The sequence below is a fragment of the Tenrec ecaudatus genome, chromosome 1 (assembly GCF_050624435.1).
Source record: "Tenrec ecaudatus isolate mTenEca1 chromosome 1, mTenEca1.hap1, whole genome shotgun sequence".
Lineage (NCBI taxonomy): Eukaryota > Metazoa > Chordata > Mammalia > Afrosoricida > Tenrecidae > Tenrec > Tenrec ecaudatus.
The window spans coordinates 175,049,835-175,121,923 of NC_134530.1; the positions used below are offsets into that span (position 1 = coordinate 175,049,835).

At 40.1% G+C, this 72,089-nt stretch overlaps 1 long non-coding RNA gene and 1 other non-coding gene across 2 annotated transcripts; both read right to left on the reverse strand.

The window, feature by feature from the left end:
* Positions 1-7,869: 7,869 nt before the first annotated feature.
* On the reverse strand, positions 7,870-43,598 carry LOC142437181 (uncharacterized). The gene is made up of 5 exons (XR_012782185.1): positions 43,431-43,598; positions 40,498-40,664; positions 38,923-39,110; positions 9,912-10,013; positions 7,870-8,748 (listed from the first exon to the last, which is right to left on the reverse strand). It is a non-coding gene; the product is annotated as an uncharacterized LOC142437181 (long non-coding RNA).
* LOC142438058 (U2 spliceosomal RNA) lies at positions 10,561-10,751 on the reverse strand. Its single transcript, XR_012782524.1, has one exon. It is a non-coding gene; the product is annotated as a U2 spliceosomal RNA (small nuclear RNA).
* Positions 43,599-72,089: the final 28,491 nt, after the last annotated feature.

Sequence of the window (72,089 nt, forward strand, 5' to 3'; positions counted from 1 at the left end):
TTTTGATAATGTGTCAATATTTTCATCATAATTATATTCTGCTCTGGTTGCATTAAGCTTTTCTGGCCCTCCTTAACTTCTAATCTTTATTTGGGGGTAAATGTTTATATTTTGGTCTTGTATAGTTGACCATTTGAGGGAATACAGTATTAAGGCTTAATATTTTAATTTTGTAATCCAACCTATTATTTTGATGAAAGGTGATCAACAGATGTGAATTTATTTTCAAAGAGTAACTTTGTGTGATAGTTTTTGGGGTTTTTTAGTTTTTATTTAGTCTAATAATAATAATAATATTTATAAATGCCTTTTTAGAAATATTTTTCTCCCTTTTATTCCTGACTTTATTTTTAAACATTTTATGTTTACTTTTTATTTTATAATAGTTTTATTGATAGAGATCTATTTAATGTAATATAATAAAATTTTATGTATATTAAAGAGAGTTATGCATTCATCATCCCAATCAATTTAACATTTTCTTCATTTTTTGAATCCATTATTATTAGCTCCTAGTTTCCCCAACCTCCTATGTCAGAAATTATTAATCTACTTGCTGTTTATGTAGATTTACCTATATTGAGTTTCATATAAAGAGAACCATTTAAGTAACCATAAGAGTAATTTTAATACTGAAGAGCTTCTGTTCAACATATAGTAGAATTTAATAAAAATTAGAACATGTTGTAAATGAGTTAAATGGAAAAACAAATGGTAAGGCTTGAAATTTAACTGTAACTGTAGTTTCAAAAGTCCACATGGTCTGGGGGTTAGACTATCCATATCCCTGTTAAATTGATCTAAGGAATTCAATGGAAATTGAGTCCATATGAAAGTTCTCTAAATGGGTTTTGTCTTTTCACTGTCATCTGCAGGCATTTGCAAACCAATTTCTCAGAATTTAATCTCTGCTACTCTTTGCCCTTTGATCTTGGACTTCATTGCCAATACTTCTTTGATCATGCTGGTTAGTGTGCTTCTTCCCTGTATACTTAGCTGACATCACACTGAAATGGCTGTTTGTTGCCAAAACAAATCTTCAAGGACCCAGAAACTATTCTTTTTGATAGCTGGGTACCATCTGATTTCTTCACCATATTTTCCTAAAGCACCCTTATCTTCAGTGATCTCTTCATGATAGCCAATATTGCATAGGGCCCCATCATAAGAATGAATTGTTCTTGGATTAGGGGCTATGATTAAGTGTGACCTCCAAATCCATTAGTATATCTATTGTTCATATATGTCCCAGGCCAGGACCTTCTTTTGCGTCCTTGGTACCAGATACCAAATCTACTAGCTGCAAGCCACATAGGGCCATGCTTCTTGTGGGCCTTTACTCTTGTGCATTAGCTTCTTTGAATATTTGGCTTATTTTGTTCTCTTTTGTCTCAAATTAGTATAAACTAATAGTAGGATTGTAGATGTTATTCTTAAGGCCTTAAGATGCTAGATGCTACTTACTGAACTAAAATTTAGAACACTGTATTTATGTCCTATATTGTACTAATTGACAGAGTTATCTCTTGAGAGGATGGTCTCAAGTCTTCACAACAGTAAATCCATCCTGTGAGGTGCTTGCTTTTGCCTAGGTAGGATTCATACCAGTGTGTTATATCCGACATATGAATACACATGAGGTACATGTTGTTTGGGGGCGTCAGCCAGCTTGTTCCCACTCAGAGTAATTCCATGCTCAATAGAGTGAAACAGCAGTTATATATCCTCAACACATCATTTGATTTTGACCATGGCTTACATTGGCCTTGATTGTTAAGCCAAGTACAATGAAATCCTTTGCCATCCTCACACTTCTTCCTATGTTTTAGCTCATTGTTGCAGCCACTGTGTCAATCCATTCTATTGAGGTTCTAACTCTTTTCTATTGACCCTCTACCAAACACGATGTCCTTCTCCAGGGACTGCTCATTCCCGATAACATATCCAAAGTGCATAAGATGAAGTTTCATCATCCTGACTTCTAAGGGCAGTTCAGACTGTACCTCTTCCAAGATAAATTTGTTCATTCTTCTGCCAATCTATGGTATGCTTCATAGTCTTTGTCAACACCATAATTCAAATGCATCCGTCTTCCTCGGTCTTCTGTATTTGCTCGTTGTCCAGTTTTCACATGCACATGAGGTGCTAGCAATTACCATGAGTTTTATCAGGGTGACATCTTTGCTTTTCAACACCTGAAAGAAAATTTTTACATTTGTTTTGCATGATGCATCATTTGATTTCTGACAACTGCCTATATGGATCATGATTGTAGATCCAAATAAAATCAAACCCTGTTTATCTTCTGTATATTCTCTGTCTATCATGAGACAGCTTACTGGTCCAGTTGGAGGGGTTTTCTTTGTTTTGCATTTAGCTATAATCAATGCTAAAGAGTATAATATTTGGTCTTCAAGACGTCTTTTCAGTTGAGCAACTTATCCTAGGAGAGACCGGTCCCTAGAAATGAACATCATTATTAGTTCTAGTGTTCCACCTGGCCCCCTTTCCACCCTCACTGTTCACTCCAGAAATCCCCCTTCCTTTCCCACCTCCCACCCCTATCCTTGAATTCTCTACAGCACTTTGTATCAATTATTATCTTCATCCATCCATTCTCCCAGTGCTTCATGCAACAGAAACCAGTGCATGACAAATCACAATAAGGTGATAAGGATAAGACCATATTAGCATAAAGGCAAATATACAAATGATGTGTGAGGAGAAGGCCCCAATCAATATTTTAAAAGTCAGGGAAGAAATTTCTGTCTTGGGACATCTAAGATATTATTGCACTCAGTACTAATTGAGGTCATATCTATAGGGAGGACAACTGGCCTGGTATTGAGTGCCGCATAATCAGAATGCTAATGGTCTCTGCCTGATAGTAAGGCTGTTCCGAACTCTGTCCTTTAGCTCGAGTGGATCTGCTGGCAGCTCATTCTCACAGATGGGTTTGGGCTCCCACTATTCTCCATAGCCATCTCCAAATTGGCCATTCGAAATTTTAGTTCTGGTACTTTTCTTTTCACTATATTAGAATTTTGTAATTGTCCTCTTTGGATCACACAAGCTGGCATGCTTCTTCTGTGTGGAGTTCGTTGGCTCCTTGCTTAGATGGCTATCTGTTTGAATACAAACCTTTAAAACCCTAGATACTCTTTCTATTGATAGCCAGGCACCATCTACTTTCCTCACCACACTTAGCTGTAGCACCCTTAGCTTCAGTGATCAATTCATGAAGGTGAGTATTGAGCAGGGTGATGATGTAAGAACTAAATGTTCTTAAGTTGGAGCTAGGATTTAGATTCAGAATTCATTCTTGGATGTATGCTTTTTTCTTTTCTTTTTTAAAATGTTCTGTAACTTGTAAATTAATATATATGTCATATCATTCCATAATTCAAGCATGAAAAACACAATTGTACAATTTCTTCTGTAATTATTCTCCGAACATACTTTTTCCTTCCTGGACTTCTTGACATCATTTCTTCCCCACCCCTCCATCTGGCCTCTTCCTCCAAACTTTTGTTATGTTGTCTTTTCTTTTACGCTCAATGCCCCTGGGGGTTTCATTAACTGAAAAACAGAGAAACAAGTAACACAGCTTCAAGAGGGTGAGCCCCTGATGGCAGTTCACCTCTGATATACACTCTATTATGCAAACAGCATAAGCAAAATATAATAGAATGGGCATCACAATATTGCCGGAATAGTACATATCTTAATACGGCATACAAGGTGTTGATGTAGCAAAATCTTGTTTGTCCATCAACCAGCAGTCCACCACTCTTGATGCAACATGTCTCTGCTTCCTCAGACACCGCGTGCTTTCCAGCTGAAGTCCTCAGTTTACAAGTGTGTCTGAGAGGGAGTCCAGTCACCCAGTGGGGTTCCCGTGTAAGGTCTCACCAAATACTCTAAAGTATATATCCCCAAATATATCGGGCCTACTAGTTTTTCAGAAAAAATTTACTCAGCACCCTGCAGCCCTGGTGATTACAATCGTTTGTACAATAGCTATAATCCAGGATGAAATGTAGGTATCTGCTTTTACAGATTTCCTGAGTGTTTCCAGTACCCCTCCTGCAGGGAGAGTACACCCCCCTTATGGAAACCCCACCGGAGAATATGCCTTAGAGTTGAACAGAAAACTCAAAGTGACAGTTCAAGAATACAAAGTAGTGTATTATAAAGAAATAAGAAAATACTTGGAGTCAGAACATAAACAAAAAGAGCATACTCCATATCTATCAAGCTGAAAGAACTGAAGAAAAATTTCAAGTGTCTAGTTGTAATATTGAAAGGCACTATGTCAATACTCTGAACAATGCATGAAGCACCCAAAGAAGATGAAAAGAAGGCACATAGCCTCTGCATCCCAGAGAACCTGTTGACATTCAGTCATGTCTAGAGGCAGCATGTAATCAAGAACCAATGGTCCTGAGGAAGAAATCCAAGCTGCACTGAAGACTTTAGCTTCGAAGAAGGTTGGATGAACTGATGGGATACCAATTGACATGTTCCCACAAGCTGATGAAGCACTCAGTTGTCTGAACCAAGATAGTTGAATGACAGCCACTGGTCACCCAATTGGCAGAAGTCTGAATTTGTATTCATTCTAAAAAAATGGTTCAACACAATGTAGATTACTGGATAATATAATTAACAACACATGCAAGTACATTCTTGCTAAAGATCTTTCAATAATAATTGCATGATCAAAGAGCTTCCAGAAAGTCAAGCCAGTTGCAGATGAGGATGAGGCCTAAGGGAAAACATTTATTGATATTAGATGGGTGCTGACCGAAAGAAGAAAATTCAAGATATCCATTTGTGTTTTATTGACTATGCCAAGGCCCTTGACTGTGTGGACCCTAACTACCTATGGTTATCATAGAGAAGAATGGGAATTCCAGAATACTTTGTTGTGCTATGTTGAACCTGTTCATGGATCAATAAGCAGTTGTAAGAACAGAACAAAGGAACACTGCATGTTTAAAATCAGGAAAGGAGGGTGTCAAGGTTGCATCCTTTCACCATACCTATTCAATCTAGATGCTAAGTAGCCACCATTTGTCTCTGTTTGTCGTTACTGTGGTGGCTTGTGTGTTGCTGTGATGTTGGAGGCTATGCCATTGATATTTCAGTTTCCAGCAGGGTCACCCAAAGAGGAAAGGTTTCACTGGGGTTTCAAGACAGAATAGACAATGAAGAAAGATTTGCCTCCCCATTTCAGAAAAAGGAGACACTGAAAACCTTGAAGTATAGCTTTGGAACATTGCCAGATACTGAAGTCCTACCTAATGAATTGAAGCAGAAAACTTGTCTGAGATAGTGCTGCATAATGGGTCTCTTAAGCCCTTGGGCATGCAAGGTGTGACTAAGGAGGAGCTGACTTCTCAGAGTGGGGTAGACCATGGTGAAGATAGTCCAGTAAAGCCTGTGGGAGTGGAACCTTCTGGATCTTCAATTGCTGATGGGGTACAACCAAAAGTAAAAATAAACAGCTACAAGATGTGCAAATGATCAGAATTTAGAATATGTCAAGTATGAACCTCGAAAAATTGAAATATGAATATAGGAAAATTGGAAGCGGTCAAAAATGAAATGGAATTAATAATGGTTTCTATTCTAGGCTTTTGTGAGCTGAAATGGACTGATATTGACCATTTTGAATCAGAAACTCCTATGATTTACTATGCTAGGAATAACACAATCAAGAGGAATGTCATAGCATTCATTGAAATCATTCATGAGGTGCAGTTATGTCAGTGATCGGATTATATCTCTCCACCTTCAAGGAAACCCAATCAGTATAACTATTATTCAAATTTATACACCAATCACAGATGCTAGTCGTGAAAAAAATTGAAGATTTCTACTAAGGACTTCAGTCAGAAATTGATCAAGTATGTAATCAAGGTGCAGTTATACTGGTGATTGGAATACAGAAGTTGGAAACAAACAGTAGTTGGAAAATATGGACTTGGTGAAAGCTAGAGATCACTTGATAGAATTTTGCAAAACCAATGACTTGTTCATGGACTTTTTTCAACAATTCAAAGACAACTATATGTGTGGACTCCTCTAAGTGGAATGAATACACAGAAATTGAAAGTTGACTGTATTTGAGGGAGGAGATGCTGGAGAAACTCAACATCAGCAGCTGCAACCAGTTCAAGGGCTGACTGTGGGACAGACCACCAATTGCTCATATGCAAGTTCAGGATAAAATTGAAGAAAATGAAACCAAAATATGACCTTGAGTCTATCCCACCTGATTTTGAAGAACATCAACAACAGATCTGATGCACTGAATACTAAGGACAGAAGATCTGATGAGCGTGTGTGGACATCAAGAACATAATTCGCAAAGAAAGTAAAATGTCATTAAAAAGACAAGAAATAAAAGAACAAATTGGATGCCAGAATGGACTTTGAGACTTGTTCCTAATCATACAGTAGATAAAGCAAGTGGAAGAAAGTATGAAGCCAAAGAGCTAAAGAGAACATTTCAAAGAGCAGTTCAAGATAACAGCTAAATATTATGATGAAATATTCAAAGACCTGGAATTGGAAAACCAAAAGGGAATAACATACTTAGCATTTGTTAAGCTCAGAGAACTCAAGAAAAATTCAAGCCATGTGTTATAGTCCATTTCAGGGGTAGCATATGAGCAGGAACTAACGGTGCTGAAGGAATAGGTTCAAGCTGCACCGAGAGCATTAGCTAAAAGCAAGGCTCCAAGAATTGATGGATACTGAGTGAAATATTTCAATAAACTTATAAAGCACTGGAAGCCCCCATTCATGTAAGCCAGGAAATTTGGAAGACAGCTACATGGACAACTGATTGGAAAAGATCCATATTTGAGCCTATTCCAAAGAAAGGTTCCCCAACAGAATGCTCCAAACTTCAAACCATATCATTGATATCACATGAAATGCAGCAGTACATTGACAGGAAGCTGCCAGAGGTTCCGTCCCAAGTCTCTCCTGAAACTCCTAATTTACTTAAAAATGTTATTCACTTCACAACTAGAGCCTTGAATAGACATTTACTCCTCACTTACTATCTCATCTAAAACTTCACATTACCGCTAAAATCTCTATTATTCCACCATCATGCGCATTAACAGCGTGTGCATGCCAATGAATGCCAATGTGCATGGCAAGAGTAATGCTGTTTCTGGTGTACAAGGTTATGTGCCACCTGGGATGGCTATGATTCTCAGTGATTGGACACTATGTAATGGTGTGACTTTGCATTTGCATAATGATGTCATCACCCTGCATTTTGTGACCTGATGGTGTCACCCTCTATTTTTCAATAATGCCAGTGCTCGCATATGACCTGGTCTTTGGGTCCTACTCATGAAAATAAGTGAGGAGTGAGTGCTTTAATCGTGGTTATTTTTACTAACCAATCTCATATTTCCATCATCTCATTCATATCTGCATATTTTCTGACTGCATGTTTCTTAACAATGAATTTTGTTATTGCTTACCCTGCTTATTTTCCTTGTTCATAATTTTTTATTGAAATCTGAATGCATTCTGTAGGTCAATACCAGTGGGGATAAATAGTGTTTACTCCTGGAAATTGGCACATATTTTCTGTATGTATTTAATCTGAAAGATGCATCATTTAGTAAAGAGTTGATATGGAATGGGTTTTACTGCTGATAGGCTCACCTTGAGTGTACCCCCAGTTTTGCTCTCTCCAGCTTAGCTGGTACGCAGTCTAAAGAAGGACTTTATTACTGAAGTGTATTATTGTTTCTATTTTTTAATCATTTTATTGGGACCGCTTACAGATATTGTAACAATTCACAATTCCATTAGATGAAGCATAATTGTACAATTCTTACCGCTATCGATTTCAAAACATTTTCTTACGCTTGAACTTGATATCCGCTCCCCGTTATCGCTCCCATAGCACTCAGTTTAAGCTTTCCGTCAAAGCCTATACTTACAGATGTTCTCTCTCTCTCTATGTCTCTGTCTCTGTCTCTCTCTCTCTCTGGTTTTGCTTCTTTCCTTGGTAGATTGTTGCTATATCTTTGAGAGGTTTGGACAATTTTCTTTTATGCTGATTCAGTCTCTGCCACTATCGGAGTCCAGGATGCTTTCTCGTCTTCAAACAGAATTAGGACAAGGTTTCTTGCCCCTCTCACAGAAGTTTCAGTATTTTATTTCATAGGCTTCTCAGAGGAGAAAAATCGATGTGGGAATACTCTCTTATAGCAGCTGCTGCGCTTCACCCAGCCCAGATCTGCACCACGAGGGAGGTTTCCTCGGGAGGCACACTTCACCCTGGTCCAGATCTGCACCACGAGGGAGGTTTCCTCGGGAGGCACACTTCACCCCAATCTTTCTTCTGAGCACCCACTGAGATTATCCTGTGAGTGGGATAACCTCCCCTTCTACTCTTGGAAGGTAAGTGTTTCACACTTGACCTTTAACTACTTGTTCAAAAATAATCTGAGTTCTTCCTATTACTTGTATGGTACCTAAGACCTCTCTCGTTCCCGAACTCTGCCACAGATAAGCTAGTGCTTGTGTGCTCCTTGATTGTTCTGTGACCTTGGATCTTTGATGAGTTCAAGTAAAGTTACTATTTTGTAGAATAAATGTTTATTTTCCCGTTCTATTATTGATGCTGTTAGGATGAGAGCAACACTTTCTATTCTTCTGCACTCCACCTGGGATCTTGACGTTTCTCAAGTGGTTCTTATTTCAAGGCTGGAACAAATAACGAAGACCCTAGTTTGTCAGGAGCAGGAGAAGGGCATCATGCTCGGTGAAATGGGGTGGGGTGGGGAAGTGGATTGACACAGTGGCTACAACATCCAGGAAGTGGATCGACACAGTGGCTACAATGATGGGCTCAAATTTAACAACTGTGAAGATATAACATTGCCAAACAAGCACTGTTTTGTTTTGTTGTGCATAGATTTACTATGCATCGGGTCATATTTGATGGCACCTAATAACAATAGTGCATCTTAACCCAGCTTGGTAAATAAGAAAATCACTAGGTTTCAGGAAGTTTTGAAGCAAACTTAAATGGAGGGATTGGATGCTCATGAATTAAGAAGAATTGAAACATTTCTGGATATAATTTCTCATCTATATAATTTTCCAAGTGACAATAATAAAACATTTAGACATTTATGATGTTCTCTGATTCTTAATTGTAATAACAATCAAGTGAAAGAAAAACTGTGTGCTCAATTTCCAGAAGAAAAGATGCACATTGTCTCCAGATAACACTTCTAGGATCAATTATAAGATAAATAATGGGACTAGATTGGTGTCTGAAGAATAATAATGCAAACAAACTAAGGAACTCAATGCTATTGTGTTAATTCTAATTCATAGAACCTTTAGAGGGCAGAGTTGAGTTGCCCCTGTGGGTTCTGAGACTGTAACTCTTCAAGGGAGTAGAAAGCCTCATCGTAGTTTCACATAGTAGCTAGTGGTTTTGAACTGCTGACATTGCAGTTATTAGCCCAACAAGGAACACACTGCCCTACCACGGGCTTTTTTTTAATAATAGGCTTTAAAAGAATAATGGCAGGGGTTGAATGAGAACTTGCTTCTTTCATATCAACTCTTAAAGAATATTTTTCCCTAAAGTTTAGTACATATAGGATATTTGTAATAGAAAGTGAATACTATATAATTGGATAGATGCTGTGAAATATCTTTTTAATTTCTGAATAAAATATTATAGTTGATGGTCTAAAATGTAAAATAATTCACAATTAAAAACCTCCCCCACCTAACTCACACTTATAAAATAATGCTAATTATAGTAATATATAACATAAATATATATCTACAGACACATACGTGTGCTTGTATATATATAAATATATATACACATATGAAGCATTACTCACCCCAAAATGAATGGAAAAAAGATCCTCTGATGTGAAGGGAGAGTGCATTTAGAGTTCATTCCACCAGGTCAGACTGTTAATCAAGCTTTCTATTTAGAGGTTCTGAAAAGATTGAGTAATAGCATGTGAACAAAAGGCTTGATTTGTGGATGATGGGGGACTGGTTTTGCCACCACCACATGCACCTGTTCATGCAGCCATCTCAGTGCACCAGTTTTTGGCAAAAACAAACAAACAAAAAACAAACACATAAAAAACCCAGCATTTCTATCTTAACAAACTAACAAATTCAATGCTGTTGAGTTCATTCCAATTCATAGAGCCTCTAGAAGACAGAGTTGAGCTGCTTAGTAAGTCCCACACAGCTTACTCACTTAACTTCACTCCCGTGACTACTTTTTGTTTCTGTGAATGAAGAGGGACATGAAAAGACACCGACTTAATGACATAGAAGAGATGAAAAAAATGAGGGAGGTGCTGCCAGCCATCCAAACAGATAAGTTTGAAAAATGTTTCCAAGAATGAAATTGCAGAGTTGACAAATGTATTAAGTGTAATGGAGATTACTTTGAAGGTGATAAATTTGTTTTGTAAAAAAAATTAAATGCATAGCTATGAAAAAATTCATTTTTTTTTTGTAGATCCCCCGAGGGGGTGCACCGTTCCTGGAAGTACTGCAATACCAGGTCGATGCACGGAGTGCACGGAGCAAGCTCCTATTCCAACTCCCTGCTCCAAAAATCCATTTAATATATTGTCCTCGGATAGAGGACGTATCAGATAATAAACTGGTAAGAACAGATACCACACTTGATCTTAGCCAAAAGGCCGAGAAGCGATGAAAAAATCCATTTTGTACATATACATTTACACTGTTTTTCAATAAAATGCTCCTTTGTTTATATTTTTATTGGACTTTAATTTGTCACATTTTTCAGTGAAACTCTGTCACTGGTCTGATTAAATTATCATGGACAATCTATTCATATGTCCGTCTCACTAAACTATATGTTATCCAAGAAGCCATTCCTAATTTATCTTTGTAGAAGCAGGCTTTAGAATCTGTTTCACACAAAATAGATGCTCAATAAATATAGTTGAAATATGCTCGAATTCCTATCTACTAAGTACATCATAAAGATGATAATTAAAACCATTTCCCTGATTGTCAGGATCTAATGACCTGGTCAGAGGAGTCTTCCCTTCTAGACTTCACTGGGAAGAGCTCACCGATTGCAGCTTCGAGCAGGGGCTAATCACCAGTTGGCCAGAAGTGTCACCAAGGAGGGAGACTCTGTGAGGGTGTTGGCCCTCCATAATCTTCCTCCGCTACATTTCCGTTTTTAAGATATGGAACAGTGATGTTTTTTTCTGGCTTATATGACATGATATGCACATGTTGTTTTATACTTCCAAACAATGTAGTAAAGCCAGTGTGTACTGGAACACCTGACACACTTTTGCAGTGCATACATTTCTCTAATGCTTAGTAGATTATTGGGAAAAGCTGACAGTGACGGCATATCTCGCACATTGTTCCTTGTTTGTTTGGTCGCAGTATGTGTCATTAATGGGGGGTATGGGGTGGGGAGGTGCTTTCCCATTTCAAGGTTTTCATTCCTTCTGTAACATCTGGCACAGAACTTGACCGTTTCCTGTTTAGATAATAACGGAAACAGGCATTGTCTTTGTCTTCACATTTTTATCAGGGTCCTAGATCGTGCTTGTGTTTCCATCTCTTTGTGATTTAGGCATTTCAGTTTGTGAACAATTGGCCTGGAACTTTCCCTTTTGGGATTTGAATTCAACGCTGACGTTTCCCCAACAACCTGTGTTTTCAGTTGGCAGGTAAGGGGGAACCAGATTACTGGAGCAATTGATTAAACCCAATCCCAGCCACATCGCTTACAAAATGCAGCATGCAGATTGTCACCAAGTGTTGTGACATTGTTTGGAGACATTCACTGAGACACGAGTTAATGGATTGAACAATCGCAAAGACTAGACATGCGTCTTTGAGGGACCCGTACATCTCCAGATAAAAGAATACTTTTCACACAAAAGTTCTTTTATTGTGAAACGTCTCCTTTGTGCATCTACATATCAGTGGTTCTAATGAATTATTATGAAATGATAACACCTGAGTATCCACAGATAGTATTTTACTTCTAATGGATATCCGAGGCTTCTCTATTGAATTCATTTTAATTAAAACTAAAATTCTTCCCTTGACTTCTGATTCATCTTCTGGCACGTAGAAATTATCCTTGGGGCAACTTAATCATCACCACAGCCTTTGAATCTAGCTTGTCCCAATCTAGGCTAACAAATAAGGGTATGCGACCAAGCTTAATAAATAAACACAAATACTGAACCCCTTGAGGAAAGAAAGGTCTCAGAAATTCCACCTAAGAAAAGACTACAAAGGAGGAGAGGGTATGATTTGACTGGAGTCAGCAAACCAATGTAGAGAAACAGCTGAAAGAATGGGACAATCCAAATTGTGAGTTCACATAGGACTGTAACTCTCTGGACAGAAGAGAAGGAAAAAGCAAGAAGAACAGAGTAAAGGGATATCAAAGGCATAGCCCTGACAAAGAGAAGCACTCACGGGTACTTATCTCTCTAATAATCGTTCATTGAGTTCGGTGCAAGGTACGTTGTTCAGTGCTGGGTAGATTCCCCCAAACAAATTTAACTAAACTAAAATAGGACCCTAGCTTTGATACAGTTGCGTATAGACCTCCATAGTACCCTGACAGAAAGTTTTTTGTGGGTTTTTTTGTCTTCTATTCTTTGTAATAGATAAAGGTATAATTCTCACTAATATTTATGGAGGGCGTGTCATGTGGAATGGACACTTAACATTCACTTAATCCAACCCACAACCTAATGATATAAGTATTGTTATTTTATTCATGTGATGCACACATGAACACACATATAAAAGGTTTCATTGCTGAGTCTTTGAGACGTTAAGGTCTTTACTGGGGCTCCGCATGTCCTTTGAGGAGGAACTTCTGGGGCAGAGAGTCGCTGAAATCCAAAAGCACACAGGCATAACTGAAATAGTTACAAGTCTAAACTTCTGATAAAAGACTCTTTAAATTGTCCTTAACCTGGTTCTTAGAGTAATTTTGAAGGGTAGAGTTGCAAAGTGAGATTTTCCTGGTAGGAAAACCAAAAGTCAAGCTGTTGGTCCAAATCAATAGCATCTCTCTGCATCCCTACCCAGTGGACATTGCATTGCATCACACTGCCCATCATTAGCCTCAGACAAATGTGGGGCGTGTAATACTCACAATGTGGTTTCTGAATTACCTTGCATTTTATTCTCTTATTTTCATTTGATCTTGCAATATTTTTCTCATTCTGCCGTTCTTTCTCCATTCTTTCTCTCTGATCTGGGCTTGCAGTGGTTTTTATTGCTTATGCTTTAGAAAATGAGATGGAGAACTGTGGAGAGGGACAGTGCTCTGAGCATATTTCCATATGTAGATTTTTATCTTAAGGTTCAAAGATAATCGGACTACTTAATGATGTGTTCTTTAAGGTCTCTTAGTGCAGTAGTCTGGCAAAGCTGGGTTTCATAAATTTTTGTGGAATTGAATTAAACTAAGCAAAGGTCAAATTTGACACTTGAGTAGGAATATTCTGAGTTAGACATGCCAGGAAACCTGATCATTGTAGCAGAGACAAGCTGGCCCCAGAATTTGCCAGTTTGAAGAGTTTTTTTAATCTAGTCTTTCATATATTTTTCAAAAGTCAGAAAATTTGCCAAAATTCTGTTGGCCTTGATCTGACCCAATTCACTCAGGCCCGTCTATATATCCCTTCAACATTTCTTTTTGTTCTGATCAATCTCCTACCCAAATGAACTAGTCTTTTCCTTCAGGATAAACCAGGACAATACGTCTCATACCGAATCCTGTAAAACTCAACACAAGTAAGAGGGGTTGGAGAGTTCAGGATACTTAGATTAGTGCAGGTCTATTGGCTCTAATGGAAGCAAACTAAGTTGCCTGCCTAATGTGTGCACATATCATGAGAGACTGAGAGCAGAGGAAGTGACGGAGGGTAATGAAAGAGCCATCAAAAGACATTAGAAAGCATGAAGTAGTCTCCTCGTATCGAATTCAGTTACCCCTATAAATATAAATTCTGTATTAAGAATTGTTTCAGACACTTGAAAGTAGTTTTATAAATTAAATTGTTTTCTTAATTTTCATTGTGTCTTGTTCCCTATTTCATGTGTGAACCACCTTACCAGGTCTCTTATTTGTTTGTTGGGTTTGCCTCTATTAAGCTAAGTTATTTAGTTGAACTAAGCCTAGATGAGTAGTGTGATAGGTAGGTTTACTGTGCCAACCTGGCCAATAGGACCATGTGGGATTAATGAGGTCACAGTTTGATTGGAGGGCAAAGAGATAAATGACTCAGCAAGGCCCATCCTTCTCTCTCTCCCTTGCTATCTTGTGATCAGACCAGTGCACGGCTGTCTTAGCAAGTTCTCTGCCTCAACTTGTGAGCTACACTACTCATGGGACACCCAACCTGTGGATTGTATTGCTAGACCATGAGGTTCCTTTGAGACCTGCTTCACCACACTGTCGGTGTTTATATAGATCGAGCTTGTGACTGTTGGATTCTGTCATCTGGCTGACTGTTGGTGACCTGCCCTGCTGTTTCCTGTCTCTAGATGGGTTGACTGCAATGCCGTATGGTGGACTCATCTGTCTGCTTCCTTGACCTTGGACCCAGCAACCCTCATTGCATGTGTTCTGTGTGTCTGAAGAGGAATTTATAGACTGGTATTTGACATATGACTAATATCGGACTTATGAACTTGATCTGGACTGGGCTGGGATGTTTTCTTAATATACAATTACTCTTTATATAAAGCTCTCTCTTATACATATATGAGTATCTATAGATTTGTTTCTCTCGGTGCCCCCCATCCCTGGCTAACACAGTGCTTTCTACTCCCTTAAAAATTCAGTCTCAGAAACCCACAGGGGCAGCTCTATCCTGTCCTTAGAGAGTTGATGGGAGTCAAAATCAATTCGGTGGCACTGAGTTTTCATTTCTATTAGATTTTACTTCATGTATTTTTTGAAGTTGTATTACTTGGTTCACACACATTAGAATTGCTATGTGTTCCCATTATATGTGGAAATATATAATATAATATGTTATATTAATTAATATGAATTATTTTTTTATCCTTCGCTGTATCTCTTCTTCTGAAGCCTACTCACTCACTGTCACTGAGTCAATTGTGACTCATAGTGACCCTGTAAGACAGGGATAAACTGTGCCTGTGGTCTGCCAAGACTGTAAATCTGTATGGGAGTAAAAAGCCCTATCATTCTCCCCAGGCACTACTGGTTTCAAACTGTTGACCTTGGGATTAGCAGCCCAACACTTCAGCACTATGGCTCCTGAAGCCTACTAGAATGGGTAAAGATAAAGCCATCCCAGCATTTTAATGCTTGTTGTTTGCATATGTTATCCTGTTTTCATTCTTTAATTTTAAAGGTGCATGTTATTATACAACATTTTTGTATACTATGTTGTATATTGTACAAAAACAATTATACAAAAATCTTTTGATGTTTGAAAGAAAATGTAATCATTTGTATCTTTTACCCGGCAGATTTAGAACATGTCCATTTCATGGACTTGCTGATACGGTTAGGTTTTAATCCACAGGGTTCCTCATTCTGTTTTCTTTTTCTTGCCTTCTTGAGGGGCGCCGGTGGTGTGACAGGAACATGTAGGGCTACTAACTGAAAGGCCAGCCGTTTGAAATCACCAGCTGCTCCAGGTCTAAAGGGTCTGGGAAACTCACAGGACAGTTCTACCCTGGCAACAGGGTCACTATGCATCAGCGCCAACTCCACGGCCGTGAGTGTGCTCTGGTTTGATTGGATTAAGAGAGTTTTTAAATACATAGTTCTACTCCATCTCCACTATTGGTTATACCACCCTTTTAGGTTTTAGTTGTTTTTGTAAAGTTTGAGGTAAATATGCAAGATAAAAACCCCAAACCAAACCAACGGCCAGAGAGTAGATCTAACCCATTGTTACGCGGTGCAGTCGCTTGGATCTGATGCATAGCACCGTGTGCACTGCGGCCTGACACATGCCCGCACCATCCTCAACGTTGTTCTTATGTTTGAACCCGCTGTTGCAGCCACAGTGCCTGCCGAGGGCCTTCCTTGGCATCCGTCTGCTCTACTTTATCAATCACGATGTCTTTCTCCAGGGACGGCTCTCTCCGGACAACATGTACTGGGACTCAGAGACGTCCTCGTTACGGGAACAGGTAGCCTTGTCTTCCACAGCTGGGTTTGAATTGGAAACCTTGCGGGCCTTCCAGTTAGTCGTCCAATGTTTGTGCAGCAGTGCCATCAGGGCGTCCTTAACTACATTTGAACAATGCGGGTAATATCTGCAGATGACCTTGAACTTCAGGAGCACTTGGTTTTATACACTTTTTAAAAGGAGGAATATTTTGCCATTTTTCTTCATCCTTGGATGACTCTCTTAGTCCTGGACCATCATTTTTACCTATGTGTCCCCAGAATTCATTAAAAGCCAAGGTGTTGCCCCTCTTACTGTAAAGGACTACAAGTCCAGACGGGATTTCCTGTGGAGATGAGTGGCTGACTGCTTGCCTCAGCATTCGGTCACTTCTGGTTGTCGCTTTGCCTATAACTCACCCGTGCATGCAGCCAAGGGTATCCAAGGAGCTAAGGGAAATCTCTAGACTTATTTTCCGGTACCTTCCTTACTGGCTCTTTCCTTTCCAGTATACAGCATACCACATGTCATCCCACTTCATCCTTGACTCCTTAGGCTTAAGAATGTCCCTTTTGGTTGTGGCCACCTTGTGCTTTGAGGCTTGGGAATACCCTGAGGAGAAACCCCAATGTCCTTTTCTCTTCTCAGGGTCAAACCGCTTTCAGTTTCTGTGACTTCTTTTTTCATTCTCCAGGTCATTCGACTTGTCTTCCTGTTTTCTATTTGGGCCAGAGCCGAGCATCAATCCAGTACGCAGTTATTACACCACAGCTAGAACTGAGGCTACCATCCAGAGTTGGCTTGTGTGTTTGTGTTTTGCAACAAGAAGTCGAGTCCAACTGAGACATCTCTTTTATTCTTCACATTAATTTCTAAATCATTGTAGATAGCAAGGCTTGGTGTCACCAAAAGCCATATGCCTCTTCAAGTGATGGGGTAATCGTGTTGTAGGAAACATGGGCCAAATATCTTTGGCATTCTCATGAAATCTATGAACCTTCTCTTCAGCAATTCGTTGACATTTTGAATGCAAATTTGGAGCCCATGAGGGTTCCCTGAAGCCTATCTATGGACTTCATTCAGCAAGGCTTCTACAAATTCAGTGTGTCTTTAAAATACATGGGAGTGTTTGTTAAAACTCAGAACCACAGCGATTTCTCCCAGAAATTAGAGCCTACTGGATCTAGAATGAGTATCTACACCTAAACATTTCAGAAATCGTTATTAATTCTGGTACAATTACATTATGCACCGCACGTGGAGGGAAAATATTCTCACAGTTTGTGGGCTCCAAACAAAGAAACCATTGTCAAAATAGTGAAGTGTCTTGGGAAATTTTTATAAGCCCCATTTTATACTATTCTCATGTCAAGTACCACCTTCCCTTTGCTGCATCTATCCAAGGCATAACCACAGACGACTGTTAGATTCCAAATGAGCCAAATTTAATTAGAGCCCATGAAGCTTAATAGGGAGACCAGGTTTACGGACACTGGGAGTTACTTTAGCCAGGACGTCCAAGCAAGACACCCCATTTCCCCATCAGATGTATGTGAACAGAAATCAAAGACTGAAGCTCTCTCCCTGGCAGCAGAATTCCTCTTGGTGTCCTTACATGTGATCCTAGAAAGAAACCCTTTCTTTCTGTCCTCATTTACCTTGAGCTTAGTCGCTGGCAGCAGTTCACCAGTTTTCTGCAAAGAATTCCACTCTATTGAGAGTCCAGCTGCACGGACTTTGTTGTCCTATAATCACATCTTCATAGGCAGCCACGCCACCAATTGTGTGGCACAGCCCCTGAACCATGATTACACTGCAGCGATTATTTGTGGTTTTGTCAGTCATCTCCTAAAACTGGATCTTCCTGGCATCTCCCCACCCCAAGTTGTTCGGTGTGAGCTGCAGCTGCAAAGCTGAGCTTACATCTGTCGCCAAAGCATACTCATTGTGTTTATATTAGGGACAATCCTGTGATTTTCTTTATTTATTCAGTGGACAATTACAATAATAGAACATAATAGAATGTAATGTGAGAGAGGTGAAATGCCTAAGGGAAACCTTTAAAAATAAATAGGAACTCTAATAAATATATCACTTGATGGCAATGTGTAAGCCTTGCTTTTGCTTGCTGCTATTTTTAAAAGCTGTCCACAGAGGAGTGAGAGTGAAGTGTGAGACGATTTAGTATGGCTGATCAGGAGAGTCCAGAACCAGAAAGCTGGCTCTGCAAGATGCCTCTGACAATGAACTTCTATTTGTCAAGTTTTTAAAAAGTGGAGACCGAACAGGGTTGAAAGACTCAAGATGAAAAAAGACTCAAGCTGAGAACATGGGATTCAGGACCAGAGGAAGTCTTGGGAAAGTTGGATAGGCAGGAAAAAAAAAGGTGACTAATAAGTGGAGGCCTTCAGCAAGGTGATAGAGTGGCTGTAACAATGGGCGCGGCACAGGAACAGTTGTGAGGATGCGAGGAGCTGGGAGGTGTATCATTCTGCTGTGTGTGGTCACTGCCATCCAACCACAACCGTGCGTGCTCGGAAAGAGCATTCCAGGACATCAGAGGTGTGCACGGACCACTCCAACAATAGGAGACCTTAGAGTTGAATTCCAGGCCCAAGAGGATGGTGACTGTCCTTCAGGCATGTCTTTGACAAATATTTATTGTGCATTCACTATTTGCTTGCAGGTGCCGTAGAATGGATTTCAACTCAGAATCGCCCTTTGTCACAGAGTAGAACTGGGTAGCAGAGGGTTTTCCTCGATGGCATCTTTATGGAAGCAGATGCGTAGAGCTTTTGCTTGTTTTTTTTTTCTTTCCACAGAGCCACCAGGCATATTGAAAGCTTGTGGTTAGCAGCAGAATGCCCACAGTGTGTGCTGCAGAGTCCGTCACCGTTTGCTCATATGTGTGTACACTTAACAATACGACAGGCACACTGCCTGCTGTCACTGACTGCAGAGTCAAGCACAGAAAAGAGAGAGGCTGGAAAGGAAACTATCAACAGTGGGAGGATGGAGAACATCAGCAACTCATTCATGTGTTCAATGAATATCAAGCACGCAGCCAAGAGACCTAATTGTATTTAAGGTATTAGGAGGGTGGACTCAAAAAGTTAATTTCAATAATCAGAAGAATAAATATAGATTTCTGAATTTGGGGAAAGGAGTGGTAGGGAGACCTGGCAGGATTGGTGAATCCAGAGAAGAGATGGAAATAGCAAATGGCAGGAGTGGGCGCCTTTTGAAAAGTAAAATGTTTGTGCTTGAGACAAAGATTATATTAGAGAGTTGGACAGAATGCAATTGGAGAAGTCAAGATGTAAATCATGGGTTTTCTTGTAACCTATTCAATGAATCATTTTTTATTCAGCAAGTGCCTTGTGTCAAAAAGGGGGTAATGGAAGGTTTAACTGTAAAGCCTAGGGTGATGTTTTATTTACATATGAATTTTACTATCAACTATTCCATTTGAACTCATCCTAAGTCTATAACTAGAGAAGGCAGATATTATCATGCTCCTTGGTATCCCTAATAAATTTTAAATTGGGTTTTAAATACTATCATTTTTATACTGTAGTACATAGATTTCTCTTACCTGGTCTTTCTGGTTCTGTGTTTGTTATTCTCTAAAACTGATTGGTTGAGCCATAGTCTTACAAGGGATTGATTAGATTATTTTCTGCACCAGAAGTTTAAAAGGCTTGGTCAGTTTATGACCTGCCCTGTAGTAGAGTGGGTCAACTCGGATTGACTAAGAAACCCGCTCAATAGTTGACTTTTACCTGGATTGATAGAATGCTTACCTTGTCATTGTCAAGGAGCACACATGGGCAGGCCTATAAAAGACCTGGAACCTGAGGGCAGAGCTGTTTCTGAGAGAGTAGAACAGCCTGAGTCTTCCTAAGGAAGATTTGCTCCAGAATAGATCTTGTTTAAAGCTATTCTGGTGGCCAGTAGGAGAAATCCACTCTTTACTTCAAAAACCTTCCTGTTTATTTTTCCCCTTAGTTGTACCCCAAGTTTATTGACATTTACCCTTATTGGAATCCTGGATTGTATCATCTTATTTCTACATTGTTACCTCAATAAACCACATAACTTTAAGTATCGTCTGTAAATTATTGTGACTCACAGACTTTGCAAATAGAATAGAAAGTTATATATCTTTAAAAAATACATTTTGTTCAAAGTTTTTCTTATTCAATCAATCTATTCATCCATTAAGTGAAGCACATTTATACATATGTTGCCATCATCATTTTCAAAGCATTTTCTTTCTACTTGAGCCCTTGATATCAGCTCCTCATTTCCCCACTTCCCTATCCTCCATCCCTCATGAACCCTTGATAATTTATAAATTTATAATGCCCCCCACCCATGTCTTACACTGACTGCTATCTCCCTTCACCCACTTTTCTGTTGTCTATCCCTCTAGGAAGGGGTTATAGTAGATCATTGTGATCAATCCCCCCTCGCCCCCACCTTCCCCTTCCCCTCCAGGTTATCTCTATTCTTGTTATTAGTCCTGAGGGGTTTATCTGTCCTGGATTCCCTGTGTTGTAAGCTCTTATCTATAACAGTGTACATGCTCTGATCTAGTTAGATTTTTAAAGTAGAATTGAGGTCATGATAGTGGGGTGGAGAAAGCATTAAAGAACTAGAGGAAAGTTGTGTGGTTCATTTGGTGTTATACTACTCCCTGACTGGCTTGTGTCTTCCCTGTGACCCTTCTGTAAGGCAATGCCCAATTGCCTACAGATGGGCTCTGGGTCTCCACTCCATGCCCCCCCATTCATATTGATATAATTTTTGTTCTGTGTTGTATATGTTAATATATATAATATTTTACATTATCTAACCGAGTAAAATGTAAACAGAAGTTGGAACATGAAAGAGGAAGGAGTAAGAAAGAAAGGCATGACAGAAGCAAGCGAGATTAGATACACAAGAAAGACTCAACCTGCCATGGTTTGTTTTGAATATAGAGGAAGGGACCAACGAGTCAAATAATATCATTGAACTCTATAAGCTGTGAATGACTGTTGACAGTCAGCCAAAAAAAAATAGGTATGTGTTGCGGGGCGGGGATGTGAGGGACAGGCAGGTCCTATAATCACAAGCGATTAAATTCTGAGACAAAGTGAAAGACAATAAATAAAAATTGATTTCCCCTAAAGCCTTCATGAAGGAAAGTAGTCCAGAAGATACCTTAATTTTATTCTGTTAAGACCCATTCTAGACAAATGTAAGATACTATTTTTTGTTTGTTTTAGCCTGTGAAGAGTGGATGGTAGTAATAGAAAACAATAAAACTGTCAACTAGACTGTTATTGTTCCTTGCTGAGTAGTATTTTGTCATAAAGACAAGAAAGTAAGGAAATACCAAAATGAATGTCAGAAAAGAGTAGACACATTTTCTTACATTTAGAGAGGCCAAGTGAATGCAATAAATGATGGAGTAAAGTAACAGAAATGATTCAGAAGATCGACTAAATAAAATTAAGTAAAATAGTATAATTAAATGCATGAAAACTTCAACTCACTCATTGCAATCAAGTTGCGTTTGACTCAAAGCTTCAGAAAATCAAAAATACCAAGCCTGGTATTTGTCAAATGTAAAGAACGGAACAAAACATAACAAATTCTAGTCTAAAATTGCAATATCGATAGATTCTGTAAACAAATAGACCAATTAGGAACATCATGATGAATGGAAAAAATAAGGTGTGGAAAATTTCATTTAACTTAGATCCACAATCAACATCCATGGAAGCAGCAGTCAAGAAATCCAATGGCATATTACAGTGGGTAAATATGCTATTATAGACCATTAAAAAACACTAAGATATCACCTTGAAAACTAAAGTGTGCCTGGCACAAGCCATAAATTTAATCACTTCATATGCATGTCAAAGCTGGGTTATGAATAAAAAATCCTAAGAAGAATTGATGCCTTTGAGTTATGATATTGGTCAAGAATTTTAATTATATCCTGGAATTATCTATACTTTTTTTTGCCCTTTGTCTATCTATATAAGATAGGCAGGATAAACAATCTCAAAAAGAAAAGAATGGAATTGGAAGTCCCAAGGGAACATGAGAGAGGATGGCACAGAGAGGGAGAGCAGGGAGTCAACAAACTCAGGGATGAGGGAACAACAAGAGATCTAAAAATGATGGCAGGAGGCCTGATGGGGTTTGGACAAGTACAATGAATCCAAGAGGGATTACAAGTACAATGAATCCAAGAGAGCCGAGTGGCAGGTCAGCATGATAGTGGGACAGGAGAAAGGTGAAATAAAATACAGGAAAGAAGTAAGAATCAAAAGCTATATAGATAGGTATAGCTACAAGCATATATATATATATATATATATATTCATTTATAATGAAAGGGATAGAAGTCGATGTTAATATATTTATATGTTAAGTATTAAGATAGCCAATGTCCATTGGGCCTCTACTCAAGGCCTTCCTAAACACAAGAACACTTTATTCTGATAACCTGGCACTCTTTGATACTCACCTTCCCAACAGGATCATTGAAGAACAAATAAGTGCATAAGTAAATGTGGTGAAAAAGGCGGATGGTGCTCTGCTATAAAAAGATAGTGTCTTGGATCTTAAAGGCTTGAAGTTAAACAAGCAGCCATCTAGCAGGGAAGCAGATAAGCCCACCTGGAAAAAGCACACCAGCCTGTGTGATCATGAGGTGTTGACAAGATCGGGTATCAGGTTTCAAAAGATCCAAAACAAAAAATTACATCCATGTGAATGAGGGGAGTTGGAGTGGAAACCAGAAGCCTATGTGTTGGAATTGCACATCCCCCCACAGAAGGGTTACAAGGAAGGGACAATTCAACCAGGGTGCAGTCTAGCACTGACACACATCATTCCTTTAGTTCCTGAATGGTTCTTCCCCGCCCCCCACTACCATGATCAAGTTTACCTTACAAATCTGGCTAGACCAGAGTATGCACATTGGTACATATAAGAGCCCTTGACACATGGAATTCAGTACAGATAAACCTTCAGGAACAGTAGTGGGAGTAGTGATATCATGAAGGTAGGGGGAGGGTAGAAGTAGGAAGGGGGGAGAAAGGGGGAACCCATCATATAGTTAGATATATTTGCCTACCTCCCTAGGGGGATGAATAACACATCTGGGTAAAGGGAGACAACGGACAGTGTAAGACACAAAATAACAACAATAATATATAATTGATCAAGGAATTCATGAGGGAGTGAGCGTGCAGAGGGAGGGGGGAATAAAGAGGAGCTGATACCAAGGGCTCAAGTAGAAAGAAAATGTTTTGGAAATGGTGATGGTAACATATGTATATGTAGGCTTAATAAATTTGAATGATGGATTGTCATAAGATTTGTAAGAGCCCCAATAAAAAGATTAATGAAAAAGAAAATGATAACCAGAATACATGCAAAAATACAAAACAAAAACCAAGAAAATAATATTCATTATATCATGATTTTCAAGAACAAACAAATATTTGTTCAAAAAAGGTACAATCAAGATACCGATGTTAAGCCAAGATAGCTAGACTTCATTGCATGGACTTGGGCAGGTGATGAGGAGAGGGCAGCTCATGAGAATGTCATCATGTTTGGTAAAAAGAAGAACCTTTCATGAATTGGACCCACAATGGCTGCAACAATGGGCTTAAACATAGTAATGAATTTAAGGATGGTGCTGACTGAGTAGCGTCTTATTCTGCAGCACAGAGGGTTGCTATGAGTCACAGGTGATTTGAAGGCTCCGAATCCCATCATCTGAATACGTGAGCTAATTTGTCAATGCTTCGGTCTTCTAGAGTCTATGGTGGCATCGTGGGTAAACGTGTTGAGCTGTTAACTGCAGTCAGGTGTTTGAAGTCACCAGGTGCACCATGGGCGAGAGAAGATTTTCTGCGCTGGTAAAGGTTTATAGCTTCAGATTCCTATAGGGGCAGTTCTATTATGCTCTATCGGTTCACTATGAGTTCGTATTGACTCAATCTGAGCATGTTTGGTTTATTCGTTTTGGTTATGTTACTTTTACTTGATTAGGCATTATTACTAATGTCATGGTAATATTCTTTTACAAAGCTTTTGGTCATAATATTTTTCCTTTTTATGGGAAAATATAGGAATAAAATTGTTAAGTCATTGAATAGGCATATGTCTAATTGTATAAGGAATTATCAGAAAATTTTCCAGTGCAATTAAATCATTTTAACCCCTATCAGCAATTTATAAAGTTTACATTGTTCTGCATCTTTACCAATATGCGGTGTTGTCATTCTTAATTTTAGTTTAGACATTATAGTGATTTTTTTTACATATACTGCATATGTTATTTTATAAGATATAAGTATATTTTTGACCAGTGTTCCTAATTTATTTCATACAATTGTCCTTTGATTTCATTTACATCATATCTTATTGTCTTTCCTAGTGGTACCTTTTGATGAGAGAAAGTTTAAAATTAATAAAGTCTTATTTATAGTAGATCTAGTGACCTAGGAATCCTTTTTCAAAACTAACACGTTCCTCTACAATCTTTTAGTATTTACACTTTATTTTATAACATATATCAGACTAATTATTTTATATAGTTCTTGCAAGATTCATTTTCTTCTTCGATATACATATACAGCTTTTCCTGAACCATTCATTGAAAATATTTTTCTTTTTCCAATGTTGTGATGTTATAAAAATTAAATGTCATAGAATTGTAGAATAATTTATGGGTTATCTGTTCTCTTCTTTTATCCTTTTTTTAATGTCTTACAAAATTATCATGATTACTTTGACTTTGTATATCTTTTTAAACCAAAGAGTACATGCTTTCTCCCACTTTAATCTTCTTTTCAAAAAATTCCTTGCACACAATGCACTGTTTTTTATACTTGTTATATTGCATTTTTCTTACAGTTCAGTTGAAAATCTTGTATAATGTTCCATTCTAACTTTTTTGATCCATGCATTATTTAGAATTGTGTTGCTTAATTTTCAAATGCTTGGGGATTTTATAAGTATTTTTCTTTTATTGCTTTTCAGCTTGATTTCATTATAGGTAGAGAACATTCTCCATGTGATTTCAAAGATTTTAAATTAAAATACTTGTTTTATGGACAAGAATATTTTATATCTTGCTGAATATACCAAAGTGGTTTTAAAAAGAACATGTTTTCTATAATTATAGTGATGTGAGGTTCCAGTATTACCAACAAGATCAATTATATTGTTATTCAACTCACCATCCTTTTTTTTGCTGACCCCAAAATACACCATAAAACAATATAAAGTAAAAATGAATTGAATGCAGGAGATCTTTCTTTAGATATACAGAAGATAAGCTGCTGCTGTATCTCAGCGGCAATGCTGTAAACATCTGATATAACTCTGCTTTCAATGAGTGCCAGTGTGAACAGGGGGACTTCTGGAAAAGAAGTTCTGGTGGAAGAGTGCGTTAAGTCCTGGGCTTCTAACAACAGCGACTATAGTTCAAACCCACCAGTCCCTCCACAGGAGCAATGTAAGCTTTTGGAGTTTACAGTGTTAGAAAACCAAAGCAAACAGCTGTCATTTGTCCACAGAATAAGAATTGACTTGAAAGCAGTGAGTCTGGTTTCTTGTTTGAGAGTAATACAATGCAAACTCCGAAATGATTGGTCAACTCTCCTGTTTAGAGAAATGAAGGATGTTGCTATGAAATACATGGATCTGCTGCGCACAGATGTGAGATCAGGAGAAATTGTAAAAGGTTGGTAAACTCTCCAGGCATCCAGTGTACTTTGGATTTATCTGCAAACTTATTTATGTGAAATATGATATAAACCATGTATCATAAATTGTTTGATTTTGGGGGTGTGACTGGTGCCTGTATTATATCTTTTGCTCTTTCCCCTATACCCTCCCCGCAGCGCAAAAGCCGACTGCAAAACCAAGTGCCTAGGCTGCCTGAGCAGGAACCCTTTCAGTGACCGACTGTTACAGAGAGTGCTGGGCCAGAGGGGCTGCGCAAGTCGGGATGCTTTAGCTCCAGGACTGCGGCAACGCATCTCTGTTTGACTTTGAAAAAGCCAAGCATATGGGTAATGGAATCAGGGCTCTATTTGTCTCCAACTCACCTTTCTTTCTCAAAAGCTCAAGCTCTTTTATTTGTTTGCTTTGTTTTCATTCCCAGAGCTCCAAAGTAGAGAAGAGAAGATTGAGTTCAGTAGATTTTCCTAAGTAGTTCACTGCCATTCTAATTTATTAGGGACTGGGCAATAGCCAACTGGACCATGATGCAAAAGCTCTAATGTGCTTAATGACTATTAAAAATCACTTAACATTCCACTCTCACTACATAAGCATTGGATAAACAACTGTATTTGAAATCAGCCATCGTTTCAATTAGGGCTGTCTTGTGCCTTCGCTTTGACTTTGTACAGTGTTGCTTTGATAACCGTGAAAGCATTGGACTAACCACAGGGTCAGTGGATCAAACCGCCCACAGGCTCTGTGCGAGAAAGATACAACTTTCTGCTCTTATAAAGATTCGCGGTCTCGTAAAGATTATACAGAGTTGCTGTGAGTCAAAATTAACTGATGACCGTGTGTTTTGTTTGGGTTCATACACAGCCTTCAACTAGAAAGGCTCATTTCAGCCAAAGAGATTGAGGCTTAACCCTATAAAAAAGCCTGTGTTTGAGGCAAATTCCTCTGAGCCCACGGCTGCGTCACCATGTCAATGCATCTTGTGATGGCCTCCCTCTTTATTGCTGCCACTCTGCTTTACCAAGAAGCATTTCATTTCCAGGGATTGGTGTCTCCTGAAACCATGTCCAAACTGAGAAAAAGTCTCACTAGCCTTGCTTCTCCTAAAGAACATTCCAGCTGTACTTCTTCCAATAAAAATTTGTTTATTCTTCTGGAGGTTCATATTCCAATATTCTTCACCAGCACCACAATGCAAATGGATGTAATTTAAACCCTTCACGAGTATGTTCCTTCTTCACTGCTTGCTTTTAGTCTGGAAGCTCTGCTGAAACTTGTTCACTGTGCGTGACCCTGCCGGTGTCCGAAATGCCAGTGACAGAGTTTCCCGCATCTCAGTAACACACAAGCCACCACTATAGGACCAACTGACGGGCAAATGGTGGAATTACACCTGTAGTTGTTATAATTTAGATACGAGAAACCTGTGGCTTCTGAGAGAGTATGAAAGACTTGATACAATTGCCATGCCGTCCCTTAGGATGGTGGCATTAAGCTGTAATTTGATGTAGGGGTACTAGTCATAGCTGGAGCGAGAAACACTGACCTTGGAAAATAACTTGTAATCTTCAAAGTCATTTAACCTCAGGGCCCACACCCTGATTGTCTGAAAACCGTTTTCAATCCCCCTAACAGACCTTCTTTATCATGTGTGTCCTGACCTGCAAGCCAGAGAGTGGGAGGTCATAAATTCTGTGAGGGAAAATTTATCTACTAGGGGAGGATCCCTCTCTTCTCTGAGACAGAGCAGAGTTGGGTCACGGAGAGGTCTCAGAACGCCTTTCAACCCTGTGTAAATAAGAGGTCCAAGTGTCTGAGAACTGAGGACATGGCTTTGTGGCTCTCTCTCAGAGTTGCATTTGGAACGGACACCATGCTTTGACTTGTGAGAGAGTTATTAAAGAAACCAAAGCCAAATGTGAGTCTGTCTAGTTGTATGTAACAAAATAAGATGGTCTAAAACTGCGTGCAAACCAACTTTGACAATCGTGGGATTAGAGGCTGTTGATCCGAGCCACCCCTTATGATGATGCAGCTCCCTGTGGGAGGCTTGAGTCATGCAGCCCCACGATTTCAACCGATACCTTTGCTCAGACCAGTCTGAGGTTGGAAAAAAATAAGGGTCGGCACTGAGTTTTGTTAGGACTAAGAATATTTTTATTAGAAAATAATTTGGTGTATGCTTCTCCTTGGAAAAATAAGGAATTTTAGACATGAGGTGAATTTTTCACAACCTCCAGTGATCAGCAGAACCACAAACATTATCTTCTTCGAGCACTCCTTCCATGGCCACATTCTGGGAGGTGGTGGGACACTTGTGACAGAGGGACTTCATCAATCTATAATTTCTAAAGCTAATGAGGAGTTCACGACCTTATGATCTTCCACGAAGTCCCTGTCGAGATTAAAACATCGAGCCCTGGAAGCTAAGTGCTATGTCCACATTCACACTAGCTGGTGTTAGAGAGGGTAATACAGTCAAGTTCACTAATTCCAGTGGAAAGTTCTAACCTCATTTCCAAGGCAGTTCCCTCTGGAAAGACTTATTGGTGGTCAGTGTCTGTTTGGTCTGTGTCGTCCAGTGTGTCTGGCCTATGACTCAGAGGGGAAGATTTTGGAATATGCTAGTTTAAGCTTTTGCGAAAAGAAAGATACATCTCATTGAAGAGGGAATGTTAACAAAGGCCGTTTCTCCACTGCGTGTCACCCCCGCTTGACTCATGCAGAAGTTTGGTTTAGATCCTGGACATGTGTCAGAGATGTATTAGAAAGCCGTCTACTGAAAAAAGCAGTATTAGTTCCTTGGAAAACTCAACTTTAAAACTTATTGTGAGGATAGTGTTTCCTTTCTTATTCCACAATATTTGACCTCCATCAGCATACCATTTGTTTTTGGTAAAAAAACACTTCATAATGATGAGATGATTGCTCTCTTTTTAGTCCTTTTCTAAACTTCTGGAGTCATTTTAACTGCCTTAAACTTCCCTATTTTTTTAAGAACACAGGACTGATCTGTACACGTCAAAAAATGAGGGACTGGTGACATCTCTGTTGAGTGAAGGTGGTTATTTATGAGAACATATGATAACTGTCATGTTGTAGTTACTAGGAGCCTTTAAATCAGCTCTGACTCATAAACATGCTCTGTACAATACAATGAAACACAACCCCATTCGATGCCATTATCACAATTGTTCTTAGGTTTGAATCTATTGATGCAGCCCCTGGGTCAGTACATCTTGTCTAGGGTCTTCTTCTCTTCCCTGCCTCTCTGCTTTACCAGGTATGTATCCTACTCCACAGACCGGTCTCTGGTACACGCCCAGAGGACCTGAGGTGAAGGTTTCCCACCCTTGTTTCTAAGGAACATTTCGGCTGCATTTCTTCCAAGAAGAATGTGTTGGCTCTTTTGGCAGTCTGTGGTACTTTAAATATTCTTTGCCCATACACAAATTCAAATTCATTGTTTCTGCTTTGGTCTTCCTCATTTAATATCCAATTTTCACAGGCAATTGAAAAGAGCATGGCTTAGGTCAGGAGCACCTTAGTCCTCAAAGGAGCACCCGTGCTCTTCAACCAGAGGGCTGGCAGCAGATTGACTCCGTACCGTGTGTTGTGTCAACTCTTGACAGCTGCTCCCAAGAGCATTGGCTGTGGATCCAAGAAAGACACAATCCTTGACAATTTCAATCTTTTCTCCACTTATCATGGTGTTACGTATTGGTCCAGTTGTAAGGACTTTTGTTTTCTTTACACTGGGTTGTAATCCATAATGAAGGCTGCAATCCTCGATCTTCCTCAATATTGCTTCAATCTTCCTCCTTTTCAGCAAGCAAAGTTATCTCATCTGCATATTTCAGATTGTTAATAAGCCTTTCTCTAATCCTAGTGTCCAATTCTTCTTTATCTGATCCCGCTACTATGATTATTGGCTCAGCATACTGCTTAAATAAGTATGGTGAGAGGGTACAACCCTGATACACACCTCTCCCAACTTTAAACCATGTTCAAAGAACAGCCTCTTGATGTACAGGTTCCCCAAGAACACAATGTACTGTCTGTATTTCCCATTCTTCTCAAGGCAATCCATAGTTTGTATGGTTCAGAGAGTCAAATGCCTAAGAATAGTCAACAAAACACAACTAAAAATCTTTCTGGTATTCTCTGCTTTCAGTCAAGATCCATTTGGCACTAGCAATGATGTGTCTTGCTCTAAGTCCTCTTCTGTATCTGGCCTGCCATAAATTCAGGCCGAATACAGAGAGAATATGGAACAAGGGATATCATTGCTATTAAAGGAGATGAACATTCAGACACAATTCCCTCTCCTATCCAGGTTTGCTCATGTTGAGGAAAGGAGAAATGAAAGGTGGCAGCTGATGTCTATTCTATATTTGGCATCGTTAACTTGAAAATGGCTCTGCAGCCAAATGTGGTACCCTGACTTTGACAGCAGCAATGGTGCACGTGTCACTAAAGGGATGCTCAAATGGTTTATCACGGTAATGCAAACCTTCTCTTGTATAACTCTTTGAAAAATATTGTTCTAAATACACTCAGTGAGAAAGCCCTCCTACCCCTCCAAACTCAACCTGTACCCCTTTCTCATTCCCTACATCTACCCAAACTGGTTTCCAGGACTCCCACCGCCACCCCCAAGCCCACAGCCTCATCCTGTCTGGGGGCTCTTCAATGAAGTATGTTTCTGTGTGGAATTCTCTATTATCTCTATTTCCAGATCTTATGGATGGCTTCCCATTCAGGTTTCTGTGTCAATAAAATTTCCTCCTAAAACTTTTCTAACTGCCATAAACTGAACAGTCACTCATCACCTGATTATCTTATTCAGTTTTCTTCATATCACTTATCAAAATTTGAAATACTTATGTACTTCAGAGGACAAGTCTAAGATTACTGCTATAAAATTATAGAACCACTTATTAAACAAAAATATCATAACGTGAAGCCCTAGTTTCTCGACGTAGCCACGTAGGACTATACGCTTTTGAGAGGTGTGTTGCATCATTCAAATCCTTTTTGAAGAATGCTGTCCTCTTCTGTTTATGACGCTTCAAACGAGAAGTTTTGGCATCCCCGGGGATCTTAAATAATGTCTTTGAGTTCTGCGAGCCAAAAGAAATCTGAGGGCATAAGTTCAAGGACATAGAGTGGATGGAGTAATTTTTCCCAGTGAAATTCTCACAGGACAATCATTACTACCTTTGAAAAATGAAGAGGTGCATTGTTGTTATGGGGAATAAACCTTTCTTATTGCAAGTTGCTTGACCTTTTTCTCACTAGTTTAAAATATTTTACAACTTCTCCAAAATAAGCTGCTCCAGTCACCCTATGTTCTTGAGAAAATCAATCAAGATTAACTCTTGGGAATTGCAAAAAAAACTCTATAATTTTCTGAGATAGTTTCTCTTTCTTGAATTTAATTGGTTGAGTTTAATTGGTTGAGAAGATCCACCCAGAAGCCACTTCTCTGATTGGACTTTGTTCTCTGGTAAATCTAAGACTTGCCCCTGGTTATGATTTGGTCTTTAAAATTATCTTCATTCAATTTGATCTTGCTCTGAAGACTGGTGGAAAAATCAGCTCTTTAAGCTAGTGGATAGTTGCACAATACTTTTGATACTCATCCACTGAAAGCTCATTGATGCCAAGGTATTTGCCAGAAATGGAAAATGTCAACCAATGTGGAATTTCAGCTGTAGTGGCTGTTGCAGTGTGGTAATTTATGGCCTCCTCCCACCAGTGACTGGATTTCAGTCACTGTTTCTTCATGCATCAAGTTTGACGATCCCTTGGCTTATCCCTGAGGTCTTTCTGGCCATATTTAAAATGCTTGATCCATCTTAGTTACTGTTATTTTATGTTGGGTAGCACTCCCATAAACATCTTGCAAGACTCCAATAATTGGAAATTATATTCACTTGAGTTTGTTTAAAAAAAAGTCTTAGTACCTTGGACCTCAGCATTGTTGTACCTCCACCCTCAGGAGTAAATAAACATCCTTTTTCTTAAGACACCTTCGTAAGATGAAAACGAGGGCACTGCAGAGAGAACGTGTCCACACCACCTTTGAAGTACGTTTTGTTTGCAATGAGCCCATGCACATATAAACTGGAAGCCTCATAGCAATATTCTCCAGCTTACTTTTGTATTTATCAACTTCTACATTCTGCTTTTTCTTGTACCATAAAATAACTTGCATGAACCTCCTTTCTTGCTGAAACTTCAGCATACATATTCCCATTGTAAAAAAATTAATTTACAAGTTTCAATTTTTTGGTTTGAAATAACTGAGGTACAAAATAATTATGTAGCAAACAGAATCAAACAGCTAAGAAATGACAGAGTCTAGATTCAAACCCTCACTCTTAAATGGGATTATGAATAATTACTTTGTGGAAAAAATAGTAGATAAGAGTAGTCACTTTCTCTCCCCTTCCCCCCAACCCTCCACTATCATGATCCGAATTCTACCTTGCAAGTCTGGATAGAGCAGAGGATGCACACTGGTGCAGATAGGAGCTGGAGGCACAGGGAATCCAGGGTGGATGATCCCTTCAGGACCAGGGGTGTGAGGGGCGATACTGGGAGGGTAGAGGGAGAGTGGGTTGGAAAGAGGGAAACAATTACAAGGATCTACGTGTGACCTCCTCCCTGAGGGATCGACAACAGAAAAGGGGGTGAAGGGAGACGTCGGACAGGGCAAGATATGACATATAATAATCTATAAATTATCAAGGGCTCATGAGGGAGAGGAGAGCGGGGAGGGAGGGGAAAAATGAGGACCTGATGCCAGGGGCTTAAGTGGAGAGCAAATGCTTTGAAAATGCTGAGGGCAATGAATGTACAGATGTGCTTTACACAATTGATGTATGTTTGGATTTTGATAAGAGTTGTATGAGCCCCTAATAAAACATTTTTTTCAAAAAAGAAAACATCTTACAGAAACACTTAAAAAAAAGGGTAGTCACTTTCTATTATTTTAATTCTGTGTGGCAGTATGGAATTATATATTCTCTTTGTTCCTTGTTATTTAATTAGGATAAGAAAAGTAATGAACTCATGGAGTTGTGGTGAAAATTGAGTGCCTTCACATATATAATGTGCCAAATTTAATGACTGAGATATACTAAACTCTAATATTATTATAAATGAGCTTGGGTGACCTCCTGACTTTGGAATTTGGCTGCGATAGCAGTGAATTTGGCGTATTATTTTTAAGGAGTCTTGGTGGCACAGTGGTTGAGGGTCTACAATATCCTGTCTCCAACAAAAGGTGCTACCTTAACTGAATATGTACTTAAACCAATTGAAGCCAACGCAGGCCCTGCCTTACACTATGCACACACTCAAAATAAACCATACACCTAAATGTAAAAGCTAAAGGTTTAACTACATATAAAATGAAAACATAGAGCAAATATTTTTACAATCTTATATTTATCAAAGGCTTTATTTATTTATTTTTAGGATACCAAACATATTTGTAGTGTAAAATATAATGATGAATTTGACCTGATCAAATATAAACATTTTAACTCATCCAGTTACTATTAAGAACAAGCAAAGGTAAGCCACAAGCTTGAAGAAAATGTTATTAATATATATACACATATATTACAAAATTATACCTATAATATATAAAGTCTTACCATTTAATAAAATACAATAATAGAATAAAATATTTTTAAGAGAAAAAGTGTTTTAAAAAGATAATTTACATATCAATATATATGGGGACTGCAAAAACTTAAAGAAAAATTAGTATTCAAAGATGAAAATGTGAACTTTCTCAATGTAAGCTCTATTATGTTGTATCATTTTGTTAACAATGTTAGCAGCCATTTCTTCCATCCTTAAAGAACGGAAGTTCCTGCGCATTTAGCCATATATGTTGGACTTCCAACTGCAGGGTTAATGGTTCAAACCCCTCAGCTACTCCATAGGAGAAAGTTGAGGCGACTTGCTCCTGTTAAGTTTTACAGCTTTAAAAATCCCTATCTTGGGTCACTATGAGTTGAAACCAACTCCAAATCATTAGGCTTATGTAGTTTTCAAATTATTATTATCCAATATTTTCACACTATAAACGGAATAAAAGTAAGGTCTCCTTAAAGGTTTTTTCTTTTTTAAAGATTGGGAAACAAGAAGTCAGTAAGAGTCAAATTGTGACAAACATGGACATCTAATGATTTCCACTGAAAATCTCACAAAGCTGTCCTTAGTTGATGAGATGAATGAGCAAGTGCATTGTCATGGTAGAGAAGGATTCTCTGGTGACGTTTCCCAGGCATTCTTTTCTTGCTAAAGCTTTGAGTACTTCTTCAAAACACTCTCGTGATAAGTAAATATTATTGTTCTTTGGCCCTCCAGGAAGTAAACAAGCAAAGTGCCTTGTTTATTTTAAAAGTACCTTAGTGTTAAGACCATTGCTGTTGATGGTCTGATTTGCTTTGACTGGATAATTTCTACCTCCTGGTCACCACTGTGCTTTGTTTCCAGGATAGTGCTAGCAAACCCCCCAAGACCTTGATCTCACTTGTTTAAGATTTCATTGGGAAGTCTGTGCTTGTCTTCGGCTAATCTGAGCGCAGCACTTTGGGCACTCTTAGAGAATAAAGTTAGCTCTACTCTTGATTTTTAGACAGAATTGAGTAAGCTGAACCAATTGTGATGTCTCTGGTGTTGGCTATTGTTTCTATTGTTAATTGTTGGTCCCCTTTAATTAGGGCATAGGTAAGATTCTTGTTTTCTCAAAAATTGATGTTGATGGTCTGTCACTATGGACTTCATCTTAATCACCATTGAGGTAGTTTATTGTGCCAATCTGGCCGATAAACACAGTGGTGGCGGGGGGGGGGGGCTTAATAGAAGGGCAGAGGGATAAATGGCTCGGTGAGCCTCGCCTTTCTAGTTCTCAGGTCTCTTGCTTTGTGATGGTCAGACCAGGGTGCAAATGCCTTAACCAGTTCCCTGCTTCAGCTGGCAAGGCTCACTTCCTGCATGATATTCCTGAGAGAAGCCACATGGACCTATCCCGATGCAGCCCTGGGTGCTGGAGCAGCCATGTGGAGACAACTGCCAGCACAGAGATGTTTACACTTTCACTGATTGGGCTTTCCTCCTGTAGTCCGTGTCATAGTGTGTATTGTGTGAGATGGAGGAGGACTTTGTGGATTGGTGTTGGACATATGGGTTAATGTTGGACTTGTAAGCTTGGGCAGCAATGGGTTGGGATGTTTTCTTGATGTGCAGTTAACCTTTATATAAAACTCTCTCTTATACATGAGTTTCTATGGATTTGTTTTCTCTAAAGTACCCAGACTAACACAATCATCTTGTTCCTTCTTAAGATGAGCTGTCAATTTGTAAATCACTGATCTCCTTGCGGCATTGTAAGCATTTTGTGTAAAGCGTCACTGAGATCACCATTCTTCCACTTAAGCTTCACCACAAATTTGATGCTTATCTTTGTTTCAAGTTCAATAGAAGTTCATGTTGCTTTGAGAGGGCCTCTTGTCAAATGTGTGTCTTACTTTCTAAGTGTTTCAAACTAGACCCTATTCAGACATGTTATAATGAGCTATTATAAGTTTATTTTGGCTCCCAAATGGAAATTCACAGTTTTTCCATAATAAACATTTCCATGAACTTCTTGAAGATCACCGGTATATAAATAGCCAATTGATAACAAGCAGTCAGAAAGAAACCCACCTCACTGCCATTGAATTAATTGTGACTCAGAAATTCTTTTGAATAGAGTAGACTTGACCTGTGGCTTTTTTGAGACAGCAACTATTTATGGGAGTAGAAACCCTCATCGTTTTCTCTCAGAGCACCTGCTGGTTTTGAACTGTTGACCTCGCAGTTAGCAGCCCAATGCATAATGACTAGGCCACCACAGGAGCATGAAAAAATACTCAGTATCATTATTTATTTGAGAAATGCAAATTAAAGTCAAAGAGATACTATTAGATATCTATCAGGATGGTTAAAAATGAAAATCAAACCAAAAATATTTGACCATAACAAATGGATCTAAGATGCTTAGTAACTGGAGCTGTCATATTTTGCTGGTGGGAATGCAAACTTTTGCAGTCATGTTTGAAAACACTTGAAACTTCCTTATAAAACAAAACATCCACAGATGCCATATGAATCAGTAATATCACTCTTAGATATGTTCCAGCAGAAATGTAATGAAAACATATGTCCACCTAAGGGACTGTGCATGTAGCGGTGTTTCTTTAATGACTACACTTGGTAAACCGCATGTAATTTGCAACAGCAGAAAAATGTGTTATCTTAGTTTCTTAGAGTTGAAATTTCAACTTACCATTAGATGTGTGACTTTAAAGAACAAAAATTAATTTTCTCACAGATTTGGGGGTTAGCAGTGCAATTTCAGAGAATTTTCCATGTGTGGACGTTACAAGAACTGTGACCTGGCTTTTGCTGGTATCCGGGGACTTTGGCAATCCTTGCTGTACCTTCACTGATGATAGATGCATTCCTATTTACTGTCAGATGGCATCTTCTCTCTCTGTGTGACTCCATTTCTGTGTCCTTCTCTCTTATTATACAACAATACTCAGAAGGGGTTTTGCCTTAGTACCCACCTTACTCTGATATGACCTGATTTGACTTAACTGATAGGAAAAATAAAACCCTATTTCCATTCACAGGTATGTGGCTTTATAACTTCAATAAATCTTTCAGAGGAACATAATTCAATCCTTAACATGACCAAACAAAGTACAGCTAGTACATGAAAAAATACATTACACTTTCATTCCATGAATATTTGGAAGACCTCTGGGGTAGACATGAGTCAGAGTCAACTCAATGGCAGTGAGTTTAGTTTGATGAGTGTATCTATATAATGGATCACTGCTCACTGACAACAACAATAACAACAAAGTAATGAATGCCTGATGCACACAGAGGCATCCCAAATCAAACTCCTTGCTATCTATGGGATTCTGATTCATAGAGACCCAGGAGGGATGAGTAGAACTGCTCCTTTGGGTTTCTTCAGTTTTAAAATTTCAAAGTGGCAGGCAGCCTCCTTCGTCCATGGACTGGTTGATGGGTTCTAGCTACTGACTTTGTGGTCATGATGCCACATGGTGGATCATCAAAACGTAGTTAACCTGATAACCTTATGCTGAGTGAAAGCAGACAGACAGAAGAGCATACACACTGTAGCTTCCATTTATGTAAAATTCTAGAAAAGGGATGTCCGAATTACAATTGTCAGAAATGGGATCAGTTATTGACTATACTCTGGGTGTAAGAAGAGGTTTTCTGATACTGGGCTACAGGAAACTTTTGGGGTGCTTTAAATGTTTAATTTTGGGATCGCAATGATGAATTAAAGGGTATGTATGTTTTTTAAAACATCATAGTGTACTCCAATATGAGTGTACTGTATATAAATTCTAACTCAATAACAATGAGGAAAGGTGAATATATATTTGCTCATTCTCTCCACTGAAGAGCTCTAGAAACCACCATGCAGCAGTGATGAGAGCTAGCAACACCTAGATTGGTGTTTCCGAAGACCATTCCCTGGTGACTTATACCAGCACTCCCTGAGAAAATGACTATTTCTCTGTCTGAGCTGAAAGTTGAAACATATTATAAAGATATTGATAGAGACATATTGATAGAGACTATTTAATAATACTTTCAAAGTTCACTGAAATTATGCCCAAAGAACCAGAAGTCCATTTAGATAGTCCTCAGTCAAAGATGGGTAAATTTAAGCATTTATCGTAATATTAATGCTATGAACTGAAAGTCATTAAATATATTGAATCTGTATGTTCTTGATATATTCAGAAATACAAAAATTCATTGATCATTTTCTTTTGCTCTAGAAAAGAGATAATTATTTTGGAAACTAGTAAATACGGTATGTAAATGGCAGAATCAAAAATTTATACTACCTTTTCTAAGCCAGTGGTGTCTTAAGGTAATCAATTAGTATATAAAGGACCTATCTTTTAAATATTATTTCCTAGATGCTGAAAAACAGGGATGATAGAATTAGATACCATCGTTTTGTAAACCCTAATAAAAAAATCTTTCTAGAAGATTCATGGCTGCTTACACTACATTCACACATTATCACAAACACAAAGACACAGTTACAGCCACACCTTCTCTACCTAATTTTTTTAATCATGTAACACAAACAACAAAGTATCATTTAAAGAAATAAAACATGACTATGAATGAACCTCTAGTTCTCACATTCTCCTTACAGGAAATACAGGGAGCAGAAGAACATATTAAATGACATTAGCGTATCAGTCAGCTTCTATAGGTAATACTACAGGATAAACAACAGTTTTCTTGTTGCTGTTATTTTAACAAACAAACAGCAAAATAAAGATAAATGTGTAAATAAACTACAGACTAAAAGACAAATGGGTGGACCTTGTTTGCATTCTTAGTAAAATGTTAAATAGTTTCAGCAACAGCTGAACACTGGATACTTGATGGTATTAAGAGCTAGTCGCTACGTGTTTGGGGGTATTTGGGTAATCGACACCATGTGACTTCCATAACTCACAGGTTTCTGTAGTTTTTTATCCTTCATTATGGGATGCCATATACATCACACATCACATGTGTTACGATCAGGAGAAGGCAGGGACGTTCTGCTCCTACCAAGACTTCCCGACACAGGATTCCACAGGGCAGTCCCACTCTGCTCTACAGCATCGCTGCACGTCAGAATGGACCCAGTGCCAGGGCATTAAAGATATGCCATAAAGTTGAAGGTATTTTCCCATGTAATTCAAATTTCCATTCAGTTGATTCTGAGTTCATCAAAAGGGAGTGTACACGGAGTTCACCTAATCTAATCTGGTGTCTCTTTAAAAAGAGGAGCTAAAATTTAAAAAAAAATACTCACTCAGTTCAACAGATGAAAGGAAATGAATTCTGCCAAAATCTGCTTGAAGATGTTTAGAAGAGGAATCTAAGCCTCATGTGAGCCCACAGACCAATCCTCAGATGAGACCACAGCTCTGGGCAACTTCTTGACAGCAACTTTTTAAACCATGGGCAAAGGGTCCAAACCAGCCTTGTGTGCACTCCTGGCTGGTAGAAGCAGCGAGATAATAAAATAATAATTGTTATGAGAGATTAATTTTCTGATAATTTCTTCTAGGCAATAAAAATAATCTGACATAATAATCACTGACAATTTTACAGATTAAAGGTAAGGTCATCAAGAGTTTGTTTCATAATACTCCTGAAGGCAGGGTTAGGGTACCTTTTTGATGCCAAGGACCATTTGTATGTTATAGCATCATTTGTGAGACATATTGGTCAAACAATTGATTAATTCATCCCTAATATGATGGCTGGCATTGCCTCCCTTTGGTGCGGCATAGGATGGTAGCTGGTATGGATGACTGAGCAGGCCTCATAAAGTCGAAGGGCTGAATATTTACCAGCCTTGCTGTAGAGGTAGGTGGGAATCAGGTGGGGAAATCAGTGAAATAATATAGGTGATTAGCAATAAGTTGATAATTTTTTTAGGCTGGGTGGCAGGGACTTGCAGGCTCCTTGTAGTATTCCCTCTACTTGTGTGTATATTTAGGATCTTCTACATTAAATTTTTACAAATAAAATTGAATGATGATTAAAACAACACTGGCTAGTACTCAGTTCATTATTAAGGTAATTTATTGTGAGATGTTATCTTTGGAGTCAAATCCCTCTATTGCTGCTTCCTAAGGTCTTTTGTGTTGGAGTCATATGCTGACACTTTTCATACTTTACCACTGGTTTTTATGACTCAATTCTTCAGCAGACATTTATTTAGCCCATATTTTGTGTCCAGAGTGGTGATATAAGATGTAGGGGACATAACCAATTAAGGCCATTTTTTGAACTTTTTTTTTAGGGAGAGAAAACAAATATGAACTAAGCTAAATATAGTTCTAAAATCAGCCATATAAAGCAAAATCAATTACTAAACTGTTCCCCAAACCCCCAAGATTTTTAGAAGAGAGAGGTAATCAATCTCAAAGAAGTAGGGAAGAATTATGGAGCAGTTAAGAATGAAGTTACGATCTGAAGGATAGTTGAGACTGAATAAGAAGAAGGGATGAAGTAAGAAGGCTACAAATAAAGTCCAGGAAGTTACAAAATAAAACAGGGATCTGTGGTATTTTGCCAAGCAAGATACCACTAGCCAGTGCTTGAGGAGCTGCCGTGGTGCCTGATCAGAGTCCAAAGGATGAGACACAAAGCAGAGGTCCCTCGGTTGGCACCATTTTTTGGACTGAAGACACCGAACAAAAGGGTCTATGTATCTATCGATTTCAGCTCCAGCGTCAAGAAAAACCTGAGCATGGTAAATAGCGATGAGAGTCTTCTGTCTGAAAAACCTCATCTGATTTAAAATGTAGTTAATTATCTTGGAGAATCCCATGCCCTCATTTTGCAGGATACGAGAATTGGGAGCTAGAGGACTCACCTGACAGCCCCAGGCCACAAAAGTACTTCTTTTCAAAGACCGCCACACGAGTCACTGGTCCTCTTTCACTTTATCACTCCCACGACCTTGGGAAGCTGCCCTGGTGGCAAAGTGGTTATGCATCGGACTGCGATCTATCGAGGTTCAGAATGCAAATCCACCGGCATCTACAAGGGAGAAAGATGGGGCTTTCTACTCCAGTAAAGAGTTACAGTATCCAAAACTCACAGGGAAGGGACAATTCTACCCTGTCCCATAGGGCCACTATACGTCGTCATCACCTCGCTGGCAGCGGGTGAACTTGGTGGATGAAAAGAAAAAAGGAGTCCAAGAACAGGTGTAAATAGCAATAAGTGAATCTTTTGTGAGGATCAACAGCAACATTTAAGAAGATAACGATTAGGGGGAAACATCTCAGGATGCAGTACTCTTAATTTTTCACTATATGCCTATCTCTGGTCTTTGGATATCTCATCTTAAAATTACTTTGGAGACAAGAGAGAGCAGAGATGAGCTGAAAAGGGAAAATGGATGTCTCTGCATAAAGGAAACCAACATCACGCTAATGGTCCTGGCCACTCTCAATGCTTTAATGACAGACTTTCACATGTGTATTGCTGCACAGCCTGCTGACTACAAAGCCTAGATTCCCTAGTAATGATGCTGTTTGGACACCTTTTATCTAAACTCTTATAAGTCATCAACCAATGTGTTCATGCAAGGAGAAGGCACATGCAAATAATATTGTTTTCTTTGGCTAGAGGAACAAATAACCAAAATTTAGTCCATTGAATGTTATTTCTGAGATAGAAAAGTCTCAACCTTAGTTTAGACCCTTTCAAAATGCCTATCCATCATGTTCGCAGTGTCGTTTGAGTGAGGTACAGAAAGTTCCCTGAATATGAATGAGATCTGTTCCTAACCATGTCATTAGGAATGTGTAAGTCAGGTACATCCACTTCTTATTTAGCCTGATTTTAGTGCAAGAAAAGGCCCCAAGCCTTTTCAATGATTTAATAGCTGCTTTTGTAGCACATGAGATTGATGTAATGAATTTGTTGGGAGTGGGAGTTGGTTCAATTGTTTCAAAGTGAAGACAAATTTGTTGGCCTAGTGAGTTAGACAGTGAGTTACTACATAGGTGTTCGGCAGTTTGAAACCACCAGCCACTCTGCAGAAGAAGAATAAGGCTTTCTATTTCAGTAAAGATTTACAGTCTTGGAAACACACAGAGCCAGTTTTATCTGGTCCTGTAGGGTCACTATGCGTTGAAATAAATTTTAAGGAAATGACTTTAAGTTGAGAAAAGTCACATCAAAGTTATCCACAAATTGTCCAAGCAGTGCCTGTAATTCATCAATATGTTTCTACTCTGAGGTTTTTAGTTTATTGTGACAACCTGGCCAATAAATACATGTGTTGCTAATTGAAAGGCAGAGGGATAAATGGCTCAGTGAGCTTCACCTTTCTAGTTCTCGGGTCTCTTGCTTTGTGATGGTCGGACCAGGGTGCAGCTGCCTTAGCCAGTTCCCTGATTTAGCTGTAAAGGCTCACTTCCTGCAAGGCATTCCTGAGGAGAATCCGCATGGACATACCCCAATGCAGCCCTGGGTGCTGGAGCAGCCACGTGGAGACCCCTGCCAGCGCTGAGATGATTACCCAGTCACTGACTCAACTTTCCTCCCGCAGTCGGCATCATTGAATTTGTTTTGTGAGATGGAGAGGAGGACTTTGTGGGTTGGTCTTGGACATATGGGTTAATGTTAGACTTGTGGGTTTGAAGAGCACTGGGTTGGGATGTTTTCTCGATGTGCACTTAACCTTTATATAAAACTCTCTCTTATACACGAGTTTATGTGGATTTGTTTCCCTAAAGCACCCAGACTAACACATACTCATAGACTGGTTCATAGTAGATAATTCCTAAAATTTAGAATTGACATTTTTGTTATTTATTCTGTCACATGACACTGGCATTTAATTGAAAGCAAATGTTTTAAAGATGATGATGGTGATAGAGATTTTTTTGCAGTTTGATTCTGCTATTTCTTGATATGAATTTATTTGTCCCATGACTTCATTGAGTTTTTTCAATGTGTAGAATAATGTTATTAATCAAGTAAATGAAACCACCTTCAAGGCACATTAATATTGGCCTGCTGAAAATCAGTGATAGGGAGAAAATCTCAAAAGCATTCCCGTGAGGTGGGGGACACAGCATGAGAGAACAGCAACTTCTCAGCAGCAACAATGCGAGCCAGAGAGCAATGGAACAGTATTTTCTAAGTATAGAAGGGACCAAAAGCATGAAGCTGTAAGCATCCCAATCTACATCCAGAGGCATATCCTTCCACAATGAACACTAAATAAAAAATATTTTACTACAAATAAAAATTAACAAATCCTTCATCAACACATCAGCTCCACAAGAATTGTTAAATAATTATCTTCAGGCTTTAGGTGCATGATAATAGATGTAAGCTCAGATCTTTACAACGTAATGAAGAAGGAGGGAAACTATAGACCCATGTATATTTACATTCCCTGCCTTTTCCCGCCCTTATGTCCAGCCCCTGTTTTCCGTGTTGCTTTGTGTGCAGGAGAAAATGTCTCCCCTTTACTTCTCCGGATTGGAGAGAGACAGAGGGAAGGAGGGGGGTTGAATCGGGATGATAGGGTTGGGTAAATTAATAACAATCTTTCTTTTACTATGAGAAAATACAACTTTATGATCAGAGTTTATTAAAAGCACCAGATTTCAGCCTGCACTTCAGTTTGGTGTAAGTTTCTAGCCATCTTCCTCCCTATCAGCCCCAGCTTTTTTTTTATTGGTTAAATATAAATTAATAATTATGTCTGCAGAGCTTTCCCTGGGATTCTTGCTTTTTTCTGACTTTTTTATGGATAAATACACTTCACATGACTTGACTTACAAAAGTCAGGCTCCCCGTAGATCACAGATGCGCAGTTGAGCTTCTTTCCAGACCTGTGAAGTCCTTCCTGCGCAGTCAGTGGCATGGGAAGTGGGACACGCTTTCTTCCAGTCGGCATTTGACCTCCGAGGCACCGGCTTTGCCTTTTGTCCTGTTTCGATCGCTAATAAAAATGGGGCCTCTTCACCCAAAAAGAAACAAAACTGAAAACGTATCCAATTTATTTGGGTACATATTACAGCCAATTGATTCTTTTAATATATGTAAGTTTAGGTTCGGCTCTTTCTCATGGTGAGATTTAGATTGTATAACTTTGACAAGACTATCAGAAATAGTGTTATGTCTTTTCATTGCAGCCTATGAGACTACATATGATTTTAATTTATTTCATTTCTGGGGGTGACCACTGATGATTTTATTAATGTCTCTGTCAGACTCCTTCATTGTTATGTTGCCTTTCTCCTTCTTTACAATTAATAAATATTTTGTACAAAGATCACTTGAAACTCAATAAAAATTCTGCATAAAACTGCAAATGTATATAGGCATGTATGCAGGCAAGTATGAAATTTGTAACTGGATAGACGTCTGAGTCCTGGTAGTGTGGTTGTTACGCACTGGCCTGCTATCTGCATGGTCGGCAGTTTGAAACCAACAGCAGCTCTGCAGGAGAAAGACGGGACTTTCTATTCCCTAAGCAGTCACTGTGAGTCAGCATTGACTCAATGGCAGAGAGAGATTATCAGTTACTGTTTTTATTTAATTTCATGCCTCAAATGGATCCAAAATTAGTTGGTGGAAATGGTACAGGTAGTTTCCATGTCTTTTTCTCTTGCAACCATCGTTCTGTGAACATGAATTTTCTTTCTGGCACAAGATATGCAGTGCTCACCTAATCCTTTCCTAACCCCGTCCTAACATGAACCATGTTTTCCAAAATACGCGGTTCTCTTTAGTAAAGAGTGGTCTGTAGAAATCCGTATCTGGATGCTAGATGTGTTTATTGCTGTCGGTGTGCCCTTACTATCACATCTTTACAATAGATAGTCCTAAAAATTGTGCGTGTGTGTGTGTGTGTGTAAAACAGCATGTGTTCACGTGGAAACATTTGCTTTCTTTCTTTTTTTTTTTTGATAGATGGATTTTATTTACAAACACTGAAAACACCACTTGCAGTGAGGAAACATTCCAAATTTTTACTCATAAAATTAACTGAAATGGCAAAGGCAGAGTTACAAAGCCACAGCCCATCACTGAACAAGAGGGAAACGAAATGTTTCAGACACATCTTGAGGAAAGTTCCCAAGAAACACATATCTGACCAGACATCTACCACTCACAGCTGAAACATTTGCTTTCAACACAACAGCACAGGGCTAATTCCTGTTTTCTCCATGCTTACATTTAGTTCTCTTTGCTCACAGTGAGAAAATATGCCCCTGTTGCCTAGTTATGTGCGTATCTACGTACTTGCCCTGCTCTACGACCATTGACTCAGAGTGAGATAGATCTATTAGCATAACTAACATGGTCATTTTGTCATGTGCCCTCCTGGTGAAATATGCCACCCATCAACCTAGGTACTTTCCAGAGACCATGTCTGGATGTTACAATCAGTATTATGAGAAAATGGAGGTTGGTCACATTAGATTACAAAATGGAAGGTGACTACAACAATATATAACTGCCAAATTATATTAATACACGACTTCCAAGCCACTGAGAAGCATGGCCAAGTATAGTTGATAAATAATTCTAACCCTCACAGATAGCATGCTTGCTCTCTCACAGTTTAACATTTGTCTCTGCCAGATGTATGGCATTCGTTTCAAATACAGTTGAATGCATCTTTTTACTATTGCTGTACATGCTAAATATCTGATAATAAAATAGTCAATAGGTGAGGAGTAAGTGAAATCCTTCCAGGAGACATAGTAGAACTTGATAAGTTTATTCAAAAGTTTAGAATGCTATTCTTATATAATATTTTCATCATATTAAAGTAACATGATGTATTCTGCTGAATTTTTGTTATTTTTCTTTCCTGGTATTAACCCACTGGAGTTAAAACTCACTCTATCTTTCTCCACATTGGAGATGCTATGATTAAATGTCTATTCATCATCTCCCATTTTCCTAGAGTTTATGCCAACTAATCTCAAAGGAGGATAAGATTGTCTCGGACAAGTTATAAACATAACTGAATTAGGGCTCAGGTTTCATTACACAAACACACGTTTCCCTTGTTTTCTTGATTAGATTTGTAGACTACTTAGGTGTCTCAATATTTGGATAACAGAGAAGTGTCACAGTAAGATCACAGCCGAGTGGATGTGGTTTCCCTTCGGGAGCTCTGAGCAAAGCCACCGCCTGTGCCCTAATACTATTGACTGCTTGTCCTTCCATGTCCAACGTCACTTTTTGATTGCTCAATAAAATGAGGGCTAAAACTTGTAAAGTGTGAGTGATACTAAATATGTTCAGGCATGTAAAGCATGTAAAATTTTGTTGAGGTACACAATGATGACCTAATAAATGTTAGCTACCCTTACTTGCAAATCGCTCTTTCTGAATATAGTTTATTGTCATTGTTTTATGTTAACGCTTCCTGCATTCATGTCACATCTTATTCAACAAATTTCTGAGCCTCTATGGTTCAGGCATTGTATGGGTTCATGTCAACTTCATGTGGACTAAAAAAAATTAAATATTTTTCCTGTTAGTTCCTGTATTTTGTAGCAAAAGGTATTCATGTTGGCCTCATCAGAGTAAAAGTATAGTGTTGTCAAAGAAAAATTTGTGTTTTCCAGATGGCTAATTGACCACAACATTTTAGCTCATAAATTCCTTTTGGGGACTCACATCTCATTCCTCTATAAAATGAGGGGGAATGTGGACTAGACTGGGTACATGTTAAATCTTCTTCAACTGTAAAGCCCAATATGATATGAGCAATGGCCCAAACTCCCACTGTCCCTATTGAGAGATTTGGAGGCAGAACACAGCCAGGAGCAGAATCAGCTTGCCAAGGACGGGGTCAGTGATCAAGTCTCTTCCACAATGTAATGGAATTCGATTGGAAAATGGCCTCGCTTCTCTACTTGTCCAGATGGTCACATCACTTGTTCACAATCAGAGAAAAAAGTGATAAAGACCAACAGGTAGGAATAAATGTCAAGGGGTATTTTTCAGTGGAGAGCCCCTTTCAAGCACAGTTTGATGCCCCGCATGTAAAGGTATGCTTCTGCCTCCTGAGCTTTTCTTTCCTAGTCCAGACGGGAAGCCCTTATGCATCTGGCCCCCTCACCCCTTCCTATTGGTCTGCCGTCCTACAGGCGGGCCTGCTTCCTTGATGAAGGGTCTGACCCTATGACAAGAGTTCCTGCAACCATCTCTGCACGCCTTGTTGGTTTTGTCTCGAGTGATGGATGACATGACACACAGTCGGCAGGGCTGTTGGTACCTGCTCTTTAAATGACTCTCGTCTCGTGCTGCCAAAGGCAAAGCGACCATCTCTCAATTCTGCCTGAGTGTTTTGACTTCAGGTTTTCAAGTATGGAAGCTAGTGATTTATGAGACACAAAGAAGCATGAATGGCCATCCATTCCCTTTGATTGTGGTAGATTTTTGGTATAAATCCCAATCCATGCTTCCTTTGCAGGATGAGGTTGCCCTGGTGGGAACAGTTTAAGACCGTTTCCCCACAATCAGAGCCAGAAAGTACTGGTGCCAGGCATTTTTGTATGGATTTAGGCATGGCTAGTAGATCATCATGGATTATTGGGGTGATTGAAAAGCAATGCTGGTCTTAGCGGAACCATCCTCATTTGTCTCAATTCACTATTTGTGCTGTCGCTGTGATTTTGTCCCTAAAAGAACTGGTTTTAAGACAGGGATGGAAATCTGCCATAATGTAGACATGAAGGTAATGCTAGGTAAGGACGCCCAATGGCATGTGATTTATAGCTACCCACGTTTTCCCAGGTGTTCCTTATGAGCCTCTGACTGACGCTGCTTCACCTTCATCTCAACAATGTGAAGTGCGATGGGGGTGGTGGTGCGGTGACAAACAAACCAATTCTCCTTGTTTGGCAGAGGCTGCGGTCTTTTCTAGGACACGAAACTTCTGGTACTAAATCCTGGGCAAAACCAAATCCACTGTCATTAATTCCCTTCCAATTTATGGCATATCACGCCTTATAAAGTGGAATTAAGCGCCGTAGGGCTTCCTTGGATGAAATCTGCAATGAAGCATGGAGGCTTTTCTTCTATGAGACTATTGAGGTGTTTTGAACTGTTAACCTTTCATCAAGTCAACAGTTTGCACCACCCAGAGACCAAGAGGATCTTGTTAGGCAATTTGGGAAGATTTGGTCACTCTGGTCAGAAGTGAAGCCTTGAAAGTAGTGTGGGAGAAATTGAAGAGTAGCATGAAGCTCTAGATTGGAAGGAAGATGTTGAGTACGTCTCACCTAATTGGAACATACTTTTCTCAGGTTAACATTAGTGAACACACACACACACACACACACACACACACACACACTCAAACCAAACCACACCAAACCAAACTTACTGCCATTGAGTCAATTCTTGCTCAGCATAACCCTATGGGACGAGTAGAACCACTTCTATGAGTTTTTGAGACTGTAATACTCTAAGGGAGTAGGCAGTCCATCTATCTCCCATGGGTTACCTGGTGGTTTCAAACTGCTGACCTCATGGATCACACTTCAGTGTGTAACCACTCTGCCATCAGGGCTCTGCTGACAATGCAGTCCTCGGAAAATGATGGTGACTTTTACCCACTGCAGAACAGATACTTACTTTTGTTTGCTGATTAATGTGTTTTATTATTTTTGTTTTTATTTTCTTGAATTGAATTGCGTGTGGTCTAGCAAATATCAAGGTTAATGACATTGAGCCTTGCTTCTGGATCTGAGATCCTTCCTGGGAACCTGCCCAGAGCCTGAACAGCTTCCTGAGGAGGAACTAGAGCTTTGTCTAAAAGTGAGAAGTCAAGTAACGTACAAGCCAATCAGAAGGGCTTGTGTCTTATGGGTAACCCCATTGTACCCAAACTGGCCAAATTACAGTCGCTAAATATATCATTGGCAATCACAGAATGAATGTATTCTTTTTAAACCTGTCACTTCTTGTTCAAAGCCCCATATCCAGAAATGGGAGTAGATTACATTTCTTTGAGAGGCATTTTCTTGTGTGTGTGGATGGGGGTGGGGGAGGAGAAGGGATGACTTACTTACATTTTTATAGTCCTGCATTAAGGTTATCAGAAAATGAAGACTGCAAATCATTTGGGGTTTGAAATCTATTTCAGGCATCTTTCAGATATACAAGGCATAGCTGTCCCTCTCCAGTGCCAAGGCGGCATTCTTTGGAAGGCTATGTAAATGATACTTTTCTGATTTATTTAGGCTGAACTCATCTAAATGCTACCTTGTAAGACATATTAACTGCTTGAGCAGCAATTTGAGATTTAAAATAAGCCTTTAAAAGGTCTCCTGGCCTTAAGAACAGGAAGTGACATATCACCAAAAGCAAGCCTTCTTTAATTGCATAGATTTGCTTTTCGTTAAAAAACAAAACAAAACAAAAAACCCCACTAGGACTGTATAAGAAGTTCCTTAAGTTTAAAATTCTCTTCCCTAAGAATGGCACTGAGAGACTGAGGGGGGGCCATCTATCTTATTCATTTCACAGGTCCCCTAAAACAATGGGAATGTATCTGAATGTAAGTACACAGATGCTGTAGAAGCACTGGTTTGATTTTGGGTCCCTGACCTCAATTTTCACGGGATGACTCCTACATTCCAGGGAGACCACATGACGCTGTCACTTCCAGCACAGCCTCTGGTGCCTGAGTTCAAATCCAAATTCTGCCACGAGTTTTCTAGGTGACACTGGCCACACTGTTTAACTGTTTGTTGGTTTCAGTTTCCTTGTCTGTAACATGGGATATTAAATGCACTGTTTCCTCAGGCTTGTGAGGCATAACTGAGCTAATAGATACAAAGTAATTAAATTGGTGCATGGCAAATAAGTGCTGTGGGAAATTTGACTTATTAGTCTGCATAGAAATCTCTTAAAGAGTCAAGTTATTGAATATAGAGAATCAGAATCTCTAAACTAGTGATGCTTAATTCCGACTGCACATTAACATCAGCAAGGATACATATTAGTTGCCCTGGACTTTCTCCAGACAAGTTTAATCAGAAGTTAAGGTCTGCTAGTCCCCACTAAAAGCCAAATCTATGTTTGTATACATTCCCACTGTGACAGTGACATAATCTATTGTCAACTTGAGGAAGGGGTGGAGTCTGGCTGTCTTGGGTCGATGTTTGATGACCTCATTTGGAGGTACAATGTTGGTAAATAGCTCACTGGAAGCCAAACACTATATCTACTTCATCTTCCTGCTGACATGCCACATGGAGCTATGTTGATGGAGCTAAAGAAGCCATGTGGAGACCCACACCAGCACTCCGATGCTACCACCACCACTGGATCCACAAGACTTTCCATCCACTGGCCTCTGATTTTCCTGCATTCGGTGTCATGGCGTGTATTGTGTGAGTTTGAAGAGGAATTTATAGACTATTATTGGACATATGGGCTAATCTTGTACTTTTGGGCTTGATCTGGACTTGGCTGTGATGTTTTCTTAATATACAATTACTCTTTGATATAAAGTTTTCTCTTACACACATAGCAGTGTCTCTAGATTGTCTCTATAGTTAACCCAGACTAACACACCCACAGAGATGAATGAAGGGAGCTTAGAGATCTATATTTTAAAGCCATGTTAAGTGAGTCATTCCAGTGTGCTAAGGGTGTTGAAAGCACCACTTCTTATGCTGGAGAACCAGTGATTTACAAGGGCTTTGTACATGTCATCCATCAGTATGTTTGTAAGAGTACTTGATTTTTTGATCCCGTAACATATCCTGGTTGATTCATTATTTAGAAGTTTTGAGTTGGCCTGCATCATTTCACCTAAGGCTGTAATTTTCCGGATGCTAGGATATTAGGGTATCCCTCTTTTGCCAATCACCCTCAAGTGTCCAACACAAGACCAACCATTAATAATGCTAGTCATGAGGTAGGCAGGAGAGAATAATTTTCAAGTTTCACATACTGTCTTCCAGACATGGGGACCAGGTAGCATAATGGTTAATCACTTTGGCTGCTAACTTAAAGGTGGACAGTTCAACCAGTGGCTCTGCAAGACAAAGGTGTGTCCATCTGATCTTTTAAAAGTTCCAGCCTTGGAAACGCTATGGGAAGCCCTACTCTATCCTACCAAACACAAACCCACTGCCATAGAGTAAGTTCAGACTCATAGAGACCCTAGGGGACAGGAAGAACTGCCTCCGTGGCTTTCTGCAGTTGTAGAACTTGACAGCTTTATTTTGCTCCTGCTGAGGGGCTGGTGGTTTTGAAATGCTAACCTCATGGCTCATAGCCCAACTAATAATCCACTCCATCACCATGGCTCATCATTAAAAGTTAGAATCGACGCAATGGGATCATGTTTAGTATGTGTGGTAGTTCCATAATCTAGTGTCAATTTCAGGCTTAAGAGTGTAGGGGTGGAGTCTAGGCTGTTAATCAGGATATGGCCAAGGAGATCTCTGTATTGGCATGGCCTCCCCTTAAGGATTCTGGGAATTGCTGAATTTTCCTCCTTGGAGGTGGGAGACTCTCTGCCACACCCTGGGAGACATAGCAGCTGACAAGACACATGGACTCACCCTGATGCAGCCCTGGGTGTTGGAAAAGCCATGGCGAGACCCCTGCCAGCTCTGAGATGTTCCCAATGCCACTGGATCCAAAGACTTTCTATCCTCTGGCCTGTGATCTTCTACATTCAGCATCATTACATGTGTTTTGTGAGTCTGAAGAGGACTTTATAGATTGCTGTTGGACATATGGGCTAATATCAGACTTATGGACTTCATTTGGACTCAGCTGGGATGTTTTCTCAATGTTCAATTGCTGTTGTATATAAATCTCTTTCTTATACACACATGTGTGTCCATGGATTTGTTTCTCTAGTCTACCCAGACTGACATAGTCTGAGTACTGTTTGTGAAGTGAGAACTACTGAGTCTTGAGTCAAGTCGAACAACTCAGATGAGCACAGCAAGCACAGAGGTCTGGGCTGATCAGAGCAGAAGCAAGGGGCACACGTGTTGCACAACCAGCTGTCATGCGGACAGCTGCAAGGTGGAGGTGACCTTCTCAGCCCCCCACCGCTACCACTTTCCACTCCCGCCCCTCCACCTCACACGCAAAGCAGGAGATGTTCAAAAGACAAATCGCACAGGGATCTACCAGAAGAAGTAGACCCTTCTGGGTAGTTTGGACCCTCTGAGAAAAAAGAGAGGGAAAGGAGAAGCCTTATGTGCGTCTAGGCCACGTCATACAGTAAGGTGGAAAGTGTATGAATCAGTGAGCTCCGTGGGGCTACAACATCCTGCAATCCTTCTAACCACGGGCTCTTACTTATCCAGGACTTTCAGATGTTGGACAAAACTACCCAAGGTATAGAAAGGAGCCAGACTTTAATTGGCAAAAAATCTAAGCATTTGGCTATTTTTGAAACAATTACCACCACCACCCCCAAAAATGCCACTGCCATCAAGTTGAATCCAATGCATTCGGGACCCTGTATGGGGTTCCGAAGGCTAAACATCTTTATGGGAACCGACAGCCTCATCTTTCTTCTACAGAGCCACTGGTGATTTTGAATTACTGACCTTGTGATTAGTACTACAACATTAACCCAACACCACCACCAGTGTGCCTTCAAAACAGTTGGATACATGCAAACTTAGATTTGATTCTGCAGGGATGTGCGAAAACTGAAATGTGGCTTTGAGGTATGGGCCTTAACTTGCTGTGAATAAACAAACACATAACTTGGTCCAAGGCACGCAGGCCGTCTTTGGCTCATATATCCAACCATGCTGTACAGGGCTCCCAGGTGCTCAGGTCCTGGCACTGTTGGCTTTCTCCTAGCTGAAGGCTGTTTTCCTCCCCAGACTGGCCTTGTTCTGTTTGCCCCAGACTGGCCTTGTTCTCCCAACCAGGTCACTTTGAAACCTTCCCTGAGTGAGGGCCCTCAGCCATCTGCTGCTTAGTGAGTTGTTCCCCACATAAGCCTCTTGGGTCAAGAGCTTCAAGTTCTTCTTAATGTGGCTGTGTGTTCCTCAGCTGTTTGCTCAATGGCAGTTTCCTCATCCACCAATGAAAAAGACCAGAAAGGGTATAATAACCCCCATTATAACTTTTTTAGTAAACCCCATTATTAAGGTGCCCTAATAGCATAGTGGTTAAGAGTTGAGCTGTGATCTAACAGGTCAGCGGTTCAAATCCACCAGAGGCTCTGCTGGAGAAAGACTGGGCTTTCGACTCCCATGAAGAGTTACTGTCATAGGTCCCCCTGGACAGGTAGACAGCCCCATTCCGAGGGATGAGGAATACTGATGGGAAAACAAGTCAGGAGAGGGGAAAGGGAGCAAAATGCATATCTGTTGATAGGAAACGCCTCCTGATGGGGGAAGAATGACTGTCAATTCCTTTGGAGACCCCAGTGGGGGAGTGTTCCTGGTGGTATGCACTGAATGAGCCACATTGAACCAGGCTTCTGGACTCATCCTGGGGACCCAGGCCCGGTGCTGTGGAACACTGGGCCACTGAATCCTGGATCTTCAAGGCAAAGCATACTCCAGAGGCTGCATCAGTGAGAGTCAATGTGGAAACCACACTGGGTGAGCAGGGTTCTAACCGAAACACATTTGTAACCTGAGGACTTAAGATGGGAAACACGTGGTGTCTGAGGAAGCAGAAGACAACTGTACCAGTACTGTTGAACTGTTGGTAAGTAGACAATCATGGTCTTGTCACATCAATGTCCCATATGCTGTATTTATGTATTGTTTTGGCAAACCTGTGACTGATATTCTCAGTGATTGTTATTGTAAATTTCCCTGGAAAATTAAGCCCATTGTTTGTGTAAATAGCTTCCAGCTGTGAAAGTGTTGATTCTATACAAGGGAACAATTCAGGTACTGTAATACAGAGTTAGCCTACATTGGCCCAATATCCCTCTCTCAACGGAGTTTTAAAAAATTAGTACCAAGGTCTAATCAAAGATAATACCATAAATTAACAGGAAGGGGTTGAGAGGGAGCAAAAGGAAGATTTAAAACAAAAACAAATCCAGAAATGGGTTTGGGGATCTCACTAAATCCTAGCTCCAACTTAAGAAAAATTAGTTCTTATACCCTGGCCCTGCTCAGATACCTCACCAGAAGGAAGGGAACAGAGATGATATGGGTGACATGGCAAAACGCAGTGAAGGGATCAGATGGTGCCTGACTATCACATACAATACTATCTGGTGTCAATTCACCCCAGGACAGAGGGCAGAAAATGCATCTGTTGTTTAAAGGCTTGTCTCCAAAGGGTAATACTTCATGAAGTTAAGAAACCTGTCCTTTCATTTAACTGATATAATACTTGTCACAATGTACTGTGAGTATGTTCACAAAATTCTAGCTGTACACTCCAAGCTCTCATAAGCTAATACCTGTTCCTGTTCTTTCTATCTCTACCTGTGCCTCGTAGAATAGTAATCGTAGGGGGAGAGAAAAAAGGAGAAACAGTGGCAAGATCAGGGTCCCATTAAAACAGATGCCCTCATCATTTTGACACACTGGGGGCATCTGGAGACCTATTTTGACAGGTATTTTTCTTTTGTATCTTTAGTTATTACATGTAAAAAGGATTGTAAAGCATATAATCCAAACTCTAAGGAGGGAAGACTATCTGAGCCTAAATGTGAGCATCCAGTTGCAGAAGGATATAGATGACAGTGGGAGGCCAAGATGCATTTGTGGGAACTGCATAGGGAATAAGCCTCCGCTGATCTCCCTCTGTCCATAAGAGAGGGATGGGAGGAAAGTGGTTACTGAGCAAAGTGCATCGGAGATAAGAGTGTAGAAGGTCAAGGGGACAAACCTGACTTGAGCAGTTAAAACCTGGTCACTTTATCTTCCCTCTGATGCACACTAGACTTTATCTGGTTTTCAACATTTTGTTTGTTTGCTTTTTAAATCGGGGTGGGCTTTTTGGGTTCATATTAGAGTTAATCTCAGCTGTGTTACGTCATTGGGTCACCCTCTTGAAGTTGTGCTACATGTTTCTCTCTTTTTCAGCATATGAAACCCAGGATTGATGAACCTATAGAGAGAGCAAGTAGAATAAAGGTTTGTGGGGGTGTGTGCATGAGGGATAATACGGGGTGGTGGCGGTGGCAAGGTTGTGAGCAATTCCAAAGAGTCCAGGAAGGAAAATAGTGTTTAGAAACTAATGGTGGTAGCAATTGTACAATATTACTTGATGAAAATTATTTGTGTATATACTCCCAATTAAAAAATAAGAGTTAACTCTCAAAAATTCACAGGGGAAGTTCTACCTTGTCCTTTAGGGTCACAAGAAGTCACCATTGACTCAATGGCAGTGAGTTTGTGTGTTAGACATGGTTCTCTAGAGAAACAAAACCAGGACACTTGTGCTTGATAGATAGATAATAGATAGATAGATAATAGATAGATACAACAGGAAGAAATGAACAGCTAATTAGTCTACAGAGCAGTACAAATGGCTCAGTTCAACTCACTTCCGTGAGCCAGTCAATACTCTGACAGTCCTTCAACTCACGAGGGCTGCTGGGTGCAAGTCAAGGAAGCAGACAGCTAAGTCTTCTGTAGAGCAATACAGGCAGTCAGGTCACAGGCGGCAAAGAGCAGGGCAGGTCAATTACAGTCAGCCAGATGACAGGGTCCGACAGTCCCCAGATCAATTGATGTATGCATATACCAGCAGTGTGGCGAAGGAGGTCTCCAAGAAACCTCAATTCATAGTGACACGGTCTACAGGTTGGGTGTCCCACAGGTTGTGTAGCTTGCAAGTTGAGGCAGAGAACTAGCTAAGGCAGCACATACTGGACTGATCAACAGAGAGGAAGAGACAGAAAGGCGAGGTTCTCCAAGCCATTTTTCTTTGTCCTTCAATTAAACTACAACCTTATTAATCCCATATGTGTTTATTGGCCAGGTTGGAATAATAAACCTACCTATCACAGTTTATTTTTGATTTATTATACAGAGTTGTTGTCAAGTTCAGAAAGATACTTTGTGGGAAAGCACCACCTATTTTTCAAAGTAGTTGCATTTTTGTTTATTACTGCCTTCAGGTTCAGCCTAAAACAGATAACACAGCACAAACAATTTTCCCCCTTGGTGTCTTGGTGACTAAGCCTATTTCTAGGGTTATTTGATTCACAATATTGTATGTGATAGACCACTTCAACTCTAGTTTCTTAAATATGCTATTCCACTATATATTTCAGCTACTAAACAAACAAAACTAAACTCACTGCCACCAAGTCAACGCTGACTTACAGCAACTGAGTCATAGCAATCAAATAGGATGGGTAGAGCTGCCCCTGTGAGTTTCGGATACTTTAACTCTTTATGGGAATAGAAAATCCATCTTTCTCCGGTGGAGTAGATGGTGGTTTCGAACTGCTGACTTCGTGGATTGTAGCACAATCTGTAACCACTACACCACCAGCAGAGGGGTTTTCTTTTGTGTATGGAAGGCAATGTCATATATACAGAAACTAGAAACTGAACAGCTATGAGAAGCCAGGCCAGCTTTGAGAAGAGTGGACAATGAAAAAGAAAATTGAAAAGGTACACATATGAAATGTGTGAGGACAAATTCACAGTGGCAAAAAGTAAGACTTCACAGCTATTTTCATGGACATTTTGAAGATCTAAATTTTCCATCTTCAAATTATTCAATAAACATTACAGAGCACAGTTTAATTTCTAGAAGTCAATGGATAATCCATGTCAGATGTTGTAAAGGCAAAGATGACTTCAAGCTTCTCTGTAAGAAAAAAATCTAACTTTTAAGAGTTTCTGTGCACAGACTGGAAAATTTAAATTTTAACAAAGGAGTTTGAACTCTGACCGACTGATTTTGGGTTTCAGAATAGTTGGATATTTATTGTACCAAACTTGTTTCTGGTCAGTCAATTAGGACTCACATTCACCCCGTCAGATAGAGGGAACCGTTGCTAGGTTCCTGAGACTATGCATCTGTGTGGGAGCAGAAAGTCTCGCCATTGACCTGCAGAGAAGCCGGTGAGCTCGAAGAGCTGCATTTCTGCTCAGTGATCAAGCACATAACCCACTAAGCTATCCGAGCTCGGTATTTCTTGTTCAGTAACTCTTATTTCTAGACCCTTTTTGAGATAGCAAATTGGACATGCCTGCTATTCAGATCCTAATAAAGGTAAAGTGGTACTTGGGGAACATTCTAAGTTCAAATAATTTGCACTGTTCAAATATATCTTTGGATTAAAGGACACCTATGAAGTATAACTTGACCTAAATATTTAGTACAACACAAGTTACTTTAAATAAAGCGAGCATAAGCTTCTTTTATCTCAGACTAGCTAACACTACATTAAAATATCCTGATTTTTCATGGGTGAGCCGAGGGAAAAGTGGGAGATGGCATAGATTCTGTATCTTAAAAACTAGAGCTGATAGAAGAAAATGAGTGTCGTTTTTGGAATCAGTAGTTCAAATATACCCAGAAACAAGTCTAAAGTTGAGGCACCAAAATGTGTGTTGGCCATTGTAATACATGATTATTATTTGATGGCAAGCATTTTATTTAATTCATGGAGGGGCTGACTAATGAGCCAGGGGGCTTTAGGGTAGTATTTGGCCCAGGTGATATATATGCAAATGATAGAAACACTGAAAAATCCAGCACTAGGGTTCTCAGGCAGAATTCCTAAACAATATTTTTTTCAATAGAAAATACTGAGGACAGACAAGGGCAACAAGGGCAGATGTTCCCACATTGCTGTCCGTGCCTAACTTTCCTAGAAGTTACCTCCATCAGCTTCGGGAAGGCAGATACAATTGTACAATCCTGGGGTAGAGGGAGAAGAGGAGGGAGGGAGGGAGGAAGAGAGGGGAAGAGAGAGAGAGAGACCTAAGTCCCCAAAGCCAGAAATCCATACACCAGTCCTGTGGTAACCTAGCAATCAAGGCATTCGCCGCCAGAAAGCTTTTCTTGTAGAGGGGAAGTTAATGGATTTATATTATTTGTGGTTATCTGGATTTCAGATTGACACCATAAATATTCAAACTCTGAACTCAGCTGGATGCAGCCGCCGCTGACTTTTCTGTGACCTAGCTGGAAACTTTAAATCAGCTGTCTCCTTGACTTTCAAGGGAATGACATGCTCCAAATCCACGCGATAGCATCTCCTCGGTGTTTTATTGCCTCTCGAGGACCTCAGTTCAGGATGGTCTGTAACTACAGCCTTTCCTTTGGATGCCAAGCCGTGCTAAGATCGCTAAATCATACAGCATTCTGCACTGGAGTGGGCATGCCCGAGACTGCGGGCACAGACAGAGGTTTGGTGCACGGCATGCACACGGTGAACAGAGGAGGAATGCTCTGAACCTGTAGCCGATGCAGACCCTGTAATACAAAATGCACCGACCGACGTGACGCTCCATCCATGGCTGTCTGCTCAGCAGATCTTGCCCGGGGACTTTCTTTCTCCTTGTCTTCTTGTGTTCTTGTCTCTGGGAGATAGATTTACAAACTCCTGCTGCAGGTTCAGGGGACATTTTCTTCGTGCATTGTGAGTTGCTTCCAGTTGCTATGATTAACAGCTGGCAAGAGCAAGCAGCCCTTCCCGAAACGTGGCTTAAACCCCTCTGTAGTTCACCTCTGAGGTGACTCTGAAAAGTTTGATGATGGTAAGAAGAGGAACACTATGTTCCCCCCCCCCCAATTTGCAGATTGGGGGACCTTCCTCTGGCAACAGGCTTCCTTTTGCCCCATGACAAATTATGTTGAAGGTTTGACAACACCAAATCCATCATAAGGATCGGGCCAGCGCCTTGTCTCTGTCAGCCTAACAGATGTGGCAGCAGCCACAATGTCAATAAAGGTTATGTCCTGCTTCAGAGAAAAAAGGGCCAAAACTCCATTTAAGTAATTGCTTGGTGAAAAAAAACAACACCCAGCTATCCTTCTAGGCCGGCACTAGCATTATCAGGAAGCTAGGGCACATGGCTGCTTCTCTCATCTCCTCCCTGATGAGTTGAAAGGTATTATCAGGGGAAGACATGTGGGCCTATTACCAAGAGGAAGGGCAGGGCATGAGCAATTGCGAGTTGTGACTTCGGAGCCCCCATCTAGCCGATGTTTGGAAATCAACCAGCAGTCCTGATTCCATCCTTTGACATACACCCAAAACACCCCAGATAATACACTTCCTGTAGAGATTTGAAAAGAAAGAAAGAAAGATGTATTAAGGGGAAAGTAGTACACTATGAAGCTTCCGTTTCTGTATTGTTTTAATTCTGCCTTTCTTTGAGGGCTTCTTTTTATTTTTAGCATGTTCACTGTAGAAGTACATCATGCTTGGGAAAGCAGAGGGCGGATGAAAAAAAGGAAGGCTCTCAGCAAGATGGATCGACGCTGTGGTTACAACAATGGGCTCAAACATCAGAACAATTGCACGAATGGCACAGGGCGGGGCGGTGTTTTAGTCTGTTGCGCCGTGACTCAGAACCACCCGGATGGCACATAACAACCGCAACCAGGACTCCTAACAGCTTAATCCTGCCCGGGGAAGAGAGTACTCTTGAGGGGGGTCAAAGGGAACGCTGGCCGGGTAGCATGGTTAGAGTGTAAAGGTCATGGCACTTAGTTCAACCAGAAAAGTTGACATAGGCGACTAGCTAGGTTCTCTCCTGCAGCCAAGAAGCTTAGCCCAGCAAAGGTTCCTCCATTGATGAGACACTCGTGGGTACCCCTGGGTGACCCCAGTGGTTAAGCACTCAGCTACCAACTGAAAAGTTAGACTGCAACCTCGCCCAAGGCCACTCAGGAGAGATGCCAACATATCAATCCCGGAAAATCTATGGGGCACAGTTCTGCTTTGACACACAGGGATTGCCATGAGTAAGGGCCAACTCAATGGCAACGGGTTTTACCTGGAGCATAGTTGTCATTCAGACACACCACTCCGAGTAAACAATAAATCTGAGAACAACACTGAGGACAGGTAGGCCAGTGAAGAGGATGGTGAACTAGACCTGGCGTGAACCTGGGCATGGAAAGTAAACGTGAAGCGAAGACATGGAATTAATTGCATAAATATATGTACAAACACATAAAAACACACTTTGTGTACAAATCTATCAAATGGATTTATGCATTTAATAAGTGTATAAAATGTTAATTAAGACAGTCTTGCTACGGGGGTTCCACAGAGAATGTGTTTATGCCTCCACGGTCAGTGGTGGGCTCGGAGAGTTTCTCTCAGTACTGCCCTTGGCTGAGTCCTGTTAGTGTGCTTCCCACAGAAGGTCTGATCAAAACGACAGCTTGGAGGGCTGAAAGCAGAGAAGTCAGCTTGGGAAAGTAACGGTGACTTTGTTTTTTCCTGTTGGATATTGTCTAAGGACAAAGATGATCATTGGGGGCTTATTATGAAATCTCCCATAAAAGTTGAAAAGTCTCTTGGTTTAAAGAGAGAGCGAGAGAGAGCGAGGAAAGTAGCACCGAGGTTTTTGGCTTGTTTTCCATTACGACAACAATCCCGCTCATTCTTCCAGGGTAGTTCTCTGGGAATTGTGTTGGGAAGCCTTACGTCATCCACCCAACAGCCCTATTCTTGTCTCTCCCCACCCCCCCACAGTCAAGCTGGTGTAAATGCAGGATGGAAGAATTCTTCAAAGGGGGACTCCCACTGAAACTCACTCCTGTGGAGTTCATGCCGACTCATGTTCTCATGGGTAGGCGTTATTGAGGCTGCCACAGAGCCAAGCACTGCTGACATGTGCCTCTATGGGGTTCCCAAAACTGTAAATCTCTCTCTGTGGGAGCAGACAGGCTCCTTTTTCCTTCACAGAAAATCTGAGAGGGTCAAACCATAGACCTTGTAGTTCACTATCCAACATGTAACCCATGACTCCATCCAGAGCTACTGAAGAACTCAAACCACTGCAATCTAGCCAATTCTGGCTGCATTAAGTTGGGTTGTCCAGAGAAAGAGAACCAGTGACCTCATGTTTTTATATCAAGAAGGTCTTCCAGCTCAGTCCAACTCATCCATGTGTCCTCTGCTGGTAAGAGCTCTCTTCAGACTCCCATAGTGGGAGGTTGTTGACGCAGAATGGTGAAGTAGGATATAGGAAGATCACAGGCCAGTGGGTGCAGAGTTGCTTGAGTCACAGGTCATTAGAAGCACGGCAGGGCACACACACCGAGGTTGGCTCCCAGGGTTAGAAGCCCACAGGAGACCATCCTGAGGAGTAAATGCTGAGTCCCAGCAAGTCCTAGAAGGTGATGGGCAAGAGAGGGCGAGGACAGCCCCTCGTGTCTCTCTTATAAAAAGGCCACAACTCCCAGGAGGCATTGTCAGACATGACTGACAGGTTCAATCCCCCCCTTACACAAGTGCAAGGTGACATAAAATCTGTCACACTATATGGGGCTTCTGAGATTGTAAATCCTTCAGCAAATAGTTTGCTCGTCTGTCTCCCAGAAGAGGCTGGTGAGAATGAACTGCCAATCTTCTAGTTAGCTGTCCAACCCCTACCTGGAAGCACCACAGGTCTTTAGCATCAGGAAGTACAATTCTTTAGAAACAGACCTTGCGTGCAGATTAAAAAATTGATACCATACCAAATAGGATTCTATAATCATTTATAAAGAGACCCCAGAATGATTGGTACTGTGACTTCCACTACGCCTCTCTCTTACTCCGGGTTCTCGTCCTGCCATCACGTGATTCTCTTAGATGCCCTTCCTCCAAAAGCTGGAGGCAGGTCTTCCTGGAAAAGTTCCTCCCTGGAGTGGGTCATCTTAGCTTCTCATAGTTCCCATCTGAGAAACCTCAGAGACCTGCTGAGTAGAGTATTGTGCTTGACTGCTCCCCATAGAACCACACCCTTGGAAGAGCACCTCTCTCCCAAATAAGGGCGCTGTTTTCAGAAGAGAGGAAACACATCTGCTAGGTAACGTAATGGGTGCGTGGGATGCCATGTTTAAGGAACGTTATGAAACAGTTTGAGCAAAGCCCTCCATCTCCAGCGTGCCATCCCATTGTTCTGCATAAATGCCAGGAGACCTTAATTGTGTAAACGCTGGCCTAGCCTCTCTCGGAACATATTGGAATTGAACAGGAACCGCTACAGTTCTCTGCACGGTTCCATGACTCACTCTCTTGTGTTCCTAAAGCATCAAATGCATATATTTAGTCAAGCATTGAAGATAATGACGCAAGATTGTTATTTATATTTCTACATTTCTTGAGATCAGGGACTATTTCCATCCCTCTTGGATGTTTGGCACATTGCATTCTGTAATGTTTTATTTCCTTCTAAGAGGTTGCTATGAGTTGGAATCAACTTAATGGCCGTGGCTTTTTATTTGGTTGATAGAAGAAACAACTAATTATTTCTGGATTTGAACTTGTTTCCTAGTCAGACAAACACAAAGCCTTTAAGTAGCACAGTAAAATATATCAAAATATCTTCTACTACATTTCAGGTAACTAGTGCTATTAAAAGGTGGAATGACCCCGGAATCTCCTAGCATTCAATAGCCCTCAGTGAGTGGTTGGATTGCTCCGAAGGAAAAGGAAGGAAGAAGACAGTAGACTTCTTATATTTTTCTTACTAGAGATCATGCATTTGGGTTTCTTTACTGGCAATAGAAGTTGTAAAGAATCCATGCTTTCATTTACACACGTCTTCTTTTTAAAACCCCTGTTGTTGGTGAGGTGTACCATTGAATTGATTCTAATTCACAGTGACCCAAGAGAGCAGAGTAGAAAGTCCATAAGGAGGGTCCACAGCTGCACTTTTGATGGCGGCTGATTGCTACGTCCTTTTTCACGTGGGGCCGCTGGGGAAGAGGGTGGGTGGGAGTTCCAACTTGGCTAGCAACTAAGGGCTTAACCATTGTTAAAACACAGTCACTCCCAGTTTCTTCTTACATCTCATGCATGAATTTGTGAGCCTGCTGACCGAGTTTAGGACGCAGCTGGGGAGCATAGACTATGAGCTGTGCTTATAGAACTGCAGCCCAGATGTGAGATGTTTCTCCTCTGCTCTGTGAAGCTAATCAGCCACCAAAGACAGACAGACACCTTCTTAAGTTCCCCCAATTGGTCTGGCATTTAACTATCAATTGCCACCACTAGTCTTTGCATATTTACACAGAGAGAAGAGGGTTTGGGGGTACTCAAAGGGGGATCTTTGTGGGGAACTATAACATGTTGGGCTTGTCAAAGGGACTATTCACCCCTTAGCTCCCACCTCCAAAGCATTAGGCTCTAGGAAATTGATTCGAATCTATCAATGGACTGGCTTCCACCCAACCAAGGAGCCTGTCAGAGGCAAGAGCAACATTTAGGAAGAAAAATCTCGCCATATGTAGATTTCTAGTTTTGTTCCCAAAATAACTCCTGGTGTTGTTGGCTTCTTTTCCTCAGCTAGTTACCATCTGGGGTGTGTGTGTGTGTGTGTGTGTGTGTGTGTGTGTACGCGCGCGAGCAATAATACCTCCTCCCCACAATCTGCCAGGCACAGACACCCTTTCGTGGCCTCTCCCACACGTATATACTCACTGAACCAGGGAAAAGAGAGGATTTCAGACAGAGGCAGCAAAGGGCCAAGTTCTACCTTCTCGCCCAAGGTATTACATGTACTTAGTACTCGCTTTGGAAAGAATGTTGATCTTTAAGCAAATTTCAATGCAGAAGATAGCAATTGATTTGTAAAACTGTAACTTGTCCTTCTTGGCACTTGCGCCAATGGGTAGGAATGTGTGATGGCTTGGGACCTTAAACATTTTTATAGTAACTGAGCAACTAGCTCCAACTATGGCCTGTTTCCTGTTGACTTCACGAACTTACCAAGTTCACATTGCTCTGGTTTAGAAATGACCTGGGTGTTGAACTAATTAAAAAGGAATAATATAATATGTAGAAATAAATCCTACGCAAGCGGAGACCTTGTCAGCCAATTTCAACCTGGAGCGCAAGCTGGGGACAGAATAGTAAATCTCCTATAAGAGGGGCTTCCAGAGCCAGTATATCATTGAATGCTTTGCATACTTGTCAGGAAGCACAATTCACCTCACCACTGCCCTCACAAACTTCCTGAAATGCAAGGGCTCATTGTGTTCATAGGAAAGGAAAGGGCCTGGGGAGGGCGACTGGACTCTGGTCTTGACATGGAAGGAAAGCAGGGCTCACCCCTGGGACCCAGAAGGAACCGATTTGGTGGGTCTGAAAAGTGGAGGCAGAGGAGGATGAAACCAGAGAGCCCTCTGCCTGCCTTCCCCTTTCCTTCCTGTGAAGCAGAGGAACTCACACAGGAAGCAGTTCTCCCTGTCTTTGGTTCATTAATCGACGCCGAGCAGGTCAAGGAAAGGACAAAGCAGCCATCTTACAAAGGAAAGACCTGCAGGAGGAGACCAGGAGAGACTTGGGAGAGAAAGGTTTTGTTCATAAGCCAGGAAAGTCGGCTACGTAGAGAGTAGGATGGGAAGCAGCAAGCTCCCCACTGGCCTTGCTGGTGTGAAATGAGCCAGTTTTGCTGGATATTCTTACCCGGGCTGGAAGAGACCTTGCTTCTGGCGAATGCTAGATGAGTAGCCCTATCAGGATCACCCTTAGGAGATGGTGAGATAGGGAGTGGATGTCCTGATGTGAGCTCCTGGCCTATGAAAAGCCCTTGTGGCCCTACATATCTGTTTGCCAATGTTGAAAATATCCGATTAGTAACTTAATTCTTTGGGTTAAGGCTTTGTTCACATGAAAACACTTTTTTTTTTTAAAGTTCTGGAGAAGAGTAGAGTGTTTGAATGAAAAAAGTTTAGACTTCCCCTGACTTAGAGAAGCAGAAGGGAGGAGAGAACGCACAAGCATTGAATCTCTGAGAGAGAAAGGTGCATCAATAATACAACAGGAGAAACTGGATGCTGGAAACCCGACTCACAGGTTTTCATAATAAAAGAGTTTCAGGCATCGAGTGAGAGTTTCTAGTGGCTCAATGGCGAAATTCTCACCTTTCCTGCAGGAGACCTGGCTTTGCAGCCTGGTGAGTGCAACTCCATCACAACCCTTGCCCACGCGCCAGCTGAAACGTAGCTGTTGCTATGCTTCTGAACACAGGAAGATTTCAACCGAGCTTCCAAACTGAAAGAGACTAGAGAGAAAGGTCTGGACGTCTACTTCCAAAAATCCACCAACGAGGACCTTCCGGATCACAAAGGTCTGGGGCCCATCCTACGTGACATTAGAGTTGATTCCATCACAATTACCAAGAACAGATCTGAGGAATGTATTGCAACAGGAATGAACATTTCCTAATTTCATCCTAGTTTTGCTGATGACTCGTTGATCTTCAGGGTTCTTTCCTGAGTAATGCCGCAGGCTCCTAGGATGTTTCAGCTTCAAGGAACTAACTGGAGCCAGCATTGAAAGTTATGACAAAGAGGTCTTGTCCCTTTCAACTCCATTATTCAGGGTTTAATCATCAGTACCTTACTTTTGTGCCGGGGTCATAAGAACGCAGTGGCATTTTCAGATTCTAGTGAGCTTGCAGGATTTTCTACCATCCTCGTCGTCATGAGTAGCAAGCATGCAATTTTGGAGGAAGTTGCTGAGATGAAATACGGTAGGTTTCCAGATCCATACCTTCATTCATTAAGGTGTCATTTCTCCTTTGAAATTTCCACTTCAAAGGAAAATGATGCATGGTCGTAGAGGAAAGGAAAGCAATGCCATTCTAAAGAGTCTTGCAGATAACTTTTGATATGTTTGACCCATCAATAAGATTCCCAGTTCATGGGGCAACAAGAGGCTTTCTTTGCTTCCTCTTCTTTAATATTACCGGAAGGTAGCACAGTCAATCTTAAACTTACCCAGAGCGCACACAGCTTTGGCCAAGACCTCACCACCACTGAGATGTCTGATGCTTTGACCCCTCGCTAAGAGACATTTATGGGATGGCAGGAGATGGTGACGCCTTCGACTCCACACCAGCAACATACTAAAGTTGGACACAGCTTTCGGGTCTCCAGCCATGGGATATGCTGGCCCTCTAAAGAGCATCTATTTTCCCAGCTATTGGAATGACCTCAATGACAGTGGGTTTGGTTTTGGGGTTCTCTATTTAGCCATTCTTTCCACCTTATTATATTAGATGTGCATTCAGCTTTATTCATAGTTCTGTCGAATAACATTACATTTTTTTCTTACTGTGCTTTCACTGAAGGTTTACAGATCAGATCATCAGTTTGATATTCGAAAATCTCTACACATTTTGTTTCAACCCATCCCTTTCAAGCTCCACGATTGCTTATCCTTCTTCTTCTGACTGTTTTCTGTTTCTATTACTTCCTCTCTCCTAACCCTCTGGCACCTGTTTTTCCCCCTTGATGACTGGCCGATGAATGGGACTTAGAGAGGAAATGAAATAGAACGTGAGACTTCATGGGTGATGTGATAAGGAAAGAATAATTCTTTGCCATACATTTCATTCTATTCATATAATAACCTTACTAAAGTGACATTTTCAGTCCTTCAAAGGGATCCATGTAAAACATCAAAAGCAGAGAAAAATATCCAAGAGCAAATTTTTGAAATTAAATTGTGATAATTGTTGCCGTTGTTAGGTGCTATCAAGTCGACTCTGATCACAGCAACCCCATGCACAACAGAACGAAACACCACCTGGTCCTGCACCTTCCTTCCCCATTGTGCCGAGGCCGGAACCCCTACTATCTGTTAGTAGAGGAGCCTTCATGGCTCAGTAGGATGGGCAGCTAAATATAAGGTCAGAAGGTCAAATCCACCAGTTTCCCCACAGGAGAAAGAGGAGTCTATCTGTTCTCTTCTCTTGGAAAACCCACGGGGCAGTTCTACTCTGTTCTGTAGCGTCTCATCACTCAACTGCTGGTGGAAAGATTGTTGGTTTGAGCCACTAGGTGCTCCGCAGAAGAAAGGTGGAGCACTTGGCTTCAATAGAGATTTACTGTTTTAGCAATCCCATGGGGCTGCTCTACTCCATCCAATAGGATTGCTATGTGTCACAACAGACTTGAAGGTGACTTTTAATTTGTTTTTCATTGAACTAGGAAATGTAGAGGATAATAACACATTTAGGATGTGTCCTTGGAAAACCATGTATGTTGTTGAATAGAGATACTTACAAAAATAGATGCTCTTTAACTACAAGAGATTTCAATTTAATTCCTAGATGTGCTGTTAAACACTATCAAGAGTCGAAGTGCTATTCAAATGTACCTATGGCTAATTTGCATTGGAAACATTGATTGCAAAAGACTCTAAAGTGTTGAAGTGCAACGATGCCCCTTTGAAGACTGAGGTGTGCCTGATCCAAGCCAGGGTATTTTCAGTCACCTCATATGTATTCAAAAGTTGGACAATTAAAACTGAAGCTTGTCAAACAATTGATGCATTTGAATTATGGTGTTGGTGAAGAATAATGAAGACACCATGGATTGCTGGAAGAGCGAAAACATCTGTCTTGGAAGAAGCATAGCCAGAAGGCTCCTTAGAAGCCAGACTGACAAGACTTTGTCTCCTGACCTGAGGGCATAGTATCAGCAAGGACCAGTCCCCAGAGAAGGTCTGTCAGAGGGTTAGCACAAAGAGGAAGTTCCTCAACAAGATGACCTGACACAGCCGCTACGACAATGAGCTCACACATAGAAAAGATCCCAAGGATGCCCCAGGACTGGGCAGTGTTCTGTTCTGTTGTACTCAAGGTCAAGAAGGTCAGGACCAACAGCAACAGGAACATGAGCATGGCTGAGAAAAGCACACAGACAATAATGGAGAGATGATTCTGGAGAAAGGGGAGAATCCTCTAGGCTGGGGCTGAAAATACATGGAAATATTTCCAAATGAAGTTTTGGTGGGGGGTGGGATTGTAATAATCACTTTAAGAGCTCTCAATAAAATGATTTTAAAAACAAACAAACAAACAAACAAACAAAAAGGGCATTAATTCTATAGATTATGTTTCTTCCAACTGAACTGGCCATTCCCCTCTGGGGTACTGAATAGCCAAGAGGCCATAGGAAGACACGGCTCTTGGCTCATGGTAAATGAAGTTTTATAAGCATATCGGTAAGGGACAAAAATTAAATGACTAGTGACATGATGGGAAATTATTTGTGTTAAGTATTCAGGAGTATAGTGTCATTTAATTATCAAAAACAAAAGGAAAACAGTTATCTAGTGCCTACTACAGATGTATTTCTATGCTAGATATTTTCCACACAATGATCCTGAGAAGGGGATATTTTTAGTGCCGCTTTAAGAAAAGATGAAGCTAATGTTCAGTGAGATGAAATACTTTCCTCCAGATAACTACAATGAAAATTGAGAAGATAATATTTGGGTCTTAGATTTTCCTTTCCAGCTTAAAAACAGAAAACTGGACAAAATATATGATACAATTATACATAGTCAGTGGACAACAGACACCAGTGTGATCCTTGAGGTAAAGGAAACAAATGAGAGAAATTCTGCCTTGCTCAGAGACATTCCAGGCCATGGAGTATGGGTGGGAAACCCAAACAGAGCTTGGGTGCTTGTGCTTAATTGAACTGACAGAAATTGGTGATCAGGGAAACGATCGTGGCATGAATTCTTGAAAAAGAGCTGAGAAGGAGGAACTGCACAGAAAGTAGCTCTGGAAAATGACACAGGGTGACCTTTGTGTCATTGACCTGAGGACATAAGAGAGAAAAATAAAAAGCCACAGAGAAAATAATAACCAGAACATAATATGCAGAATGAGTTTTGGAGCTGAAAGAGTGTCGGGAATGGTATTTTCAAGAGTCGGAGTGGAAAGTTGTCATAAACCATGGGACATGGGAGACATTTTCAGTGAGGCATTGCCTTGTTGTTATTGTTGTGTGTTGTCGAATGAATTCTAACTTATAAGACACCTTATATGACAAAGTAGAATTGCCCCAAAGAGATTGATAAGCTATAATCAAATCACCAGATTCTTTCTCCAGAGAAGTCACTGGATAGATTTGATCTTTTTTGCTCGTCTTATTATTTTATTGGGAGCTCTTACAGCTATCATAGCATTCCATAGTTCAATCACATCAAGCACTATTGTACAATTGCTACCACAGTCAGTTTTAAAATCTTTTCTTCCCTCTTAAACTCCTTGACATCAGTTCCCCTCTACCTCACCCCACCCCCTAGGAACACATTTTGATTTTATTTTTTTGGCTGTATTCCACATCACCCAATATATCCATTTACATACAATTCTGTTGTTCACTCCCCTTGAGTGGGGTCATACAGTCATCAATGCCCCACCCCTCAGTTCTGGTTCCCTCAGGGAGCCATTACATCTGTTACTGTTTCTGAAGGGTTATCTATCTTGGCTTTCATACATCGAACTATCTTAATTTTAAAAATGAACATCTTCTAACCTTTCTGTTAGTAGCTAATAAGTTAACCAATAATTACATTATGAGGGCTTTGATTGCTTTGGTAGTGGGATTAATTTAGCTCTGAACTAAACAGTGCCCTGTGTCTGTTTCAACAAAACATAAAGCTAAGGGGAAAAAAAACCAGACTAATAATAAGTAACAACTAATTTCCTTCTAGGAGAGAGTCTAACACAATTTTTTGAGGCTATCTGAGACCTGGTTGACTAGAGAAACAAATCCAGTGAGACTCCTATATATGTTTAAGAAAGAGCTTTATATTGAAAAATAATTATATATAAGGCCCATTCTGATCCATAAATCTGATACTAGTCCATCAGTCCCTCTTCAGACTCCCACAGACACATGCAATGATGCAGAATGCAGGAAGACCACAGGCTGGTGGGTGCAGAGTCATGTGGATCCGAGGTCAGTGGAAACATGGCAGTGTACTGGCAGCCATCAGGGACTCCAGCAAGCAGGAATGAAGAAGGAGGAGAGGGAAGAAGAGGGCCCTTCTTTCTCCCATTCTCCTCCTTATGAGAACACCAGACCTCCAAGGAAGGACCATAAGCCTGGCCCCTGATTGACAGGTCTGATTCCATCCCTGGTCAGGAGTGTCTAGTTGACCTAAAATCATGTAAGTAGCTACTTCTTTATTTATTTTTAAAACACTTTATTGAGCTATGTCAGAGAGTTCAATAGTTCAATCATATTAAAAGGTTTTGTCATTCATCACCACTACTTACCTTGGAACATTTATTCCTTCTTGTACCCATTGCTGTTAATGTCATATCTCCCCTCTGCTGTAGCCCCAGGTAATTATGAAACAACACTAAATGATGTAAAATTTAAGATTTTAACATCCTAAAAAGAATGATGAGAAATTCATTTAAATAGGAAAATATAAACATGACAAGAGGATTTTCAAAAAACAGAAATAGAGTAGAATGTCACAGGGATAATAGAGTTTGCAGAAAATTATTGTAAATACATGTTATATTATTAAGAAGGTAAAAGAAAACCATATGGAAACAGTAAAGATAACATGGAAACATATTCCAAAATGGAATTTTTACATATTAAAATTTAATATGTAAATTATGAAAACATTGATCAATAATCACAGTGAAATAGATTAACATCACAATAGGCCTTGCAGAAGAAAGGATCAAGGAAGATAAAATACAACAAAATATATTACCTAGAATAACTGTTAGAGAAGAATTAAAACACCATTTCAACTAACCAAAGAAAAAGCAACAACTAAAGGCTATGGGTGATATAAAGGAATCTATTGTATGATTGGAGTCCTAGAAAAAGTGAATAGAGAAAGAGAAAGAAAATATACAAAGAGATCATGCCTGAAAATTATACAAATTGGATGAAAACTAAACTCACAGATCCCCAAACTCAACAAATCTCAAGCAGTCTCACATTTAATAAACCAGTGGTTAAAAATCCAAAGTGAAGGGAAAATCTTAATGTTAAAAGCTTCTATAGGAAAAACAACCATAGTATGAGCAATTTAGTACAGAACTACAAAGATCAGGATAACTGATTGTTTTGTTAGAAACTATGCAAGCCAGAACCTATGACATCTAGCTTTAAAGATTTATAATTATAAAGAAATCAATCTAGAATTCTCTACTGACAAATGCACCGATACAGAAGGCAATCATGAAGACATTTTAAGGAAAGAAAGGATGAGACAATCACTGACAGTCCTCTACCTCAAACAATGTTAACATAAATTCTTCTGGCAGAAGGAACAGCCTGCCAGATGGAAATTTATATCTAAATAAAGGGATGAATATTGTACGAATGTGACATTTAAAATGTATTTTTTATAACTTTAAAAGATCATTGAACTCTTGTGGGACAACTTAGTCAATTGACATAACATAGTTCACAATGATAATAGTCTACGTGCCGGTATGGGGCATAAAGTCTGGGGTCTTAAAATGCTTCCAAGTAGCCATGCAAGATACAGCTATTCGTTCCTACTTCCGTGGAGCAGAAGAGAATAAAGAAAATCAAAGGTTTAAAGAAGAAACTAGCCCATGGCACGAATAATCTGCATGAATATACATGAGCCTCTGCTACACTTAGACTAGAAGAATAGGATCATGCCCAGTAGCACGACAGGCCGGTTTCAGTAGCACAACAGCAGGTTTCAGACTAATAGAGAAAGGAGGAGCACCAGAGATGACCACCCTAAGGTAACCACTGAACATGGAATTAAACTGTTCCTGTAGGCCACCTTTCAGCCTAATAATAGGTTGGTTTATAAAATAAACAGCATCTCCCATCAATAATGTGCTCCCTTACACATTAAGGGTCAGTTTATCAAGGGGACATACAATTCAAAATGTGTTTCCATGTTAGCAATAACAGCGCTGAAAATAAAAAGATCTGTTGGAACTGAAAGAACAGATAAACTAATCCAGAATTATATAATTGAGATGATAACACATTTAATTCAGTAATTGATATAATAAGCAGAACAACCACAACAATAGAAACAAAATCGGCAAAGGATTTGGAAATTTATACAACACTATCAACCAACTTGACCTAATTGATATTTATAGAAAACTCTTCCCAAGAACAAAATAATGAGTATTATGTTCAAATGGATATGGGGCATTTAAACAGATAGAACATATTCCTTGGTGATAAGATTAAAAATGTAACAGGATTTAAATCATATACTTGTTCTCTGAAAAAAATATAATGCACATAGAAATTTTTCAAAATAGGAAGATATCTGAACTCACAGAAATCAATGCAAATTAAAATAATATATAGAAATTTAGACTATATTTTCTTTAAAAACTGTCCCCTGCATTAAGTCACAGTGACATACAATAAAGTCCACATACTTAAAATGAACGTTTGCTGCGTTTTATTATATACACACCCGTGTAACCATCACATGAGAATATAATCACTGTATCCATTATTCCACAAATATTCCATATGCCTTCGAGAATGAGTAGAACATAAAGTCCAGGATGCTGT